Below are 50793 nucleotides of genomic sequence, written 5' to 3' on the forward strand. Positions count from 1 at the left end.
CTGTAACTGTAATATCCTTGGTTTCATGCATGTTAACATTAGAAGCCTCCTTCCTAAGTTTGTTCTATTCACTGCTTTAGCACACTCTGCCAACCCGGATGTTCTAGCTGTGTCTGAATCCTGGCTTAGGAAGACCACCAAAAATTCAGAAATTTTCATCCCAAACTACAACATTTTCAGACAAGATAGAACTGCCAAAGGGGGCGGTGTTGCAATCTACTGCAAAGATAGCCTGCAGAGTTCTGTCCTACTATCCAGGTCTGTACCCAAACAATTTGAACTTCTACTTTTGAAAATCCACCTCTCTAAAAACAAGTCTCTCACCGTTGCCGCCTGCTATAGACCCCCCTCTGCCCCCAGCTGTGCTCTGGACACCATATGTGAACTGATTGCCCCCCATCTATCTTCAGAGCTCGTGCTGCTAGACGACCTAAACTGGAACATGCTTAACACCCCAGCCATCCTACAATCTAAGCTTGATGCCCTCAATTTCACACAAATTATCAATGAACCTACCAGGTACCTCCCCAAAGCCTTAAACACGGGCACCCTCATAGATATCGTCCTAACCAACTTGCCCTCTAAATACACCTCTGCTGTCTTCAACCAAGATCTCAGCGATCACTGCCTCATTGCCTGCATCCGGAATGGGTCAGCGGTCAAACGACCTCCACTCAACACTGTCAAACGCTCCCTGAAAGACTTCAGCGAGCAGGCCTTTCTAATCGACCTGGCCGGGGTATCCTGGAAGGATATTGATCTCATCCCGTCAGTAGAGGATGCCTGGGTATTTTTTTTAAATGCCTTCCTAACCATCTTAAATAAGCATGCCCCATTCAAGAAATTTAGAACCAGGAACAGATATAGCCCTTGGTTCTCCCCAGACCTGACTGCCCTTAACCAACACAAAAACATCCTATGGCGTTCTGCATTAGCATCGAACAGCCCCCGTGATATGCAGCTGTTCAGGGAAGCTAGAAACCATTATACACAGGCAGTTAGAAAAGCCAAGGTAAGCTTTTTCAAGCAGAAATTTGCTTCCTGCAACACTAACTCAAAAAGGTTCTGGGACACTGTAAAGTCCATGGAGAATAAGAACACCTCCTTCCAGCTGCCCACTGCACTGAAGATAGGAAACACTGTCACCACTGATAAATCCACCATAATTGTGAATTTCAATAAGCATTTTTCTACGGCTGGCCATGCTTTCCACCTGGCTACTCCTACCCCGGTCAACAGCACTGCACCCCCCACAGCAACTTGCCCAAGCCTTCCCCATTTCTCCTTCTCCCAAATCCAGTCAGCTGATGTTCTGAAAGAGCTGCAAAATCTGGAAATTGTTGCCACCCCTATTACTAGCCTGTTCAACCTCTCTTTCGTGTCGTCTGAGATTCCCAAAGATTGGAAAGCATCTGCGGTCATCCCCCTCTTCAAAGGGGGGGACACTCTTGACACAAACTGCTACAGACCTATATCTATCCTACCCTGCCTTTCTAAGGTCTTTGAAAGCCAAGTCAACATACAGATTACCAACCATTTCGAATCTCACCATACCTTCTCTGCTATGCAATCTGGTTTCAGAGCTGGTCATGGGTGCACCTCAGCCACGCTCAAGGTCCTAAACGATATCTTAACCGCCATCGATAAGAAACATTACTGTGCAGCCGTATTCATTGATCTGGCCAAGGCTTTCGACTCTGTCAATGACCACATCCTCATCGGCAGACTCAACAGTCTTGGTTTCTCAAATGATTGCCTCGCCTGGTTCACTAACTACTTCTCTGATAGAGTTCAGTGTGTCAAATAGGAGGGTGTGCTGTCCGGACCTCTGGCAGTCTCTATGGGGGTTCAAATCTTGGACCGACTCTCTTCTCTGTATACATCAATGATGTCGCTCTTGCTACTGGTGAGTCTCTGATCCATCTCTACGCAGACGGCACCATTCTGTATACTTCTGGCCCTTCCTTGGACCCTGTGTTAACAACCCTCCAGGCAAGCTTCAATGCCATACAACTCTCCTTCCGTGGCCTCCAATTGCTCTTAAATACAAGTAAAACTAAATGCATGCTCTTCAACCGATCGCTGCCTGCACCTGCCCGCCTGTCCAACATCACTACTCTGGACGGCTCTGACTTAGAATACGTGGACAACTACAAATACCTAGGTGTCTGGTTAGACTTTAAACTCTCCTTCCAGACCCACATCAAACATCTCCAATCCAAAGTTAAATCTAGAATTGGCTTCCTATTTCGCAACAAAGCATCCTTCACTCATGCTGCCAAACATACCCTTGTAAAACTGACCATCCTACCAATCCTCGACTTCGGCGATGTCATTTACAAAATAGCGTCCAATACCCTACTCAACAAATTGGATGCAGTCTATCACAGTGCAATCCGTTTTGTCACCAAAGCCCCATATACTACCGACCATTGCGACCTGTACGCTCTCGTTGGCTGGCCCTCGCTTCATATTCATCGCCAAACCCACTGGCTCCATGTCATCTACAAGACCCTGCTAGGTAAAGTCCCCCCTTATCTCAGCTCGCTGGTCACCATATCATCTCCCACCTGTAGCACATGCTCCAGCGGGTATATCTCTCTAGTCACCCCCAAAACCAATAATTTCTTTGGCCGCCTTCCAGTTCTCTGCTGCCAATGACTGGAATGAACTACAAAAATCTCTGAAACTGGAAACACTTATCTCCCTCACTAGCTTTAAGCACCAACTGTCAGAGCAGCTCATAGATTACTGCACCTGTACATAGCCCACCTATAATTTAGCCCAAACAACTACCTCTTTCCCTACTGTATTTATTTTATTTATTTATTTATTTATTTTGCTCCTTTGCACCCCATTATTTTTATTTCTACTTTGCACATTCTTCCACTTCAAATCTACCATTCCAGTGTTTTACTTGCTATATTGTATTTACTTTGCCACCATGGCCTTTTTTTTGCCTTTACCTCCCTTCTCTCACCTCATTTGCTCACATCGTATGTAGACTTGTTTATACTGTATTATTGACTGTATGTTTGTTTTACTCCATACATCTGTGTCGTTGTATGTGTCGAACTGCTTTTGCTTTATTTTGGCCAGGTCGCAATTGTAAATGAGAACTTGTTCTCAACTTGCCTACCTGGTTAAATAAAGGTGAAAAAAAATACTTTAAAAATATATTTTTTAAATAAAAAAATTAATGGAAGCAATACGGCAACATTTCACCAGCCAATGAGAAGGCAAAATGTATTACCATAATGCAAAGGTCTATCCTATCATCTCAGATTTATTTCCTGGAGTGCCTAGGGTGTAGGGGGCTAGGGGTTGTTTTGGGATTTAGAAGAGTATGGCTACATTCTGAATCTCTACCCATGCACTCGTTCACTCCCCCTGATACATTTAAAAGCATTGGATTGGTGCAAGCGTGACTGGAGAGTGTTTCCAACATATTCCTCACACCAGTCCATTATTTTTTTAATCTATAAGAGTGCCCACGTTGTATAAAAACTATAGTTTTCACTGTAGTGTTTTCGCCGGCTTTACTGTAGTATTGACTGTGGTGTTGCGGACATGATTGTAGTACACTTTAGTATTTACAGTTTACTTATACAATAAGGCCCGAGGAGGTGTAGTATATGGCCAATATACCATGGCTAAGGGCTAGTCTAACGCATGACGCAACGCGGAGTGCCTGGATACAGCCCTTAGCCGTGGTATATTTACCATATACCCCAAACCCCCGAGGGGCCTTATTGCTATTATAAATTGGTTGCCAACATAATTAAACCAGTAAAAAGTTTTTTAAAAATTATACCCATGGTATATGGTCTGATATTCCACGGCTTTCAGCCAATCAGCATTCAGGGTTCAAACCACCTGATTTATAATATAAAATAAATAATGTAGTAAAAAAAACGGTGTATATTTATATAGTAATAACTGTTTTATTTTGGTAGACTGTAGTAATTACTGTAATGTTTTTGCAGACTGTAGTAATTACTGTAGTGTTTTTGCAGACTGTAGTGTTTTTACGGACATTACTGTAGTATTTACTATAGTGTTTGACGTTTGAGGTAGTTCAGAGCTTCTGCTCTTTTCTATAACGTGTAGGGAACACAATATATGGTCTATACATTTATACAATTCCAGCCATTGCAATGAGCCCAACCTCTTATAGCTCCTCTCACCAGCCTCCACTGGTATATGCACATTAAATACTGTAGTATATACTTTAGTAATTACTGTAGTGTTTTTTACAGACTGTAGTGTTTTTGTGGACATTACTGTAGCATTTACTGTAGCGTTTTTGCAGTCTGTAGTATACTGTAGTATTTACTATATTATTCTACACTATACTACAAAATTCTATAGTAAGTACTACATATGATCGAGGGATACTACAGTGTGCAGTATAGTATTCTACAGTATACTACAGTTTACTACAGAATTCTAAGGTAAGTACCGTAGTATTCTATACTACACTGTAGTATGTTACACTTCAGGAGAAGGGTAGAGAATCTGAACGTAACCATTGATTGAAGCATCCAACATACTTTGGCTCCCTCTACTGTATTTGGCCATAACATGCTATTTATTTTTTATTTTGTTTTCTTCAAATTGGCAAGTCAGAATAAATTGTTATTTACAATGACGGCCTACCCCGGCCCAACCCTCACCTAACGACGCTGGGCCAATTGTGCGCCACCCTATGGGACTCCCGATCACGGCCGGTTGTTATACAGCCCGGGACCGGGATCGAACCAGAGTCTGCAGTGGCGCCTTAGACCACTGCGTCCCTCGGGAGCCGATTGCTGTGGTATTGTAATCATTTGTAGAACCCTCACTTTGTTTTTTTGTTAACTGTTTAAAAAACGAATAATATAATTCACAGATATATATAAAGCAAAGTGTAAAACATATTTTCTAGCTACGTTGATGTCAAACTAAAAGTATTACTAATAACATGGTGACACAATGCAATAATATTATAGTACAATGCAAGAGTAGGATACCATGCAATGTCATGTCAGTACGTGCTAGGTCATTTTACACCAAAATGTAATATATGAGATCATATAAATTGCAGTGGTGTGAAGTACTTAAGGAAAAATACTTTAAAGGACTACTTAAGTAGTTTTTTGGGGGGTATCTGTACTTTACTATTAATATTTTTTGACAAATTTTACTTTTACTCCAATATATTCCGACAGAATTCATTTTCTATTAAGATATCTTTACTTTTATTTAGTTTGACAATATTTGTACTTCTCCCACGGCTGCTTAAAATGTAATCTGGACAGTTGTGAATGGCAAATTAATGTAACACATATGTTGACCACTAGGTGGTGATAGAAGCCTCCTATTGTAGTTTGGACCATGGTTCGTTGTGCCTTCTATGTGTAAGAAATTGAACTTCAGTTTATTGACAATAGAAAAAATACATTTTCATTGTCAATAAGGCTGAAACAGCGGTAATGTGATAAAATGACCTTAATTGAAAACTATCTACAGCTGCTCTACACCGCCTGGTAAGGCAACTGCACCGCCCATAACAGCAGGGCTCTCCAGAGGGTGGTGCAGTCTGCACAACGCATCACCGGGGGCACACTACCTGCCCTCCAGGACACCTACAGCACCCGATGTCCTAGGAAGGCCAAAAAGATCCTCAAGGACAAAAACCACCCGAGCCACTGCCTTTTTTCACCCTGTATCATCCAGAAGGTGAGGTCAGTACAGGTGCATCAAAGTTGGGACTGAGAGACTGAAAAATAGCTTATATCTCAAGACCATCAGATTAAACAGCCATCACTAACACAGTGAGACTGCTGCCTATATATAGACTTGAAATAATTTGCCACTTTAATAAATGGAACACTAGTCACTTTAATAATTGCCACTTTAATAATGTTTACATATCTTGCATTACTCATCTCATATGTATATACTGTATTTTATACCATCTATTGCATCTTGCCTATGCCGCTCTGTCATTGCTCATTCATATATTTATATGTACAGTATATATTCTTATTCCATTCCTTTTCTCAGATTTGTGTGTATTAGGTCGTTTTTGTGGAATTATTAGATTACCTGTTAGATATTACTGCACTGTAGGGAACTAAAAGCACAAGCATTTTGCTACACTCACAATAATATCTGCTAACCATGTGTATGTGACCAATACAATTTGATTTGATATTTTTTCTTTATTTCTTCTCATCACATATTGTGTCAGTGAACAACAGATGTGTTTGGCAAATCATTGATGATGGTGCGATGAAAAATATGTTGAATTCCAGTAACTTCAGCTGTTATGAATGCACGATAATCATGATTGAGGTATTCAGGTTACTCACTAGTTCATACATTGTCTACATTAGGTATCATTAACCCTGTGTCCACATCTTCATAATATACCAGCACTACTTGAAAATATAAATAGGAGGCACCTATCTATGATAAGTACAGGCCAAATTGTGATGTAAATGTAAAGTACTGAATGTGACCTTATTGTGCGAAACAGTAGAAATAGGGAAACACATACATCCTAATTTCGTATAGCCAAATAGTCCACTGCTAGCTTTGGACATCCCTAAAAATTCTATAAGATCTGCAGTCCTTCGGGTCTGACGTCATCGTTTCCGCAAGCCCCCCCTCTCCACTTCCAGAGTCGGCGGCATTGGCTTCTACCTACAGAATCCAACATGGAGTAACCAGAGATGGGGCTCGTACGGGGCCATCCTCACCGACATCAACGCACGATTTTAATTACCGCATTTCAGCATGGGGCGCGACGGGATTAAATCGGTGGAGGTATTCCAAAGGGATTTACTCTCTCGTGGATGCGCTCGAATAATTGTAGTAAAGTGCTGAGAGACGAAGAAGAGAAGCGAGAAATAACGCAAACAAACTGAAAAAACACTCGGAAAACTAAACTACGGCTGTTAGTGTGTGATCGAGGGGTTGGACGAGAAGGGAAAGATAAAATGAAGACACCACATTACGTACCCTCGGCGGGATATTATTGTAGGTGAAACGAAAAAATGACCGAGGAAACACACCCAGATGAGTGAGTAGCCTATAACGTTAGCTACTTCACAAAAGTAGTCTTAATTCTTATTTTGCATGTTATAAATTCTCGAATTATACCCATGTTATGCATGTCTGTTGATGGGATACTGAGATGGATGAGGAGAGTGGACCTAAAGTTTTTTCCCCCCGAAGTTGAGAATGCTTTGTTACAATGTAACGTTATAGTGGACAGGGGAGCGAGATGGTTAGGCCCCCTCGCCCTCCTGAACGACTACAGTCTTGAAAGAGGGGGGGACGAGGGGAGGGGTTGGATCGGAAACATTTTGTAATAGGTTTTACAGTGAATAGTTTCAACTGCACTTCATATCACCATGTGCCATGCAAATAACACGGTAGAATGTATAACATTGTATGTTGACCACAATGTAGACTATGTGATTGCACGGTCACGGAAAAAGTAGCTTTCGTTTGCATTGTTGGCGCTGTTGGCTAGAAAGTCTTTCTTTGTGGGGGATTGATATGCCATATCCGCCATTTCTTTTCGTGAATCGCTCTAATTTGCATACTGTCCTTCATTCATAAAAATACCAACGGCGAAGGCCGAGAGGGTGCGCGCCGCGTTGATAGAGTTTACACGAATATTTCATAGTTTTCTGAGTACGATCAAATATGAATGTCTAGTTGGAAAGATAATCCAGTTGATTCAGTCCAGTGCCGAATGATAGTCAACATTTCCGTCCTAAACTGTTTTATTTTCTTAAGTACCTTGTGCGTTACGTTAGGCTTTTTGGTTGGTTGTTACATTTTTTCTCCCTCTATTTCTAGGGGTCAACCCATTTTCACACATGCCATTTTCTCGTGTACAAGTTCATTCCATCTTACTTATATAGGCATACACACTTTTGCTTTTCAAAATAGATATCTTATTGTAGCCTACATATAGCTTCCTCAGTGAAGGAAGGAGGAGGACCATCCTATTCATTGAATTTCATAAAAATAGTGAAACATTAAAAAAAGTATCATTTTTAGATAAAACTATAGGTACTAAATATTTTCACATTTCACCAGATAACTGGGATGGACATCTGACATTTTTTTATTACTTTGAGTACTTGCATGATTGTTTTTCCAGTACTCAAATGAAGAAAAAAATAATATTTTTAGAACATTTATCTATATGCTTCCAACGCATAATTTATCATATCCATTACAAATAACACATCCTAATTGCTAAAATACCCCAGTCAATAAAAAAAGTGCAATTTTAAAGGATTTAATTGAAAAAGTAATTTCACCTGGTTATATTTTATCGTGGAACACAATGTTTAAAAAGTTAGTAGCCTCAGCAGTGGTTTTTGCTTGTAGAATCATATGGCTGTGCAATGGCATAGCCTTGTTTTTTCTCAGTGATTTTTTTTTTTTTTTACCAGGTTCAATTTTGTGAGTTGAAAGACCATTTTTTTTTGTGTTACAAACTCAAATCTGTCTTTTTTCAATATACATGCATTCGATTTAGTTGGCCTATGCTTAACGATTCTGATGAAAATATGCCATTTCTATTTATCAATCTGTTCATATTTTCAGTGTGGAACCTGTCGCTGTTTAGGGGGGTTATAGCATAGGCTAACCAATTCTAAATGGCACTAGCAGTTCGCAAAGTAGTGTCGTCACTAGTTGCCACAGTCATAAACCCCACCTATTTCTACAATTTCTCTTCTAATATTTTATTTAAACCAAGCCCTTAACCCTAACATTAACCACACTGCTAACCTTATGCCCAACCTTAAATTAAGCACGAAAAGCAAGTTTTTGTTTTAATAATGTTTTACAGTATAGCCAATTTTGACTTTGTGGTTGTGGTAACTAGTCACAACTGCAAAGTAGCCTGAGTGGAAATTAGACTGGACGCAATAATTCCAAAACAGCAGCTTGTTGTTGGAACACGTATTTCCTTCAGTCAACCAGTCCATTTTGAATTTGTGGATAAACTATCATCATTTGGCATGGAATGTAGCTTGTATATCCCATCAGTTAGATATGTTTTTTTTTTATAGGCATTTGTATTTCTAAAGACCTAGCGCGAGGTTGTGTGTGGCACACAGCATGCATGTGTAGAGGGAGCGGTCAGAAACGCAAGTGAGAGACCGTGGGAAAGGGAATTTAGGGAGAACCGTTTGTTACATTTTTTTTGTCATTTAGCAGACATTCTTATCCAGAGCGACTTAGTAGGCCTACATCATTTTTTATACTGGTCCCCTACGTGAATCGAACCGATAACGTTAGCATTGCAAGCACCATGCTCTACCAACTGAGCCACACGGGACCGCTTTGTTTAGTCTTTGTTGTGCCCCAGCAAATGCATATGTACAGAAGGAACACGAGTCAAAGCACATTAATGTTGTCTTCAAAGATGACCGAGTTTTGACCAAATATTTTTTACAGTATTTGAAAAACGTGATCTCCGATTAAAGATAGGTTTGATGTAAGTTCGAGTACTCGATTACTCATACCCATTCCTACCAAATAACTGATTAAAGCACACTGTTTGCAATGGTCTGCAGTAGCCTCAACAGCACCCTCTAGAGTAGCACCATGGTGTAGCCGGAGAACAGCTAGCTTCCGTCCTCCTCTGGGTACATTGACTTCAATACAAAACCTAGGAGGCTCATGGATCTCACAATCTTACATAGACTTATACAGTAACCCTAACCATAGCTATATCTTCTTGGAATTTTTCTTCTTAGTTTACCTTTCACTTACTTAGCTAATGTAGCCAATTTAGGCAGTATTGAATGTGTCACTTTTGATTACTCCATTTTGTCTCTCAACCTGTGCACCCACGGTATAAACTTGAATTTGTAGGCAAGGTTGTAGCAACCCCATGATGGGTATAAATTCAATGATCATGTAGTAGCCAAAACCTATTGATGTTACACTGAGCTGGGTGAATGGAATATGAATGACAGTCATCCATGCTGTAAGTTGAATTCTGAGAAAAGTGTGACGCTTTTTGCATTTCTGTCTTCTGTAACCTCTTTCGACGTCTCCAACATATTAGCCCAACAAATGATACAACCAATGATGCAATAGTCATCCCTAATATTAAACGGCACTGACCACCACTGGCCTACACGTTCTATAAGGCATATGTTTCTGGGTGTAGAGTACACTTTGGATGTATGGCAATAAAGGTTCTGTTGCTCATAGCTTTATGTCCTTTATCCTGCGTGTAGAGATTTGGCAATAGCCTACTCCTTCAGGTCATGGGTTATCTTTTCTTCTCATGATTTCTGGTACACTCACACCCCTATAGGTAAACACATGACTCGGATGGTAATGTAAAAGGAAATCTAATAGTTTGCGCTTGTGAAATGTTTATCCGAACTGAAAGTGCTAAAAGAAGCCGGTTACTTCAATCCATAACCGTTGGAGTTGACATTTCTTAAGCAATTGAACATGATTGAATGGTGGGAATGTTGGAACAAAGTGGCCGTGGCAACTTTTCATGTATGCACAAAAGGATACGTGGGATGCTCGAGTTCTCAAATGATATCACAGGTTTTAGTACCCTGAGCAACAGGCCAAAGTAGTTACACAACAGTGTTCCTGCAGATTCCAGCTACATACAGTACACAACTGTTAAAGACTGTTTTATTATATCTATCCAAATGGCTAATAGTGGTCCAGTTTTATTGGTCTAAGTGCAATAACTCAGCTGTACTATTCTAGACAGCAAGTTTGTGAGGTCTTGCCTTGCATTCCCCCAATCCATGTGCACGTCCCCCCCCCACCCACCTTGTTTCCGGAGGTTGGGTTGGCTAGTTGTATTGATCAGTGTAATGACGCCACAGAACCGGCAAACTCTGAGCTGTCAATAATGCCACTGAGAGGAGAAAATGACATTGAGGAAAGGTCACCACAACTCTCCCCAGCTTCCCAGCCCCATTACTGCCCTGGATCGATTTCATATCAACCCTCCCCTTCCATGAGCTGGGCCGGCAGGGTTCAGCTCAACAACGGCAAAATGAAGCAGAGACTAGATGAAACTATTGGAGCCAAATAATTGCTGTTAGTGGTGTCATTTTTCCCTCTACCGAAACGTTGTTTGAACGTCAACAAAGAGATACCTCATTGCCATAGGCTTATTGTCTATCACCAATGACATGAAGCTTGTCATTACACAAATAATACTGCACTAGACAGTCTCTGTCACTCTAAGGTCTCGATCCCGACTTAAACTGCTCAAACTTTGAGGGACTCAAAACGTGGTCAACCTGTACACTACAAAAACCATTGGGGCTTTTTGCCTAGTGATTGGGGAGTCACGGGGCAGAGATGGTGTTTGCCATTTGGGCTATAGGCCATGTGACATGTTTAATGGAAGATGGATTTCCTTTACTTCGGTTCAATAGTGGCATCGCACGGGTCCACATTCTGCCTCTATCGACTTCGCCACACAGACCCGCTCACGTTTCGGATATCTGTCGACAGGGGAGCGCATGTGAAAGCACCACACGAGGTCACAGTGCCCCCCCCCCCTGGTTTGGTTGACTTGGTTAAAGAGCATAGTCCCTCTCTTTGTGACGGCGAGGGGAACACATTCGCAATGTTTGGCAGTGACCAAGTGAAACAACATCTGCTCCATCTCTCTGCTGATAGGGAAACGGAGATCTGACCATTTTGTATGGGGGTGATGTCATAAGCATGTGTGGAGTTTTCATTAGTTTTCTCCTGTGTCTGTGGACCACCTGAGGCAACAGTGTGTTCGAACGGCTAAACCTGTACGTCCAGCCGATGGGCCTTTGGCGTAATGTTTGCTTTAGCAGTGTCACCCATTGCTGGTGAACGGTTTGACATCATGACTAGTTTAGCAGATATTAGATTTGGGCATGTAAAAGGAAGTTCAGTTTACTGTCGCAAAGAACTAGTTATATTCCTAGTTTTTCCTTTGCCAATGTACAGTACATTTGCCCCAATGGAGGTTTAAAAAGACTCTCCAAAAAATCACACATGACAAAGACTCAAGACACTTCTGTTGGAAGTGTAGTCTACAACTTCAAGACGCAAACTTATGCAGTAGGAAATGGTCACTAACATACTCTGTCTTGATGCCCCAAACTACCAACAGGTTTCTTAGCTAATAGATGATTGGATTGTATGTGATTGTGTGCGTGTTGTGTGTTTTGGGGGTTTATAAGCAGGCGAGGTAAGATCACACCAAGCCTTATCACATCGTTTTCTTATCAGCGAAAGGGTGCAGAGGCTGGAACAATTTCAGCAGATTATTGTTTTATTTTTTACCCCTGTGAGGCAGTTTGTTTTTATTTTATTTATTTTGGCAGTAGGTTTGGCAATGTGGTTATGGAACAGCTGCTCAAGTAACATTTACGTCCAGAATTGTAACACTCTTTCTGTATGCAACATTTAAAAGTGCCGTCGAACTACAGTACCAGTCAAGTTTGGACACCTACTTATTCAAGGGTTTTTCTTTTATTTGTACTATTTCTCCGCATTGTAGAATAATAGGGAAGACATCAAAGCTATGAAGTAACATATATGGAATCATGTAGTAAAGAAGTATCTCCTGTTCCGTAGTGGTGGTGGTGGTGGTGGTGGTGTGTGTCTGGGGTATATTAATAAAGTGTGTTGTTGCACTCAGTCTGTAGTGCCACCACTAGGCATGTGGTCTGTAGCCACAGATTACATGCCTCTCATTTTCTGTCCAATTTCAGCTGCCAGCCATACTGTGACATCTTCATTCTGAATTTGGTATACCTTTCATATAAAGGTCCCCGTAAATACTAGAGCATACTATACCAATCGGAGATGTGTAGGGAGAGGAATGTTGGATAGTAAAGGGGAGAAATTGCGGAGTAGATATTGGAGAACAGTTGACGTGGGGTCACACATGCATATGTATTTATGTTAAGAATAAAAAGATGAACACTGCGTTTTATTATAGATGTAGTTCGCCAACCTTATGCCCAGTCCACTGTGTGTGTGTGTGTGTGTGTGTGTGTGTGTGTGTGTGTGTGTGTGTGTGTGTGTGTGTGTGTGTGTGTGTGTGTGTGTGTACACAAACAAACACTACCGTTCAAAAGTTTGGGGTAACTTAAAAATGTCCTTGTTTTTGAAAGAAAAACACTTTTTTTGTCCATTTAAAATAACATCAAATTGATCAGAACTACAGTGTTGACATTGTTAATGTTGTAAATGACTATTGTAGCTGGAAATGGCTGAGCACCGCCTACAACTGTTGTTCTGATTAATGAAGCAATAAAACTGTCCTTTAGACTAGTTGAGTATCTGGAGCATCAGCATTTCTGGGTTTGATTACAAGCTCAAAATGTCCACAAACAAAGCACTTTCTTCAAAAACTTGTCTATTCTTGTTCTGAGAAATAAAGGCCATTCCATGCGAGACATTGCCAAGAAACTGAAGATCTCATACAATGCTGTGTACTACTCCCTTCACAGGACAGCGCAAACTGGTATAAACAGAATAGAAAGAGTGGGAGGCCCCGGTGCACAACTGAGCAAGAGGACAAGTACATTAGTGTCTAGTTTGAGAAACACATGCCACAAGTCCTCAACTGGCAGCTTCATTAAATAGTACCCGCAAAACACCTGTCTCAACGTCAACCGTGAAGAGGCGACTCCGGAATGCTGGCCTTCTAGGCAGAGTTGCAAAGAAAAAGCCACATCTCAGACTGGCCATTAAAAAGAAAAGATTAAGATGGGCAAAATAACACAGACACTGGACAGAGGAACTAGAAGGCCAGCATCTGAGTCGCCTCTTCACTGTTAATGTTGAGACTGGTGTTTTGCTAGTGTTTTCTCTCTTTGCTTATTTGAGCTGTTCTTGCCATAATATGGACTTAGAGCTATTTGGCAAAATACAATTTTCTGTATACCACCCCTACCTTGTCATAACACAACTGATTGGCTCAAAAGCATTAATTAAGAAGGAAAGAAATTCCACAAAGTAACTTTTAATAAGGCACACCTGCTAATTGAAATTAAATTCATTACAGGTGACAACCTCATGAAGCTGGTTGAGATAATGCCAAGCGTGTGCAAAGCTGTCATCAAGGCAAACGGTGACTATTTTGAAGAATCTCAAATCTAAATATATTTTATGTTTAACACTTTTTGGTTACTACATGATTCCATATTTGTTATTTCATAGTTTTGATGTCTTCACTATTATTCTACAATGTAGAAAATAGTAAAAAAATAAAGAAAAACCCTTGAATGAGTAGGTGTGTCCAAACTTGACTTACCAGCCCAATTTTCTTCCGCGCAAACAGGAAAACCCAGCACGAACGCACTCTTCCTTTTCCAATCTGAGCCATATTAACAGCGCTCTGACCTAATGAGAATGGGTGGGCACCAAGGGTGGTCAATCATACACTACATGGCCAAAAGTATGTGGTCACCCCTTCAAATGAGTGGATTCTGCTGTTTCAGCCACACATGTTCCTCAGCGTTGTATACAATTGAGCATGCAGCCATGCAATCTCCATAAACAAACACTGGCAGTAGAATGGTCCGTACTGAAGAGCCCAGTGACTTTCAACGTGGCACTGTCATAGGATGCCAACCTTCCAACAAGTCAGTTCGTAAAATTTCTGCCCTACTAGAGCTGCGCCGGTCAGCTGTAATTGTTGTTATTGTGAAGTGGAAACTCCTTGGAGCAACAACGGCTCAGACGTGAAGTGGTAAGCCACACAAGCTCACAGAGCGGGACTGAAGTGGTGAAGCGCGTAACGCGTTAAAATCGTCTGTCTTCAGTTGCAACACTCACTACCGAGTTCCAGAATGCCTCTGGAATCAATGTCGGCACAAGAATTGTTCGTCATAAAATGTGTTTCCATGGCCGAGCAGCCGCACACAAGCCTAAGAACACCATGAGCAATGCCAAGCATCAGCTTGTAAAGCTTGCCACATTTGGACTCTGGAGCCGTGGAAATGTGTTCTCTGGAGTGATGAATCACGCTTCACCATCTGGCAGTCTGACAGAGAAATCTGGGTTTGGCGGATGCCAGAAGAACACCACCTGCCCCAATGCATAGTGCCAAGTATAAAGTTTGGTGGAGGAGGAATAATGTTCTGGGGCTGTTTTTCATGGTTCGGGCTAGGCCTCTTAGTTCCACTGAAGGGAAATCTTAACGCTACAGCATACAATGACTTTCTAGATGATTCTGTGCTTTCAACTTTATAGCAGCAGTTTGAGGTAGACCCTTTTCCTGTTTCAGCATGACAATGCCCCGATGCACAAAGTGAGGTCCGTACAGAAATGGTTTGTCGCGATCGTTGTGGAAGAACGTGTCTGGCCTGCACAGAGCCCTGACCTCAACTCCATCAAACACCTTTAGGATGAATTGATTGCGAGCCAAGCCTAATTGCCCAACATCAGTGTGCCGACCTCACGAATGCTTTTGTGGCTGAATGGAAGCGAATACCAGCAGCAATGTTCCAACATCTAGGGGAAAGCCTTCCCAGAAGAGTGGAGGCTGTTATAGCAGCAAAGGGGGGACCAACTCCATATTAATGCCCATGATTCTGGGATGAAATGTGTTTCAGGTGGGGCTAGTGCCCCTCTCCTCGAACCACCCCTAACTGAAATGAATTGGGAGGGGCATGAATAGACAGCACGGCTAAGCGGAGGAGATGCAGTGTGTCTGAATAGGGTCAGATTAATGCATTTGGGGCACCTACACTAAGCCAAAAATAATATTTTTTTTAGGGAAAATAAAAAAAAATGTGTGTGGGGGGCAACTTCATGCATTTCAACACATTTTGCCATGGGGCAGAAAAATTAGCAGTTTTATGCTATTCTACACATTTTGTCATTGGGTAGAGAGGGAAATGTACATTTTTGAAGCAGATTTTCTGTAACTCTCCACATTTTGCCGTAGTATATGAACACGTCATAAGCAATCTGGGGGGCCTCCGACTTCCTAGGGAATCGACCTGTTGAATATTGGGGGGGGGACATTAACATACAATAACTACGTTCATTTCAGTGGGACTGGCCTATTTTGGGTTAGAATGTGAATATGTAGGCCTTAACCCTACTTGTTTGATAGAATCATTTGTCCCTATCAAAAATCAACCATCATGTACAGTTGACTATGAACTTCTGAGCCTTGATGGACCCATTGCTGCTTTGCTTTGCCTGGTTCATCAAGTAAGTAGTTCATCAAGGAAAGTATCCCATGACTTTAACGTTGTTAGTGGCCAGCTCCTTGTACAAAATCCTCTTATATTCTGAGCCGTGGATGACATCACCCCAGGTCTTTTACACCTACCCGTGGGTTGGGTTTGTACATTGTAAACCTTTGACCTCCTTTCATGAGCCTGACAAAGTTAGGACACCGGGCGCACACTCCTGATAAGGAGTCCAGTCAGAGCTGAGTAATATTCAACCCACATATTCTTTAGACCTGCACGCTAGCGAGAGCCATGAAATGTACATGTTCTTTGCTCGCTGCTGTACACAATGTGCACAAACCTTTTGCTGATAGGCGAGTTGTTCCAGTTGCTTCAAATTCCATTTGGACTCCTGTGTGTGAGAATAAGCTGGTTTGGAATGGATGGAACCCCCCTGTTGTGTTTGGGTAGTGGTGGGCTTCTTAGGCCATGTTTCTCCCTCCTTGACGGATGAGGATGGAGTGTGCTGTGTGCCTCTGCCGGCGAATGCGGAATGGCTGCCGGGAGATGACTCATGCTCAACTCACACACACACACTCTACACTCTCTCGCTCCGTCTCTCTCTCTCTCTCACACACACACACACACACACACACACACACACACACACACACACACACACACACACACACACACACACACACACACACACAAGCGCCATCTGCTTGTCAAGGAGACTGAATCATACTGTACGTGGGGAAGCACTTTTGAGCCAACAGCCTGGAAGTCAGGCACGGCCGCTGCTGCTTTCACCATGGTCAGGCTGGTGATTGGGATGTTGTGTCGTTTCGCACACCGCGACCGTCTGCCGATGGAGACCATGAGGAATTTGTGACCGTGGCCACGGGATGTAGGAGAGATGTCCGATTATAAAAGGCAAGCCGCCCGGGTATTGTATTTCTGCTGCTTCCCTGGTTTATGTTAGCCGTGTCTTTTCTGTGTCTACTCTGCAATGTCCTCCTCCTCGCTCATATTCTGTGTGTCTGTTGCTGGAGGGGCTGCTGCTCGTGACTACTGCGTGGTTAGGATAAGGTTTTGTTTTGGCTGTGGCGGAGTAGGTTAGATGAGCGGAGCAATGCTGCCACCTTTTACAGAGGAGAGCTGGTGTTTCGGTAACGCCGGGGGACTCTCTCTGGCTCGTGCTCGCAGGTCTTTAGACGTGTAATCATAGAGTACATTCGCTGGCACTCTGCGAGATTGTTCTGAATCATCCATGTAGGCTCCGTGTTCATGGGTCTCAGGGAGACTGATCGTCAGCCTTGTTTGAAAAGACTGGCTTTATTCAGCCATTTCTTCCTTCCTTTACCCGGTTTATTGGTCAAAACTCTAAATGAATATTCATTGTGTTTGGAAGTGCCGCCAGGTTATCTGGGATAATCATATCGTGTGTGTGTGTGACAGAGAGAAGATGTGGGAGAGAGAGAGGGGTGACCTCTGCAGTGGGAGAGGAATTACTCCCCCTCTTTAGTATGTACTATCATGGCCGCTACATTCCAGGGGTGTCAACAAAACCCGAGCTTATCGCGCTCTGGGGGTGGGTGGGCTGTGGAGTCATCATCCCTCATATGATCTGAAATACTGCCTGTCCGTCAGGATTTGACAAAACCGTTTCCATGTCTAGTGACTCACACCCAAGTCATATGCACCTGTGTATTTGTCTGGGATTTTATATATAAAGGATTGCTGCTGATGAATTCATTTGTAGCCCTTTTGCAGTTATGCTTTTAGCCAGGTGTCCTTATTGCTCTGGTGTGCATTTCTCATGCGTCTTGGCATGGTAGGTACATGTCTCTGAGTTGGACCTAGCTTGTCTGAGGGTGTATGTGTGGGAGTGTTAGTGGAGGTGTACCATCACCCATGCTCTCTTCAAATGCCAGATGGACAGTTAGTTTACCATGTTAAAAGCCATGGGCACATATACATCTTTCAACTGCTATGGATGGAAGATTCCTGACTAATATATTGTCCAAATCGTTAAATCTGGGGTAGTGTCATGCATATAATTGTGCTGTACCCATGGTATAGCAATGCTGATTCTTACATGACTAGACTTGCCTCAGTATCCCCTTTTGAATGTCCCCGTTGACTAGAAAGACAAATGTAATGAATTGGACTTGTTTATTTACGTGTGTCCTGGGTGTGCATGACTAGTAGTGCAAGGGTGAGATTAGGGAAGTGACCGTTTGGGGGTGGGGGGGGACAATGGAGATTTAGACGGCCATGACTTTTTTGTAAAGCTGCGTCTTTGTGTTCATATCTGGTGTCGGGCAGCCGCTTGAATAACTGATATTTGGTGCCTTTTTCAGCAACTTGACAATATCGTTTTAAATACTATAAATAATAAATATTGTCATGCAAAGCCATACCACTGCTAATGGGCGTTCTTCTTTAAAAGCTGTGTTAATTGGTGCTAGTTTGTGTCCGTTCAAATATGGCAGAAGGTGAGGGGGTGATGCAGAGTCCGTTCGCGGACCAATTTCACAGCGCAGATGTATGTGTGACTCATCATTTTCAGGGGGGGTTTTTTGTTCACAAAAATGGGTTTAGTCCTGTGGCTGAATGCAAATATGTAGGTTTCATTTATATCAACCATTTTGTTTTGTTTGCACTGCAAAGCAGATTCACGATTGTGACCTCATGTCACCTCATGTTTCAGCATGATAATCCACAACCCCATGTTGCAAGGATCTGTACACAATTCCCGTAAGCTGAAAATGTCCCAGCTATTCCATGTCCTGCATAGTCACCAGACATGTCACCCATTGAGCATGTTTGGGATGCTCTGGACTGACCAGTATGACAGCATGTTCCAGTTCCCGACCAATATCCAGCAACTTCGCACAGCCATTGAAGAGGACTTGAGACAGCATTCCACAACAGCCTGATCAACTCTATGCAAAGTAGATGTGTCGTGCTGCATGAGGCAAATAGTGGTCACACCAGATGTTCACTGGTTTTCTGATCCACGCCCCTACTTTACATTTTTATTTTATTTTTAAGAATACAGTATCTGTTACCAACAGATGCATATCTGTATTCCAGGTCATGTGATATCCATAGATTAGGGCCTAATTAATTTATTTCAGTTGACTGATTTCCTTATATGAACTATAACTCAGTAAAATCTTTGAAATTGTTGCATTTATATTTTTGTTAAAATATAAACACGACATGCAACAGTTTTTGTGAGTTACAGTTCATATAAGGAAATCAAGTCAATTTAATTACATTTATTAGGCCCTAATCTATGGATTAAACATTAATCGTCAGGGGTGCTGCCATGGGTGGGCCTGGGAGGGCATAGGACCCACCACTTTTGAACCAAGCCTGTCAGAATTAGTTTGCCCCACAAAAGGGCTTTATTACAGACAGAAATACTCATCAGCTTCATCAGCTGTCTGGGTGGCTGGACACAGACGATCCCGCAGGTGAAGAAGTCAAATGTGGAGGTCCTGGGCTGGCATGGTTACAAGTGGTCTGTGGTTGTGAAGCCGGTTGGACGTACTGCCAAATTCTCTAAAACAATGTTCGAGGTGGCTTATGGTAGAGAAATGAATATTCAATTCTCTACCAGCTCTGGTGGACATTCCTGCAGTCAGCATTCTAATTGTACGTTCTCTCAATTTGAGACATCTGTGGTGTTGTGTGACAAAACTGCACATTTTAGAGTGGCCTTTTTATTGTCCCCAGCACAAGGGGCACCTGTGTAATGATCTTGCTGTTTAATCCGCTTCTTGATATGCCACAGTTGCCAGATGGATGGATTATCTTGGCAAAGGAGAAATGATCACATAACAGCAACGTAAACAAATTTGTGCACAGAATTTGAGAGAAAAAAGCTTTTTGTGTATAGTCAGATCTTTTGTTTCAGCTCATGAAACCTGCAGCCAACACTTTGTGTTGTGCATATATACAGTCAAAAGTTTGGACATCTACTCATTCCAGGTTTTTCTTTATTTTCACTATCTTCTACATTGTAGAATAATAGTGAAGACATCAAAACTATGAAATGACGTAGTAACCAAAAAAGTGTTAAACAAATCAAAATATATTTGAGATTCTTCAAAGTAGCCACCCTTTGCCTTGATGACAGCTTTGCACACTCTTGGCTTTCTCTCAACCAGCTTCACGAGGTCGTCACCTGGAATACATTTCAATTAACAGGTGTGCCTTGTTAAGTTTAATTTGGGGAATTTCTTTCCTTAATGCGTTTGAGACAATTAGTCGTGATAAGATAGGAGTGATATACAGAAGACAGCCCTATTTGATATAAGACCAAGTCCATATTATAGCAAGAACAGCTCAAATAAGCAAAGAGAAATTACAGTCCATCGTCACTTTAAGGCATGAAGGTCAGTCAATCCGGAAGTTTTCTCAGCCGTTTTCTTCAAGTGCAGTCGCAGGAAAGGAATACCCAGAGTTACCTCTGCTGCAGAGGATAAGTTCATTAGAGTTATCCGCCTCAGAAATTGCAGCCCAAAGAAATGCTTCAGAGTTCAAGTAACAGACACATCTCAACATCAACTGTTCAGAGGAGACTGCGTGAATCAGGCCTTCGTGGTTAAATTGCTGCAAAGAAACCACTACTAAAGGACACCAATAAGAAGAGACTTGCTCGGGCCAAAACATGAGCAATGGACATAAGACCAGTGGAAATCTGTCCTTTGGTCTGATGAGTCCAAATGTAAGATTTTTGATTCCAACCGCCGTGTCTTTGTGAGATGCAGAGTAGGTGAACTGATGATCTCAGCATGTGTGGTTCCCCCCGTGAAGCATGGAGGTGGTGGTGTGGGGGTGGTTTGCTGGTGACACTGTCAGTGATTCATTTAGAATTCAAGGCACACTTAACCAGCATGGCTACCACAATATTCTGCAGCCATATGCCATCCCATCTGGTTTGTGCTTAGTGGGACTGTCATTTGTTTTTCAACAGGACAATTACCCAACACCTCCAGGCTGTGTAAGGGCTATTTGGCCAAGAAGGATAGTGATGGAGTGCTGCATCAGATGACCTGGCCTCCACAATCACCTGACCTCAACCCAATTGAGATGGTTTGGGATGAATTGGACCGCAGAGTGAAGGAAAAGCAGCCAACAAGTGCTCAGCATATATGGGAACTCCTTTTAAGACTGTTGGAAAAATTCCTCATGAAGCTGGTTGAGAGAATGCCAGGAGTGTCAAGAATGCCAAGGCACAGGGTGGCTAATCTAAAATATATTTGGATTTGTTTAACACATTTTTTTGGTTACTGCACGATTCCATATGTTACACTTAATTTCTTTGATGTCGTCAATGTTATTCTATAATGTAGAAGAAAGTAAAAATAAAACCTTTGAATGACTAGGTGTGTCAGCTTTTGACTGCCACGTGTATATATATATATATATATTGTGTATATATATATTGTGTATATATATATTGTGTATATACGCATGCATATATTGTGTATATACGCATGCATATATTGTGTATATACACATGCATGCATCTACATGTATATAAAAGCACCTGCGCTACAACCTCATTGCTAATTGACTAACCCCCACTTTCCCCCTCTCTCAACCATACAGTGACAGCTACATTGTGCGCGTCAAAGCGGTGGTCATGACCCGGGACGACTCGAGTGGCGGCTGGCTGGCCCAGGACGGTGGATGCCTCAGCCGTGTGGGCGTGTGCAAGGTGCTGTCGGCCGAGCTGCTGGGCCGAAGCAGCTTCCTCATCCACGGCGAGCGCCTCAAAGACAAACAGGTAAAGCCCCTGCTAGCACTCAGACCCAAATCCTGAATCGTTACAGTAACAATTCGCTCACTAGCTTCCAAAGTAAGAAGAAGTGTCGTTGGTAACGTGGTATCAAATCCTGTCCAGGGAAGATAAGGATTGATTCTGTCACACGCATTTAGAATGTATTCACAAATCCTTCATTGTCACCAATTAATGTTTTTCTTGTTACCCAAATGTGTTTTGTCAGATATCGATCCTCAGCTGTTTCCCTTCTGTTTCTCTTTCTATTCCTTTATAGATAATTCAGGTAGTAGAAATCAGTGTGGGCTTGTAAGGAGGCTTGCACTTTCAGCATAGTTTGTTAGGAGCATTGTTTATAGTCCATTCAAACGTGTGCCGCCTCCCAGGTGATTCTGGAATGCTTCCTGAAGAGGGATCTGGTGTACACCAAGGCCACGCCCACATTTCACCACTGGAAAGTGGACAACAAGAAGTGTGGCTTGACGTTCCAGAGCCCGGCCGACGCACGTGCCTTCGACCGTGGGGTCAGGAAAGCCATGGAGGACCTGACGGAAGGTACGGGAGGGGAAGGCGAAGACTATGAGGGCTGTATCTCAATGCTCTTGAATGGTATACATCCCTTTCTTTTATAGCCACTGATTGCTGAAAGAGGTGGATAGGCAACCACCATATTGGTTTAACTTATCAAATGCGTTTAGATTATCATATCAAGAAAAGGAATATGCTTGATGCTATGGGAATGTGGAAGTCCAACTAAAGTGGTTCAGCCTCCTGCGCTTCAGGTTACTCACTATTGGCTTGTTCTGCCATCTTTGTTTTCCAGGATCTACCACCTCTTCTTCGACCATCCAGAATGAGGCCGAGTTGGGTGACGACGATGTTTTCACCGTGAGTCCCTCCCCGTGTTCCTCTATTGTAGTTTCTAACACCAGCAAGTTCAGGGACATAGTAATACTTGAGAGAATCCAAGTTTGTCTGTTTTGGTTAGGGTCAGGTTTCTAGTCCCACCCAAAACTCTGGGCTTCATATCAATAGAGATGGTATGTTTCCCATCTATGATCATGGCTGTCCACTTGCATGTTGGACTCCATATTGTTTCTGTCTGCAGGATCACCTCTAGTCTGTGCTTGGTCGGGCTTCTCTCTCGCCTTCACTTATAGTCCCTTTTTTGAAGTGCGTGTGAAGATTTCAGTTATTTTAGTTTGGCCCAGTTCGGGAAGAGATGGTCCTTTGTTTTTGAGCAGGAGATGGCTGGTGTGATAGTAACAGGCGGCTGGTGGGGTGGAGGGAGGGAGGGAGGGAGGGTAGGAGGAGGGGTGAGGGTTAGGTATCCTGTAGTGTTTTGACCAGACTCCGCCACCGCTTGGCATTTGGTTTGTCTCCGTTACAGGAGATGAGGAGCAGCAGGCAGGGGTCGCGAGGTCTCTTCCTGCCCACCCCCCTTCCCTCCCTCTCCCCTTCCCTCCTCCCTTCCCTCCCCCCCTCCCCCCACTCCCCTTCCCTCCTCCCTCCTCCCACTGACCCTCCTCTAAAACTATCATTAGCAGCTGCTTCCTAGCAAACTGCCTCTGTGATTTAACACCATGGGAGGGGGGGGGGGCTGAGAGAAGGGAACGCCTTGTGTTGTCTCTCTCTCTTCCCTCATGTCTGGAGAGAGCTTGGGGTTTTTGGCCGCCGGCCCTCTTGGAAGAGGGGAGTGTGTGTGTGTGTGTGTGTGTGTGTGTGTGTGTGTGTGTGTGTGCGCATGGATGCTTCCTTCAGCTGTGTTTTGACTTGCCTCCGTTGTGGATTTCTGCAGATGGATGTTTTTGTTAGCAATTGTGGATGTTCAAAGAGCACATTTCTGAAGCAAACATCTAAATAACTTCATTTAAAATGCTCGAGGTGATTAAACATGCTAATTTACTTGAGTGCAGAAGCTGTGAAAGGGCATGTTCCTAGCATAGTTCAGTATCCCCAAGCTACCAGCTTCGACACATTAGACAATATGGGTCACTTCCATCTCTTTGAGAACAAGAAGGCCCTCAAACTCTTAATTCTCCACATTACTGACAATGTTATGATCCGAAACGGCTCTTTGTCAGGTCAAACTAACAATCTGAGTCATTTCCCAAAATATACACGTTTCATGTCACATGACCATTATGCGCTTGATGCATGTTGGGTGTGGAAACAATTCAATTCACTTTTGTGCACAATCAATCATAATTAATCACAGAGGAACATATGGTCATAAAGGATTATCTACATATGGGTTCAAGTTAACCAAGGCAACAGTAAAAAAAATATTGTTGGAATACCCGCCAATATGACCATTACGCGCAAGAGGCACGCTGGCCGTAGATGTAATTCCAGTGACCTATTTCAAAAACAACTTGTGTTGGGAACATTAAGTACTTACAGAATCTAATACACTGCTCCAAAAAATAAAGGGAACACTAAAATAACACATCCTAGATCTGAATGAATGAAAAATTCTTAATCAATACTTTTTTTCTTTACATAATTGAATGTACTGACAACAAAATCACAGAAATTATCAATGGAAATCAAATGTATCAACCCATGGAGGTCTGGATTTGGAGTCACACTCAAAATTAAAGTGGAAAACCACACTACAGGCTGATCCAACTTTGATGTACGTGCCTGTATGACCTCCCTACAACGCCTGGGCATGCTCCTGATGAGGTGGCGGATGGTCTCCTGAGGGATCTCCTCCCAGACCTGGACTAAAGCATCCGCCAACTCCTGGACAGTCTGTGGTGCAATGTGGCGTTGGTGGATGGAGCGAGACATGATGTCCCAGATGTGCTTAATTGGATTCAGGTCTGGGGAACGGGCGGGCCAGTCCATAGCATCAATGCCTTCCTCTTGCAGGAACTGCTGACACACTCCAGCCACATGAGGTCTAGCATTGTCTTGCATTAGGAGGAACTGAGGGCCAACCACACCAGCATATGGTCTCACAAGGGGTCTGAGGATCTCATCTCGGGTACCTAATGGCAGTCAGGCTACCTCTGGCGAGCACATGGAGGGCTGTGCGGCCCCCCAAAGAAATGCCACCCCACACCATGACTGACCCACCGCCAAACCGGTCATGCTGGAGGATGTTGCAGGCAGCAGAGCGTTCTCCACGGCGTCTCCAGACTGTCACGTCTGTCACATGTGCTCAGTGTGAACCTGCTTTCATCTGTGAAGAGCACAGGGTGCCAGTGTCGAATTTGCCAATCTTGGTGTTCTCTGGCAAATGCCAAACATCCTGCACGGTGTTGGGCTGTAAGCACAACCCCCACCTGTGGACATCAGGCCCTCATACCACCCTCATGGAGTCTGTTTCTGACCGTTTGAGCAGACACATGCACATTTGTGGCCTGCTGGAGGTCATTTTACAGGGCTCTTGCAGTGCTCCTCCTGCTCCTCCTTGCACAAAGCCAGAGGTAGCGGTCCTGCTGCTGTGTTGTTTCCCTCCTATGGCCTCCTCCACGTCTCCTGATGTACTGGCCTGTCTCCTGGTAGCGCCTCCATGCTCTGGACACTACGCTGACAGACACAGCAAACCTTCTTGCCACAGCTCGCATTGATGTGCCATCCTGGATGAGCTGCACTACCTGAGCCACTTGTGTGGGTTGTAGACTCTGTCTCATGCTACCACTAGAGTGAAAGCACTGCCAGCATTCAAAAGTGACCAAAACATCAGCCAGGAAGCATAGGAACTGAGAAGTGGTCTGTGGTAACCACCTGCAGAACCACTCCTTTATTGGGGGTGTCTTGCTAATTGCCTATAATTTCCACCTGTTGTCTATTCCATTTGCACAACAGCATGTGACATTTATTGTCAATCAGTGTTGCTTCCTAAGTGGACAGTTTGATTTCACAGAAGTGTGATTGACTTGGAGTTACATTGTGTTGTTTAAGTGTTCCCTTTGTTTTTTTGAGCAGTGTATATACAGTGTATTCAGAAAGTATTCAAACCCCTTGAGTGTTTCCATATTTTGTTACGTTACAACCTTATTCTAAAATGGATTCAATTGTTTTTCCCCCTCACCAATCTACGCACAATACCCCGTAATGACAAGACCAAAACAGGTTTTTATTTATTTTTGCTAATTTGTTATTAAAAACTATCACATTTACATAAGTATTCAGACCCCTTTACTCAGTACTTTCTTGAAGCACCTTTGGCAGCAAATACAGCCTGGAGTCTTCTTGGGTATGGCGCTACAAGGTTGACACACTTGTATTTGAGGACGTTCTCCCATTCTCTGCAGATCCTCTCAAGCTCTGTCAGGTTGGATGGGAAGCCTCTCTGCACAGCTATTTTCAGGTCTCTCCAGAGATCGGGTTCAAGTTCGGGCTCTAACTGGGCCACTCAAAGGCATTCAGAGACTCGTCCCGAAGCTAGTCCTGCGTTGTCTTGGCTGAGCTTAAGGTCATTGTCCTGTTGGAAGGTTTCTAAAAACCTGTTTTGTCATTATGGGGTATTATGTGTAGATTGAGGGGGGGGGAGTAATTTAATACATTTTAGAATACGGCTGTAATGTAACAATGTGGAAAAAGTGAAGGGGTCTGAATACTTTCCAAATGCACTGTAGATAAATGTGCAATTTTTTTTCCCAAGTGCCTTGTGTTCTAAAAATATATATTTTCCATACGAGTACCCAAAGAAATCATGCGAGTACAGTCCAAACATTTCAAATACCCAGAGCTAGCTAGAATGTGGCCACCTCCGGCAGTTCACCAGAACACTGCCCTGAATGCCAGTTCAGTTCCTGCCATGGATAACATGAAAACCCTCACACAACAAGGCATCAAAAGCATCGTTCCAGTAAGGTATACATACATACATTCCTGCACAGCTTATAACTGCAGTGTGTGTTGCTGTTATATCACCGGATTTTGAATAGGCCTAATTTCCAGGGAGGAGAGAGCGAGGGAGATGTACATGAGTCATAGTGTGGTGCATCTGCAGTGGAGGCCTCTGCCTGGCAGCCTCCATCCCAACTGCTGCTGCTGCCTGACCCACTGTACTGTACCCAGCCTACACACAGTTAGCTAGCCTAGCGGACATGCTAATATGTTACTTATTTATCTAGCTAACACTTAAAGGGACACTGCAAGATGTTGAGATGTAGGTTGTTTTTCTACTTACCCAAAGTCTCTGCGTGCAGTTCTGAGATGATTGAAGTAAGCATATCGTTAGCTGCGGGCAATGGCCGAAGGTGCATAAAGATGTCGGAATTCATATATGACGTCATGGTTTCAACACTATCCGCGGAGCTTTTAAACTACTGTGCACAACATGGTTCAATGTGCCAATAAATCAACACTTGTTAACTTTTTCCGGTTTTCATATTGCCAGTGTCTTGGAGCTTAAATTGGGATCATGTATACTGTGCTTATGACGATACAAAGAAAGAGTAGGCCGGCATAACAAAGAGCAAACTTGGTAAACAAGACATTTGTGGTAAAGTGCATGGATCTTTATACACCTTCGCCATTCCTGGAAGTCTCCCAGTACAGTAGGTAGCTCCTCTCAAAAGCATGGAAATAGACTTTAGAATTAAACCAAAGATGGTTGGTCATTTTAGTCTTACAAAAACCTCTACAATAATATTTTATGAATTTGTAAATTTTAATGATAATCGTAAGAAACTAGATTTTATCCACTTCCTGATTCTCTTTCCCGTTGTCGCATAGAGAACATTTGTTTCTTTGCGATTATGGTATCTGAGCGCCATTGAGACAGATAAAACGTTGCGATCTTGGTGACAACGGGAACGAGAATGACGTGGATAGAAGATCAGTCAAATCAACAAATTTACTATGAATAGCTTTGTAAGACGCTAAGCTTTGGAGTAGTTGGAAGGTCTATTTCCTTGCTTTTGAGAAGTGTTGGCTACTGCACCGGGAAACTTCCAGAAATTGCTCTAAGCTAACGATACGCTAACTTTAATCATTTCCAAACTGCACGCAGACATAATGGTTTTCAATGAGCTCGTCTGACTCTGGGTAAGTAGAAAAATGACTTAAATTTCTCGCCGTGTCCCTTTAAGCTAGCAAACATGCTAACACATAACTAGACACGCTAAAACGCGATACTGACAAAATGACCAAGCGAAGAGAAAAGATGCAACTAAAGAGCATGACTAGGAAATGGTAAAGTACTCCACTCCCACCAAAAGAAACTGAGATGGGCCCTTCACTGCTACACAACTTCATCCACTCTCAACATTAATAATAGTATCCTGATGATGCTAAGCTAGTGAATCCGTCCATTGTAACTCATTTGCTTTCCTCTTGTCTGGCGTACCTAGCCTTTATCCTAAATCTGATGGTAATGGGAAGTCCAGGTCCTTGCACTCGCTTCCCCTCTTTCTCTTCTTTTTTTAAACTCCGTCTCCCTTCCAATGGCATCAAAGAGGAAAAGGGCCTAGCGTGTCGTTTCCACAGGATGTCCAGTCAGAGGGAAGAGGGCCCGTCAGTAATCCGTCACTGCCTCCCTGTTTACATAGCTGGGCCTACTTAGAAAAAGCAGGTCTGCTCAAGGGAACACTCCAATTCGCCTCGGTTGCAGACGCCCCCCTCCCCCGTATTTTTTGTATTCTTTTGGAATCTAGTCCCATTCCCCAGTGGCCCAGAGAGCTAGCCTGAAGAGGGGGAAGGTCACATTGTATGAGATAGGATCTGTCTTTTTCAAAAAGCCTGAGGGAACTGAAGTCCCGCCACAGATGGAGGAGAGAGGACAATGACGAATGACCTTTACCCCCCTCCCCCCCAGGGCAGTAGAACAATATTAGTCAAGAGTAAATAACACACTCCCTTGGATGATGCAATACTTCCTCCTCTTTTTGAAAGGTCCGGTGTGACTGGTGAGATTTGGAAAGACTGTTGGAATGTCTCCCTTTGGTGCTTGCAGGGGGGGGGGGGGTTTAACAAGGGTGCAGGAGGCTCAACCGCCTCACACTACGCGTGTGTGTTGTCTCACCCATCAGGGTCTTTTTGAATGGGCTGCTGGTGACCAGACTATCCACTCTGTAGTGTCGATGAGGTCGAGGGTAGTTTTAGAATCGCCAGCTGCCGCGAGTTCCATTCCTGTGTCTGGTCTGGAAGCTAAATTGATAATTCGCTCAGCCACAAATACACCCCTCCCCAACCACAGAAATCATTCCGAGCACAAGAACACACATGCACACACACTTACAAATATATCCCTTACATATGCGCACACACACAAACCCACTCCCAATTAGACCCTGGTGCACACATCCCCCAACCGGCCCCACAGTAATCACACTTTGCACACACACAGCTCCTACCATTTGGCTTTTCCTGTGCTCTAGGGCACAGTGGCTAGTAGCTGGCTTGTGTATGTGCTTGTGCATTTGTGTGTTACTTTGTAATTACCTCAAAGGGCTCCTGCCCCCCGCCAGATGCAGCCCCTTGCCTTAATCTCCAGTCTTTATTCACCTCCATTCACCCCCAAAGCAAGAGATGATGAAAATCTCCAAACAAGGCAGAGGTATGTCTTTGAAATCAGAGGCTGCGCCACACACATCTCACATCTTCCCCCAATCAACACGCCTGGTGGACTTCCGTGGCTTTTGTGATGAACATGGGCAATTTAGCCCTTTCACATTCCATAGGTCTTGCGCTATTAGTGCTCAGGAGCATTTCTTTCTTCCTCTTATTTTTTCCCCCTCAAGCCCCGCTGTTGGGAGTAAATATCTGAACACGGTCTGTGTTTGTAATCATCTCCATCAGACAGGGGCCCCGGTTCGCCTCCTAAAGAACATTTCTCAACCCTAACCAAGCTCTTGGCATTGCCCAAGGAAGGGATGCCACTTTTAGCTTTGGTCGGGCTCACTGAAGCCCTCTATTTTTTATAGCAAGTGGCTGGGGGTCCAATAAACGTAGGACTGAGAAACCAGAAACCGTCCAAAGTGAATGGGAGTGGACTAGAGGTGGTGCTCTCATTTTGATATCATATGCTGTGGCCGGACTCCCCCTTGTCCGATTACCGCAGTCTAGCGGTCCTCTGGCACGCGCCTTGGCAGCGGTAAGGAGAACTGGGGAACCGAGTTAGCTCGAAAGCACACCGCCACATGAAAGAGGTGCCCCGCGCCGGCCTCAGCTAGTGACGCAATCGACCACACTTCTGATCTTGCTCAACGCTAAAGGGGCTGTAAGTCTCCTAGCTGGAATTAATTTAACCTACCCCCAATATAAAAGGGAGACTTCAGAACAGTTTTTCCCACTCTTTTGTTCTTGAAGGAATCATTTTTTGGGAGGCATGGGGGGTTGTTCGTTAATTACATACAGAAGTAGGGAGATTTTGACTCTGAGCCATGACATGCTTTTACCTTAGCAATGGCCCATTGAGCGCATGCCATGTGCAGGTCGGTTTGTTGGTCTCTGTGTAAAGGGCCGATGGGAGTCGTTATCTCTCACCCACTGGAGAAAGACTCCCCCTCCTTCTGCATTTCCTGGGCCGTTTGGACCATTGTAATTGCTTCAGACTGGCTGTCAGATTTTTTTTGGCATTTCTTTGGCTCCAAAATGTGTGGTATCGTTCATTACATCGCTAAGCCAAAATGTCTCAATGTTTTGTGGAACATATTTGGTCCACTAAGGCCAGACAAAATTGAGTCACTGTTTAACGGTGAGCAAAAAAAAAAAAAAATATATATATATATATATATATATATATATTTTTTTTTTTATATATATATACCGTTGAAGTCAGAAGTTTAAATACACTTAGGTTGGAGTCATTAACTAGTTTTCCAACCACTCCACAAATGTCTTGTTAACAAACTATAGTTTTGCCAAGTCGTTTAGGACATCTACTTTGTGCATGACACAAGTCATTTTTCAAACAATTGTTTACAGACAGATTATTTCACTTATAATTCACTGTATCACAATTCCAGTGGGTCAGAAGTTTTACATACACGAAGTTGACTGTGCCTTTAAATAGCTTTGAAAATGCCAGAAAATTGTCATGGCTTTAGAAGCTTCTGATAGGCTAATTGACATAATTTGAGTCAATTGGAGGTGTACCTGTGGATGTATTTCAAGGCCTACCTTCAAACTCAGTGCCTCATTGCTTGACGACATGGGAAAATAAAATAAAAATCAGCCAAGACCTCCACAAAAAAGAAAATTGTAGACCTCCACAAGTCTGGTTCATCCTTGGGAGCAATTTCCAAATGCCTGAAGGTACTACATTCATCTGTATAAACAGTGGTACACAAGTATAAACACAATGGGACCACGCAGCCATCATACCGCTTAGGAAATAGACGCGCTTTGTCTCCTAGAGATGAACCTACTTTGGTGGGAAAAGTGCAAATCAATCCCAGAACAGCAAAGGACCTTGTGAAGATGCTGGAGGAAACGGGTACAAAAGTATCTTATGTCCACAGTAAAACGAGTCCTATATAGACATAACCTGAAAGGTCTCTCAGCAAGGAAGTAGCCACTGCTATAAAACCGCCATAAAAAAAGCCAGACTACGTTTGCAACTGCACATGGGGCCAAAGATCATACTTGTTGGAGAAATATCCTCTGGTCTGATGAAACAAAAATAGAACTGTTTGGCCATAATGACTCGTCATGTTTAGAGGAAAAAGGGGGAGGCTTGCAAGCCGAAGAACACCATCCCAACCTTGAAGCACGGGGGTGGCAGCATCATGTTGTGTGGATGCTTTGCTGCAGGAGGGACTGGTGCACTTCACAAAATAGATGACATCATGAGACAGGAAAATTATGTGGATATATTGAAGCAACATCAAGACATCAGTCAGGAAGTTAAAGCTGTGTTTTCACTCAAAATCTCACGATACATGGCCCCATTCATTCTTTCCTTTGCACGGATCAGTCGTCCTGGTCCCTTTGCAGAATAACAGCCCCAAATGATGTTTCCACCCCCATGCTTCACAGTAGGTATGGTGTTCTTTGGGTGCAACTCAGCATTCTTTGTCCTCCAAACAAGATGAGTTGTGTTTTTACCAAAAAGTTATATTTTGGTTTCATCTGACCATATGACATTCTCCCAATCTTCTTTTGGATCATCAAAATGCTCTCTAGCAAACTTCAGACGGGCCTGGACATGTACTGGCTTAAGCAGGGGGACACGTCTGGCACTGCAGGATTTGAGTCCCTGGCGGCGTAGTGTGTTACTGATGGTAGGCTTTGTTACTTTGGTCCAAGTTCAAACAGGTGCAGTTAATACAGGTAACGAGTGGAGGACAGATGAGCCTCTTAAAGAAGAAGTTACAGGTCTGTGAGAGCCAGAAATCTTGCTTGTTTGTAGGTGACCAAATACTTATTTTCCACCATAATATTGAAAATAAATTCATAAATCCTACAATGTGATTTTCTGGATTTTTTCTTTCTCATTTTGTCTGTCATAGTTGAAGTGTACCTATGATGAAAATTACAGGCCTCTCTCATCTTTTTAAGTGGGAGAACTTGCACAATTGGTGGCTGACAATACTTTTTTGCCCCACTGTATATACACAGACACACACACAGTTGAATATATATATATATATATACACATATACACACACACCCACACAGAGTTGAAGTCGAACATTTTCTACACCATATATATATATATATATGTATACATTCCCCCAAAATAATAATTAACACTAGGTGGATAAAGAATAACAGTACTTTACCACATTGTCCTCGGCTATATGGACAATCGGATAAATATTCAATTTCAGACTGATTTTCAGATTATTATTATTAATACACAAATTAACATTAATGAACATTATTCAAAGATTATTGCATTCTGTTATACATCCTATCATATTCCCAAAAAATCTAAAGTAATGTATGAATGTATTATCAGTTCATTAATCTTAATTGTATAGCCTAACAAATTAAAGAATGACTGACAATAAATAATTAATCAAATTAAAATGTTGGTGCATAATAATGAGTTAATTACCCGAATGCACCTCTATAGCCTAGGCGTTAACAAAATCTTAATACAACCATGATTAGGCCTCTCATAGACTAGGCCTTGTAGAAAGGGGGGCAATCAAATTAGGTCTGCCAAATGAATGTAGCATTGGAAAAAAACACATAAATCCAGCCATAGAGTATAAGCTTTAATCATCCACAAAAAATATTGTTTATAACATGTACAATTAGAAGCATCAATTCATATAGAGCAAGCGTGACTAAGTTTGAGCCCAGTTACTTTGCTCACTGCATCCTCCTTCGATTGTCTCGATTGTCTCGTTTGGCTGCCACACAAATCCCCCACCTCCTGATCTGCACGAACTGTGTGTGTGCCACTGGCGATGCACTTTGCTGGACGTGCAAGCTGTTCTTAGCTGCGCATTATCACTTCAAACGCATTCCGTCGTGGTGTTATCAGTTGGCCAACTACTACTGGTAGTACCCGCAAAATGTAAGTTATGAATCGCAAATCACCATAGAGCCGACACTTCGATTTCATCAATCAGTTTGATTTCAATTTGGTTGTCTAAAATACTATCAGCTTGCACTGCGTCTTTGCTTATGAATGCCCTGATCTCTGGCCAGTCAATTGGTTAAATTACATTGTTTTTTTTCTATGAATCGCTTCTAATAGATCTGAAAATGATGCAATAACCATGAATTTAACCGACTGTTTATAATGAGGGACGTCCCACGTTTAACCTGGACACAAATAGTAGGAAATTGCGCTGACTTCAACATGAGAGCAGGAGAGAGAAATGAAACATCTGCACGTCGCCTGCAGGTGTTTGTTTCAGTGTCCAATCCGAGGCTCGAACATGATCTGAGGCTGGTTGGTCTCCTGGGCATCAACTTGGAAAATCCTCAAGGGAGAGCCGCATATATTGCCCAAAAAAATAACACATCAGATTTGATTTTTTCTGGTGTGGAGAAAAGTGTCTGTTAACGTTGCCCTAAATAGTGCGTGTTGAGTTAGCGTAGCCAAACACAATGTGCCAGAAAGCAGTGATGTTTTCAAGTGGTAAGCTTGGTCTAATATTACTCCCATGTAGTCATGGGTCATGTTCATTAGACACCAAGCAGAAGAAAACAGACCATACCGGTATGGTCTATCTGAAACTGTCCAATAAGAAATGCTACTTTTCAGTTGCAAAACATTGTCTGTTGCGTACCCTAATGAACAGGACCCTGTCCTGACTTGTGTTTGGTTTGGTCATGTCTCTCAGAATGCCACCGACAGCTCATCCAACTCCTCCCACTCCCAGAAGAAGGAGCCTCTGCAGCTGCAGACCCTGGCCCCGCCCAGCTTCTGCGAGCCCCGCCGGCACCACTGCATCCTGGGTCACTTCTACGACCAGCACCGACACTCGGACCACTACTTCCTGGATCAGGTGGGTGGCTTGGGGACGACGGTGGCGAAGGTGGGTCACCAAAACTTTGATCTTGGAAAAAAAAAACATGCACTGGAGCTAGAGGGTTGTGGCTATATTCTTTACTACCATGGGTAGGTGGGAGGGACAGAGGGAATGAGTGTTCTTGAAGCATAAACTATGGTGCTAGAGTGATGATGTATTTCAAGTTGGGCCTGGAAGTTGACTGCTTGTTGGAAGACATGTTTTGTAGTTTGTAGACTGGCCTGTGTAGTTGTCATTTTTTTTGCTCTCCTTTATCTCTGCAGTCGGTTCCCATGTTCCCACGCCACGTCAGCTTCCAGGTGGAGGAGGAGGAGGAGGAGATTGTGCGCATCAACCCTCGCGAGCGGACCTGGCTGACTGGGTACGAGGACTACCGGCACGCCACCGCCGCGCGCGACAAGCTCATCCAGCACCCCGAGGACGCCGACGCCTACGTGCACTTCGCCAAGAGTGAGCCGCCCAAGCACGACTACACCTACCCTAACCCCCTGGGCCTTGATCCCTACCAGCACGCAAGGGACCCCAAGATAGGCTGCGTGGACCGACTAGGTGGGGGTGGCCTTATCGGGGGACACAGGGCAGTGGTCACAGCCCAACCCCGCACTCTCCAGCTCAAGGGCAAGCGGCGGAAGGAAGACGGCGAGCGCTCGCGCTGCGTCTACTGCCGGGACATGTTCAACCACGAGGAGAACAGGCGCGGGCGGTGCCAGGAGGCGCCGGACCCCATCCAGACGTGCATCCACCGGGTCAGCTTCATGTGGTGCGCGGACAGCCTGCTCTACCACTGCATGTCGGACCCGGAGGGCGACTACTCGGACCCGTGCTCGTGCGACACCAGCGACGAGCGCTTCTGCCTGCGCTGGCTGGCCCTGGTTGGGCTGTCGCTGCTGGCCCCCTGCATGTGCTGCTACGCCCCCCTTCGCACCTGCTACCGCTGCGGGGTGGCTTGCCACTGCTGTGGGGGCAAGCACAAAGCCGTGGGCTGAGGGCCGGGAGGTGCCAGCAGAGAGGGGGAGTAGAACAGAGACACATGGAAGGGACTGGACCAGAAGAGGGTGGCCCCGCTATTCTTTTGTTTTGTGTTTTTGTTTTCGCTGTTGCTTCTCTCAGTCAAATTCCAGATGGGAAAACAATTGGCTTGTCCCGATTCTTTTGGAAATGGAAGTTTCTCTCGGTGGAAAGAAAGATAAAAAATAAGTTTCCTATTGTTTTTATTTTTGTTCGTTTTTTTTTTTTATAGGGGTACCCTGCCTACGGCTTCCACGTCCTTGCATTACAAAGACTAAAATAATGAATATTCATTTATATATAAATATATATAAACAGGTACTTTATATTTTTACACTCATGTGTTTTAAAGGCTTGAATATTTTTCTTTTTCTCCGTGTTTTGTGTGAGGTCAGTGTGAGCGTTGTTTTCTGAGGGGGGCTCTCGCTTTGTGTTCCCCTCGCCATGGCTCACCACCAATCACAGATCAAGCTGGTTCCCGCCTGTAAAGCAGAGGCACTTAAATCAAGTGTGTGTCCTAAATGGTACCTTATTCCTTATAAAGTGCACTACTTTTGATCATAGCCCAATGGGCCCTCGTCTAATGTAGTGCAATATATAGGTAATAGAGTGCCATGTGGGATGCAGCCCAACTGTGATCACGTCTGCCCCTCCCCTGCCAATGAAACAAAAGGCAAACGTTTAACCAGTGTTTCCTTGTTCTGCACCTTGACTACTCCTGACCTAGCCTGGTCTCAGAGCTGTGCTGTTTTGTCAACTCCTATGGTTGTCAATGGCCTTAGGAGTTGACTATACAGCACAATTAGACCTGGGGCCAGGAAGGTACCTGACTATGCACATTTTTAAAACCAAATTCAACCTAATGTCAGTGGAGAGACACCTGGAAAAAAACATGAAAGTACCATTCTACTGCTCAGTCAAGTTAGACTGAATGTATTGTGGATTTGGCCCAGAACAAAATATCAAATGGGTCAGGGGTACTTGAGTATTGGATGGGGAACCTCTGCTTTAGACACTTAATCTGTGTGTGTGTCTTCCTTTGTGCAATGGTCTGGAAAATGGAATGGTCAGCAATGTATCCCTGATTGCTATTGTTGTGACATCAACTAAAAGCCAAAATGACAAAATAAGCTGCAGCATTTAAATAGAGTATCTAAATTAGTCATTTTTTGAAGATAATAATCCTCAATCAACCGTTTTATTACAGTGGGGGAGGAGAACTCGAGCCTTAGGTGACTTTTTATTCCGTTTTGATGCTTGATGTTGATCTTTTGATATAGTTTTTATTTATTTGCCTTGCTAAATTTAGACACCAGCCTAGGGGACTGGGGGGTTAAGAGGAAGGGAACTGTCCTATTGCAAACTAAACACAGCCAAGAGGGGAAGAGGAGGTTTTTTTTGCCACCTTTTGAGATGGATGATGTCGTTGTCCACTACAATGTCAATGGTGCTTTCTCTAGTGTTTCTTTTCTTTTGTCTTTCAAAAGGATACTCGGCGTTTCCCTGACAGTTTGTCTCGTTATCTTTAGAGTTTTGCTCAACTTTAGCTCGAGAGAAAGACCGTTTTGATCTTGTTGCTCATCTTTCCCCACTCCCTTCGAAGGGTATATGATTGTGGGTTTCTCCAACGAAGGGGCCCACGAGCACACCTGATTCAACTAATCGCCTAATCGTGTTCTTCAGTCTATACCACAATTAGCTGACACGGGTGCGTTACTGCAGGGTTGGAACAAAAGGCTGCACACCCAGGAGCACTCCAAGACCAGAGTTGTGGAAGAAGGGTTTTTATCTATTGTTCTGTAGTCCAATAAATCCCACTTCGTGGTCTGTTACTCGGTATTATATTACAGCCAATGGCAAGGGAGAAGGCTGTCTTGTCAGCCAATCACATCAGTCAGGCAGGTGGTGTCAAAATGTATACAAAAATAAAATGGACGCTACAGTATGTATGTATGTATGTATTGAAACAAACTAGCCTCAAATTTAAATCACCCTGTAACCTCGTCGGAGGAACATTGTTTGATCTATCTCTGTATGAAGCACAACACTAATCAGAAAAACCTTATGAACAAAATGCGCAAATTGCTGTGAAGTACCCAATCTCGAGTCGCATCAATGTGGTAGAAAAGACATCTTATGCGATCGATCCCAGTCATACATGAACTAATCGTCATAACCATTCAAGTACCAAGCAATGTCTGGGGTTAAATGGGCGACAGTACCATGGCATTACGGATTCTGTACAAAAGCTGTCGTTGTGTCCATGTCTTTCTCTGTACTCTCTCTCTGCCTTTCTTCCTTCCTTTTTTTCCTGCTGTGTGTTCCTGTTTGTCAGCTTTGCAATACTGTTGCCATTCATTGTAGAGAAGATCCTAGTTTTATTTTTCTATCTGTGGTAAAAGAAAAGTTAACCAAAAGCAGTTTGTCTGTTTTGGTGCGGTGTCTAATTCCTGCACACATTTAACTATTAAAGGAAAGTGCCTGAAGCATCCTCTTCATCTATCTCATATATATATATATATATATATATATATATATATATATATATATATACATATACTTAGTCTTTTTTATTTTAATGTTTAAAAAAAAGTTAAATTGATTGTCTTTTTTTAATTTTTACAATCTGCATTTTTACCTCTGTAAAAAAAAAGCTCAAATATATATATCAAGTGTATGATGTACATTTTAAGTTATATTTTTGTATTGTTTCTAATATGATCGTCACGACTCTATGCTTTTAAAAAGAAAAAATGAGAAACGAGAAATTAACATCTGTATAAATGCCAATACATCATATGGAAACTAACAGAAGCATGGCCTGGATAGTAAGTATTTTTCCGTGTGTGTGTGTGTGTGCGTGTGTTCATTTCCACTGTGTTTTACAGAGACATGGTTTTTGAGAGATTAAACCATGTTACAGTGGCATCTCACACAGCCTGAACATTTATCCCGTATACATAGCATCCATATAGAATTCCTATAGAACCTTTCAACAGTAGTTCAGGGTTGTAGCCCAGCATTTCCCTGTGTTGCGTCCGTTGTTTAGGAGCACTGGTGCGGGGGGGCTGATCGACCTCATGCTACTCTGCCCAGTACCATCCTGCTGCAACGCGGTAAATACATGGTCATGGGGGGAGAGAGAGGTTCAGTTTGAACCTGGTCAGGTCATGGGGGGAGAGAGAGGTTCAGTTTGAACCTGGTCAGGTCATGGGGAGAGAGAGGTTCAGTTTGAACCTGGTCAGGTCATGGGGGAGAGAGAGGTTCAGTTTGAACCTGGTCAGGTCATGGGGGAGAGAGAGGTTCAGTTTGAACCTGGTTCATGGGGGAAAGGTTCAGTTTGAACCTGGTCAGGTCATGGGGGGAGAGAGAGGTTCAGTTTGAGTATACGCATGTTCTTGATTAAAACACATCTCTATCGTATGTGTTTATCATAGAGGGAAAGACTGCAGCAGTCAGATCCTGCCTTTGCTCTAGAGTATCTTCTCCCCCCCCTTATCTGTCAAGACTGAAATATTTCCGTTAGGCGCTAGACAGTCTCGCAGAGCTGTACCGTGTTCCGCAAGTCTCGAAAATAATCTATAGAGGGCACAATGTTGTTTTGCTCTGTGGGTCTCTGTAAATGCATATGAAAGACAGTCAGAGCGAGAGAAAAAAAAATGGTCCCTGAAGGCCCTGGCCCGGCTACGGAACCCGGCGACTGCAAATAGTATCAAACTTCAACATGTGCAAACATTTAAGGCATACTTTATTCTAATGAGGTCACTTTTTTTTCTCTCCCCTGTTTTGAATCCGGGTTTGAAAGAAAGAACCAGCACTTAAAACGCCTGTTGTCATCTTCGCCTTTCTTATTTAAGGCTTGTGTACTGCGATGTCATAGCCTGCCCCCTTAAAATAGTTTTATAGATTTACATTAACCTTCATCCAAAAACACTGTTTTAACATGTTTTGAAATGCATGTTACAGTATGATGATGGGAAGGAGTAGGCCTATAACTTGGTTCCCCGCAGAGAGGTTTTCAGCACCGTTGAGCACGTGGTTGTTTCCGTCAAAATGGCACCTTTTTTGTCAAGGTGTGTGCATTACCATGCAAGCAAGTGTGATTGGAGAGACACTCTAAGCTTAGATAGCTAGCAATGAACATAGGCTAAATTAAGTTTATCACAAACATGAAAATGTTTGCCAATTTATAACTCTGTAAGCGTTCTCTGACTCAACTGGACTACACAACCATTATTTTTTGAGGTGAGTGCTAGCAAGGTTGGTCAGTGTGACTGCTAACAAGTTTACTAGCAAGCTAGCTTTGAGTGGATGTCAAGAATAACTTATATTTAGCAGTAAACCTGTTACAGGTTTTTGTCAATGTCTGCTGTGAATTGCTAGCTAGCTCGCTCATCAATCAGTAGCTATAGCTGTTCAGTCAAAAACTTCTTCTTAAAAGTGTTATATTTTAGAGAGGGGGAAAACAGGAGACATTTTGAGAAGGTAGACTAGTGGTTAGAGCGTTGGGCCAGTAACCGAAAGGTTGCTAGATCGAATCTCCGAGCTGACATGGTAAAAACATGTCATTCTGCCCCTGAACAAGGCAGTTAACCCACTGTTCCTAGGCCGTCATTGTAAATAAGAACTTGTTCTTAACTGACTTGCCTAGATTAAAAAAAGGGTAAATAAAAAATTAAATATTTCTCAGTGAAATCTAGCCTATTTCATAGGGTTGAGAGTGAGATATATAATGGAACTTATTGTAGTCCACTACCTGGTTGTAGCTCGCAGCATCATAGTTATTCGGCATATCCAGTGCTATTGAAAATGCAGTCACGTCACTCAAACATTTCTAAATAACCCAGTCCAAGATGGGCGTCACAATACACATTGTTGCCACCCTGAGCCTAGGAGTTGACAACAGAGACGGTTGAGAACCAAGGATATCGTTCCATCATGTGTGAGCCCAGACAACTGGGGTCAGGCACTAATTCTGACCTGCTAGCCCTTTGTAAACAGACCTGCATGTTGACCAGCGCTCGCCATGTGAAACTGGACACGACCTCAAATTCGGCACGGTATGCCATAGTGTGCCTCTCCAATCACCATTGAACATGTTCTGTGTGTTAGGCCACAGCCAGCAAACCAATGGCCAGGGTTCCATGGGGTCTTAGGTCAACACTAGGCTCTGCGAACAGCATCCACCACCAGCTCCCTCCATAACCCCCGCCACAACCTTTAAAAAACATGGTTAAACCGTGGCATCCGTCGTTAATGTGGCGCTCCTGTTTCCCACCACGACACAGTTGGACACCCTCTTGGCAGTCCTTACCTGTCCAGTTGGCCTGCTTTTACATGGACGATGCATGCCCCCCCCGTAGCAGTGTTCTAGAACATCTATACAGGACTACCTAACTTGCTGTCCATTTCCCACGGACCCATCCTCCCACCAGTAGTGTGCTCGTCGCTGCAGCCCGAATGGTGGACACACCCCTGGCTCCAGTCCCATCCCGTGCTTAGCCAGAGAACTTCAGGGCTTTATTTGTGTACCGTTTCCTCACCGGTGGGAACATTGCAGGACACTCATCAGGATGTTATTGTGCACATATCACAACAGAGAGCGAGAGGGAGCCTCTCCATCCTCCTATGGACAGAGGAGAGGGAGGTGCTTTCCCACACTGCTCAGGGTCCATGGGGTTGTGGGGGGAGGGGGAAAGTGGGAGGAAAGAGACGGGTGCGATGGCATTGTCTCCAAAAGCGCCTTTTTTGGTTCTCTCTAGCTATCTGGCAGCAAATGTCATTGACAGCCAGGGTGAGTGAACTCCAAAAGAAGTAGTTCTCTACTTAGTCCTTTCAGGAGAGCTTGTAGTTGATATTTGGCTTCTCTCTGAACAATAAAACCTATACCTTGCATATCGCTATACCTGTATAAATGGCTTCTCCCAGTTATGAAGACTGTTCAATGATCAGGTAATTCCATCATTTCGCGCAAGCAGGAGGTTTCAAAGTGCTTGATGAGGATCTGAAAGGATCCAAAGAAAATGATTCTCAGGTAAGCCTAGTAGCATTCAGAAAATGATTCTCAGGTAAGCCTAGTAGCATTCAGAAAATGATTCTCAGGTAAGCCTAGTATCATTCAGAAAATGATTCTCAGGTAAGCCTAGTAGCATTCAGAAAATGATTCTCAGGTAAGCCTAGTATCATTCAGAAAATTATTCTCAGGTAAGCCTAGTAGCATTCAGAAAATGATTCTCAGGTAAGCCTAGTAGCATTCAGAAAATGATTCTCAGGTAAGCCTAGTAGCATTCAGAAAATGATTCTCAGGTAAGCCTAGTAGCATTCAGAAAATGATTCTCAGGTAAGCCTAGTAGCATTCAGAAAATGATTCTCAGGTAAGCCTAGTAGCATTCAGAAAATGATTCTCAGGTAAGCCTAGTAGCATTCAGAAAATGATTCTCAGGTAAGCCTAGTAGCATTCAGAAAATGATTCTCAGGTAAGCCTAGTAGCATTCAGAAAATGATTCTCAGGTAAGCCTAGTAGCATTCAGAAAATGATTCTCAGGTAAGCCTAGTAGCATTCAGAAAATGATTCTCAGGTAAGCCTAGTAGCATTCAGAAAATGATTCTCAGGTAAGCCTAGTAGCATTCAGAAAATGATTCTCAGGTAAGCCTAGTAGCATTCAGAAAATGATTCTCAGGTAAGCCTAGTAGCATTCAGAAAATGATTCTCAGGAAAGCCTAGTAGCATTCAGAAAATGATTCTCAGGTAAGCCTAGTAGCATTCAGAAAATGATTCTCAGGTAAGCCTAGTAGCATTCAGAAAATGATTCTCAGGTAAGCCTAGTAGCATTCAGAAAATGATTCTCAGGTAAGCCTAGTAGCATTCAGAAAATGTAGTCACTTTCACACATAGTAGTCGTGCCCCGATCTGTTCAACAATGACCATGCATGCTCCACGAACCAAGCAACAACCTGTGTGCAGTGAACACAAAATATAGGAGGGAGTCTGTTTGCATTTGCCAGTCCAAGCAAGGCCAATACACACAAATCAGGTGGAATTGGTTGCCAGTCTCCCAGTCTAAACCTGGGTTTATATACGTGCCCCATGGCAGTTTTAACTTGTGTGGTCAACATGGACACAGCGTTATTTCCAAAAAGACCAAACCCTGGTGTGTCTGTTGGCACGGCTGGGTGTAGCTAGTGTTGAATCAAACCAACAGGAAAAGTGCAGTGAAAATAATATGACCAGTGTTTATTTTTGCGGACGCTTGTATCAAGAGTTTGTGTGCCGTTCCGGCCACATTTGGGGTTACTCGGAGGCACAGAAAGGTTTTGCTTTGCTTTGGGCCGGTAGGAGGAAGGAAGTGGACTTTAACTGTTAACTTTATTCTATCTGAACCCTGCCTCCACTCACCTCAGTTACTTGAATGTTCCACCCCAGTTCCAAAACAATGTTCCACTGCCAGAATGGCCTTGGTGGTCATTTTGCAGATAGCTGGAGCTAGTTGAGTTGTACAGGCTGTGTAATGGGGGAGCTGTAGTCTAGATCTAGATAAACCCACATGTTTACCAAATTGTCGTCAGATCTGCCAACAAGCCCCCCAGGTCTTTTTGAGAGATTGTGCTGGTCTACTTATTCTCCGTTAGTGCTGTACAGGAACTGTGTAGATTCCATCAGGGATGAAACCAAAGCAAAAGAGAGAGCATTACACACACACACACCAAGAAGCCTCTCATCCACTGTAATAAACGGAGGAAATGACAACAAAAAAGTAATTTCAACCAACTAAAGAACTAGTTCTTCTCCTGCCACAAGAGCACTGAGTGATCCCATCAAAACCCTAGCGAGTCAGAATGTGCTGATGGCCTAGCATGCGCGGGGAGTGAGGCAGCAGCTTCTGACGGGATGTTAGTCTGGGCCTAATTTAAATAGGCCCCAGTGTGTCTGCCTGCCTCCCTTTGTTTACATGGATGAAATCTGAAACAAATGTGAACACGATACCCCTCTTGTCCCCCAACCCTCCCCTCGAGCTGCTTCCCTCCCTGGGTATCTCAAACGGAGCCATGTGTGCTATTTTCTTGGACCGAAATTAAAGCACAGTGGGTTCGGGGTTAACTCCCCACCGGGTTCCTTACAGCATTGACTTTTTATAGCTTCCCTTTTTTGCTAATTGCCTTTTCTCCTCTCTATGGCTTCTGGTGTTAGTGGCCATCAGTTGTTGCTCCGGAAAGCACAGGGGAGGAAGATGACTCTCCACTCTCTCCTCTCCTGGAAGGGAGCTACTGTAACTACACTGAACAAAAATATAAACAAAGTGTTGGTCCCATGTTGCATGAGCAGAAATAAAATATCCCAGAAATTTGCCATAAGCACAAAAAGCTTAGTTCACTCACATTGTTTTGCACAAATTTGTTGACATCCCGCTTAGTGAGAATTCTCCTTTGCCGAGACAATCCATCCACCTGACAGGTGTGGCATATCAAGAAGCTGATTAAACAGCATGATCATTACACCGGCGAACTCGTTACACAGGTGAACCACAGATGTCTCAAGTTTTAAGGGAGCGTGCAATTGGTATGCTGACTGCAGGAATGTCCACGAGAGCTGTTGCCAGAAAATGTTATGTACATTTTTCTACCATAAGCCACCTCCTGCTTCATTTAAAAAATTTGGCAGTACGTCCAACAGGCCTAACAACTGTAGACCCCACCAGCCCAGGACCTCCACATCCGGCTTCTTCACCTTGAGGATCGTCTAAGACCTAAGACCAGCCACCCAGACAGCTGATGAAACTGTGGGTTTGCACAACCAAGGTATTTCTGAACAAACTGTCAGGGGGGGAAAAAACGTCCCTGGGAAGCTCATCTGCGTTCTCGTCGTCCTCACCAGGGTCTTGACCTGACTGCAGTTTGGTTTCGACTTGTGGGCAAATGCTCACCTTCGATGGCTAATGGCACGCTGGAGAACTGTGCGCTTCACGGGTGAATCCCAGTTTCAACTGTACGGGACAGATTGCAGACTGTGTGTATGGCATCGTGTGGGTGAGCAGTTTGCTGATGTCAACGTTGTGAACATGGTGGCGGTGAGATTATGGTATGGGAAAGCATAAGCTACAAACAAGGAATACAATTACATTTAATCAATGGCAATTTGAATGCACAGGGATGCTGTGACGAAATCCTGAGGCCCATTGTCATGTCATTCATCATCCTCCATCACCTCATGTTTCAGCACGATAATGCACCGCCCCATGTTGCAAAGATCTGTACACAATTCCTGGAAGCTGAAAATGACCCAATTCTTCCATGGCCTGCATGCTCATGTAACGGATGTGAAACGGCTAGCTTAGTTAGCGGTGCGCGCTAAATAGCGTTTCAATCGGTTACGTCACTTGCTCTGAGACCTTGAAGTAGTAGTTCCCCTTGCTCTGCAAGGGCCGCGGCTTTTGTGGAGCGATGGGTAACGATGCTTCAAGGGTGACTGTTGTCGATGTGTGCAGAAGGTCCCTGGTTCGCGCCCGGGTATGGGCGAGGGGACGGTTTAAAATTATACTGTTACACTCACCAGACATGTCACCCATTTAGCATGTACGACAGCTTGTTCCAGCCATTGAAGAGGAGTGGGACAACATTCCACATGCCACAATAAACAGCCTGACCTATTCAATGCGAAGAAGATTTGTTGTGCTGCATGAGGCAAATGGTGGTCATACCAGATACTGACTAGGTTCTGATCCACACCCCTACTTTTCCCCCCCAAAAGGTATCTGTGACCAACAGATGCATATCTGTAATGCCAGTCATGTGAAATCCATAAATTGAAATTGACTGATTTCCTGATATGGACTGTAACTCAGTAAACTCTTTGAAATTGACTGATTTCCTGATATGGACTGTAACTCAGTAAACTCTTTGAAATTGTTGCAGGTTGTGTTTATATGTTTGTTCGGTATATCTGCAGTTGCAGTCTTAACTGCTCCTCCTGCTTTCAAACATGCTACATCTTGGTCCAAAACCCCTTTTACTCACTGAACTTGTTGCTTAATTGCTACATTGTTTAAAATGCATGCAAACACTTTTTTAGTTTCCCTTTTTGTGTTAGAAAACAACCATCGGTACCAAGAGGCATACAGTTGAAGTCGGAAGTTTACATACACCTTAGCCGAATACATTTAAACTCAGTTTTTCACAATTCCTGACATTTAATCCTAGTAAAAATGCCCTGTCTTTGGTCAGTTAGGATCACCACTTTATTTGAAGAATGTGAAGTGTCAGAATAATAGTACAGAGAATTATTTATTTCAGCTTTTATTTCTTTCATCACATTCCCAGTGGGTCAGAAGTTTACACACACTCAATTAGTATTTGGTAGCATTGCCTTTAAATTGTTTAACTTTGGGCAAATGTTTCAGGTAGCCTTTCACAAGCTTCCCACAATAAGTTGGGTGAATTTTGGCCCATTCCTCCTGACAGAGCTGGTGTAACTGAGTCAGGTTTGTAGGCCTCCTTGCTCGCACATGCTTTTTCAGTTCTGCCCACAAACTTTCTATAGGATATAGGGATTGAGGTCAGGGCTTTGTGATGGCTCTCCAATACCTTGACTTTGTCCTTAAGCCATTTTGCCACAACTTTGGAAGTATGATTGGGGTCATTGTCCATTTGGAAGACCCATTTGCGACCAAGCTTTAACTTCCTAACTGATGTCTTGAGATGTTGCTTCAATATATCCACATAATTTTCCTGTCTCATGATGCCATCTATTTTGTGAAGTGCACCAGTCCCTCCTGCAGCAAAGCACCCCCACAACATGATGCTGCCACCCGCGTGCTTCACGGTTGGGATGGTGTTCTTCGGCTTGCAATCAACCCCCTTTTTCCTGCAAAAATAATGGTCATTATGGCCAACCAATTCTATTTTTGTTTCATCAGACCAGAGTACATTTCTCCAAAAAGTATGATTTCTGTCCCCATGTGCAGTTGCAAACCGTAGTCTGGCTTTTTATGGCGGTTTTGGAGCAGTTGCTTCTTCCTTGCTAAGCAGCCTTTCAGCTTATATCAATATAGGACTAATTTTACTGTGGATATAGATACTTTTGTACCTGTTTCCTCCAGCATCTTCACAAGGTCCTTTGCTGTTGTTCTGGGATTTATTTGCTCTTTTTCACCAAAATACGTTAATTTCTAGTAGACATAACGCGTCTTCCTGAGCGGTATGAAGGCTGCATACTATTGTTTGTACAGATGAACGTGGTACCTTCAGGCGTTTGGAAATTGCTCCCAAGGATGAACCAGACTTGTGGAGGTCTACAATTGTTTTTTTCTGAGGTCTTTGCTGATTTATTTTCATTATCCCATGATGTCAAGCAAAGATGCAATGAGTTTGAAGGTACACCTCCAATTGACTTACATGATGTCAATTAGAAGCTTCTAAATCCATGACATTTTCTGGAATTTTAAAAGCTGTTTAAAGGCACAGTCAGTTTAGTGTATGTAAACTTTGACCCACTGGAAATGTGATACAGTGAAATAATCTGTCTGGAAACAATTGTTTGAAAAATGACTTGTCATGAACAAAGTAGATGTCCTAACCGACATACCAAAACTATAATTTGTTAACAATGAATTTGTGGTGTGGTTAAAAAACAAGTTTTAATGACTGAAGTGTATGTGAACTTCCGACTTCAACTGTATATGAGAAGTCAGGCAATCTGGCTTTTCTCAGAATTATAATTATCCAAATAATCTTTGTTGTGGGATTTAGTGTGCAGTTTATTTAGTAAGTGCCATTTTCAAGCCTGGTTGGTTGGCTTGAGCCCATGAAGCAAATGCTCTAAACAATTAAATATTCATTTTGGGTTCAGAGGGGATTTTGGGGCCTTTGTTAATCCCTGACAAAGTGTTCCCTACGTGGAGTTGAAGTAGTGGAGCATGGTGGGAAAGGTGTGTTCCCTCCAGAGCAAATTAGCAAATTCTCCCTCCTGAAAGGAATAAATGAGCCTCACTGCCCTTTCAAACGTGATGCCATGCAAAAGAAAAAAAGTGTCTGGTAGATAAAGAGGGAAGCCATGCATGTCCTTCCATATAGCTTCTGAGAACAGTCAGCCCCCCCCCCAGCCTCCCCCTTCTAACCTCCCTGCAGTTTCCAGAGACCCTCACAGAGTTCAAAAGGTCCTCTGCTAACCCTCTGCCACACCCCTCGGCTTCAACTTGTCCTGGTTGTCTTTTCCCTTTGGTGGTCATATCACGTCTCTGATCTGAAGATAAGAACCACTCTCTTGTCCAAACCGACAGGTAAACATCCTGTGGGTTTTAGCACGTTGCTATTCATCATGACGCTAACGCCACCAACCATGTGAAAGGAACCGAGGTGAAGTGGGACGGTTCCATGCCCAACTGCCAGTGGAGTCTGTCTTGTTTGCGAAAGGCCATCGCCTTGGAGACCTTGGGTGGGAATTCCTTGTGTAGCGCCACGGCAACGGTGCAACATCAAAGGGATCGGCAGAACGGTTGGGTTCTGCTACAGTGCCCCTACAAAGGGCCTGGTTTCCTCAACCTACAGACCCTGACACTCCCCCCAAATATCTTAGCAGAATCTCCCTCTCCTATATACTTACATACACATCTGTATTACCTTGATCACCGTAAGAAAGTATTTACACCCCATGACTAAAACTGGCCTACACACAATACCCCATAATGTCAAAGTGGAATTATGTTTTTAGAAATAAATTACAAATAAAAAGCTGAGTCAATAAGTATTCAAGCCCTTAGTTATGGCAAGCCAAAATAAGTTCAGCAGTAAAAATGTGCTTATAAGTCACATTAGTTGCATGGACTCATGGTGTTAAACATGATTTTGGAATGACTACCTCATCTTTGTATCCCACACATGCAATTATTTGTAAGGTCCCTCAGTCGATTAGTTAATTTCAAATACAGACTCAACCACAAAGACCAGGGAGTTTTTCCAATGCCTCGCAAAGAGCACATATTGGGGGGGGGGGGGTAGACATTGAATATCCCTTTGAGCACGATGAAGATATTAATTACATATATATTAATTATTATTAATATTATTATATTAATTACACCTTGGGGGTTGTACTAAGATACAGGCATCCTTCCTAACTCAGTTGCCACAGGTGAAGGAAACCGCTCAGGAATTTCACCATGAGGCCAATGGTGACTCAAACAGTGACTCAAACAGTTCCAGAGTAGAAAAACGGAGGATGGATCAACATTGTAGTTACTCCTCAATATTAACCTAAATGACGGTTAAAATAACTAAACAAAAAGATATTCCTAAACATACATCCTGTTTGCAATAAGGCACTAAAGTAAAAATGCAAAAAATGTGGCAAAGAAATTAACTTTATTTCCTGAATACAAAGAGTTATGTTTGGGGCAAATCCAACACAACACATTGAGTACCACTCTTCATATTTTCAAGTATGGGGTGGCGACATCATGTTATCGGTATGCTTGTCATCAGCAAGGACTAAGGATTTTTTTTAAATATATGAAAAACAGCTAAGCACAGGCAAAACCGTAGGGTATAACCTGGTTCACTCAACCTCACCTTTCAGAAGGATAATAACCTAAATCACAAGGCCAAATACAACGAGTAGACACAACATTAGGAACACCTTCCTAATATTGAGTTGCACCCCTTTTGCCCTCAGAACAGCCTCAATTCGTCAGGGCATGGACTACAAGATGTTGAAAGTGTTCCACAGGGATGCTGGCCCATGTTGACTTCAAAGCTTCCCACAGTTGTGTCAAGTTGACTGGATGTCCTTTGGGTGATGTACCATTCTTGATACACACGGGAAACTGTTAAGCGTGAAAAACCCAGCAAGGTTGCAGTTACTGACACACTCAAACCAGCACGCCTGGCACCTACTACCATACCCCGTGCAAAGGCACTTAAATCTTTTGTCTTGCTCATTTACCCTGTGAATGACACACATACACAATCCATGTTTCAATTATCTAAAGACTTAAAAATCCTTTAACATGTGTCCTCCCATTCATCTACATTGATTGAAGTGGATTTAACAGGTAACATCAATAAGGGATCATGGCTTTCACCTGGTCAGTCTGTCATGGAAAGAGCATGTGTTCCTAATATTTGGTACACTGTGTATACACTGGTTGCTTAAAACAATATTGAATGTTCTTGAATGGCCTAGTTACAGCTTTGACTTAAATCGGCTTGAAAATCTGTCAAGACTTGAAAATGGCTGTTTAGCAATGCTCAACCAACTTGACAATACTTGAAGAATTTAAAAAAGAATGCTTACATTTTGTACAATCCAAGTGTGCAAAGCTGTAATCACTGTCAAAGGTGATTCTAACATGTATTTACTCAGGAGTGTAAATACTTATGTAAATTAACATGTATTTCATAAAATATCTGTTTAATCCATTCTGAATTCAGGCTGTAACAAGAAAATGTGGAATAAGTCTAGGGGTATGAATACCTTCTGAAGGCACTGTAATTTCTACCCGCATGTCATGCGCAACTAGAGGCGAAAGAACTCTAGATCACCTTTACTCCACACACAGAAACACATACAAAGCAGTCCCTCACCCTTGATTTGGCAAATCTGACCATAACTCTATCCTCCTGATTCCTGCTTACAAGCAAAAACTCCAAACAGGAAGTACCAGTGAAGCGCTCAAAACGGAAGTGGTCGGATGAAGCGGATGCTAAGCTACAGGACTGTCTCGCTAGCGCAGATTGGAATATGTTCAGGGATTCATTAGATGGCATTGAGGTGTTTACCACATCAGTCACCAGCTTCATTAATAAGTGCAGCGACGACGTCGTACCCACAGTGACCGTATGCACATATCCCAAATAAAAGCCATGTATTATGGGCAACATTCACACTGAGGTAAAGGCTAGAGCTGGAGACTAATCCGCACGCTTATTAGAAATCCCGCTACACCCACCGATGAACCATTAAACAGGCAAAGCGTCAATACAGGATTAAGATCGAATCCTACTACACCGCCTCTGACACTGGTCGGGTGTGGCAGGGCTTGCAAACTATCACAGATGACAAAGGGAAATTGACCAGTGACGCAAGCCTACCAGATGAGCTAATTGCCTTCTATGCTCACTTTGAGGCAAGCAACACTGAACCATGCATGAGAGCACCAGCTTTCCTGGATGACTGTGTGACCACACTCTCCGTAGTGGATGTGAGTAAGACCTTTAACAGGTTAACATTCACAAGGCCAGACGGATTGCCATGACGCATACTCAGAGGATGCCCTGGCCAGCTCACAAGTGACTGCATTGCATACTTTCAACCTCTCCCTGACTGGAATACCTGCACGTTTCAAGCAGACCTCTATAGTCCCCGAGCCCAAGAATACCAAGGTAACTTGTGTAAATGACTATCTAA

At 43.3% G+C, this 50793-nt stretch overlaps 1 protein-coding gene across 4 annotated transcripts; it reads left to right on the top strand.

Moving 5' to 3' along the window:
* The first annotated feature begins 6666 nt into the window (after window positions 1-6666).
* spred2a (sprouty related EVH1 domain containing 2a) lies at window positions 6667-37882 on the top strand. 4 transcript variants are annotated; one of them, XM_035778967.2, is made up of 6 exons: window positions 6667-7069; window positions 21819-21996; window positions 22377-22599; window positions 22814-22878; window positions 34200-34394; window positions 34652-37882. In XM_035778967.2, the coding sequence occupies exons 1-6, from the start codon at window positions 7044-7046 to the stop codon at window positions 35372-35374; spliced, it is 1410 nt and encodes a 469-aa protein (XP_035634860.1). In that variant the 5' UTR covers window positions 6667-7043; the 3' UTR covers window positions 35375-37882. The 4 variants fall into 4 exon arrangements, with proteins under 4 accessions (XP_035634860.1, XP_035634861.1, XP_035634862.1 ...); XM_035778968.2 differs by having other exon boundaries at window positions 6668-7069; window positions 34200-34364; XM_035778969.2 differs by having other exon boundaries at window positions 6668-7069; window positions 22377-22545.
* The last annotated feature ends 12911 nt before the right edge of the window (window positions 37883-50793 follow it).

The sequence above is a fragment of the Oncorhynchus keta genome, chromosome 10, assembly GCF_023373465.1.
Source record: "Oncorhynchus keta strain PuntledgeMale-10-30-2019 chromosome 10, Oket_V2, whole genome shotgun sequence".
In the NCBI taxonomy this organism is placed as follows: Eukaryota; Metazoa; Chordata; class Actinopteri; order Salmoniformes; family Salmonidae; genus Oncorhynchus; species Oncorhynchus keta.

Excerpts from the sequence above, each read along its gene's own strand:
- spred2a (XM_035778967.2), top strand. The coding sequence starts at position 7,044 with ATGACCGAGGAAACACACCCAGATGA. Across the intron at positions 21,997-22,376 it reads AGCGCCTCAAAGACAAACAG|GTGATTCTGGAATGCTTCCT; the intron begins GTAAAGCCCCTG and ends GCCGCCTCCCAG. Across the intron at positions 34,395-34,651 it reads TGGGGACGACGGTGGCGAAG|TCGGTTCCCATGTTCCCACG; the intron begins GTGGGTCACCAA and ends TTATCTCTGCAG.